This window comes from Bactrocera tryoni, chromosome 4 (genome assembly GCF_016617805.1).
Source record: "Bactrocera tryoni isolate S06 chromosome 4, CSIRO_BtryS06_freeze2, whole genome shotgun sequence".
Taxonomy (NCBI): Eukaryota; Metazoa; Arthropoda; class Insecta; order Diptera; family Tephritidae; genus Bactrocera; species Bactrocera tryoni.
This window is the reverse complement of record NC_052502.1, coordinates 5,669,841-5,730,788: the sequence shown is the minus strand read 5'-3', so window position 1 is coordinate 5,730,788 and position 60,948 is coordinate 5,669,841. Positions and strand designations below refer to the sequence as shown.

Sequence of the window (60,948 nt, the reverse complement as noted above, 5' to 3'; positions counted from 1 at the left end):
AGAACTAGACAAAGAAGGTAACATCTTCTGTAAGAGAGTATAGCTGCTGGCGTACGCCGATGATGGTGATACCATTGGTCTCAACAACCGCGCCCTTAGTTCTGGTTTCTTCAGAATGGATAACGAAGCGAAACAAATGGGTCTGGTGGTGAACGAGAGCAAGTCGAAATATCTCCTGTTATCAAACAAACAGTCGTCGCACTCGCTACTTGACTCGTGGGAAAGACCAAGTGAAGAAAAACCTGGCTTTGCTTGGAATCTACATTTGCAAAAAGAAGAAACGACTGGCGCGCTGTTGTTAACTCGGCTATAAGCGGTTTCTACGCCAGTAAAGAAGAAGAAGACTTGCAAGTTCAATCGATAATGGAAATTTATGAGTATTTATTTAAAAATATAGTGGAAAGCTTTGAGCACGGAAAATGGAACCGAAAGTTTCAGATCCCAGAAAAGTCAAAATCAAATATCAACTCGGTTCTGCGGAATTAGAGTCTGCTAACATTATATGTTGAATTTTTCCAACTTTGGAATTGGACTTGAATAGGTGCAGGGATGGGTAAAACCTTTCCTTAGCACGTGCTAAAAAGCTTAAGTGATCGTATACAAGTAAGCGGCATTTCATAGCACAATTGTACAAGCTGACTTCACACACACACTTATTCTCTATCGTTCAGTCGTTGTCGAGACAGCAACGAAAAATCATTTCGCATGTCCATGTTCTTAAGACAAATTTGCGCTGAACGTAATTAGTTTATCATTATGAATGCTTTGTGGTATTAAAGTGATTTTTTATAATTTATATAGGGAACCCACATTTGCACACAGTTCGGATTACTAACTGATAAAATATAAGATAAATGGAACTCTCTCATAAGTTGTTGTTTTATTCGTGTTCAACGAGTAATGAAGCATTCGCTCTAAAACTGTTGCAGCTTCTCCGTACTCACTGTTATACTCGTATGAAGTGTAGTTGAAAACTGTATTTGAGATGAATTTTCGCCTACGCTTGTGTACTGATTTGGAGCTTGGCTTACAAATACACTGTAATTTTATTTCACATAGCACTTCTCAGCTTAAATTACCTATCTTTATCACCAAATCGATAAAAATAGTAAAAAACAAGTAAGGAAGGGCTAAGTTCGGGTGTCACCGAACATTTTATACTCTCGCATGGTAAAGTGATAATCGAGATTTCATAATACGTCATTTCCATATTTTTCAAATACCGTATTTTTGTAAAGTTTTATTTCGCTATCATCATTGGTTCCTAATGTTTATACTCGTATTATACAGAGAAGGCATCAGATGGAATTCAAAATAGCTTTATATTGGAAGAAGGCGTGGTTGTGAACCAATTTCACCCATATTTCGTACATATCATCAGGGTGTTAAGAAAATATTATTACCGAATTTCATTGAAATCGGTCGAGTAGTTCCTGAGATATGGTTTTTGGTCCATAAGTGGGCGAGGCCAGGCCCACTTTCAATTTTTCAAAAAAGCCTGGGTGCAGCTTCCTTCTGCAATTTCTTCCGTAAAATTTAGTGTTTCTGACGTTTTTTGTTAGTCCGTTAACGCACTTTTAGTGATTTTCAAACATAACCTTTGTATGGGAGGTGGGCGTGGTTATTATCCGATTTCTTCCATTTTTGAACTGTATATGGAAATGCTTGAAGAAACGACTCTGTAGACTTTGGTTGACATAGCTATAGTAGTTTCCGAGATATGTACAAAAACTTAGTAGGGGGCGGGGCCACGCCCACTTTTCCAAAACAATTGCGTCCAAATATGCCCCTCCCTAATGCGATCCTTTGTGCCAAATTTCACTTTAATATCTTTATTTTATGGCTTAGTTATGACACTTTATAGGTTTTCGGTTTCCGCCATTTTGTGGGCGTGGCAGTGGGCCGATTTTGCCCATCTTCGAACTTAACCTTCTTATGGAGCCAAGGAATACGTGTACCAAGTTTCATCATGATATCTCAATTTTTACTCAAGTTACAGCTTGCAGGGACGGACGGACAGACGGACGGACGGGACAGAGACAGACATCCGGATTTCGACTCTACTCGTCGCCCTGATCACTTTGGTATATATAACCCTATATCTGACTCTTTTAGTTTTAGGACTTACAAACAACCGTTATGTGAACAAAACTATAATACTCTCGTTAGCAACATTGTTGCGAGAGTATAAAAATGTTTAACAAATATCTCTCACGTTTTTCGACAGAATTACAAAAGAAGTGAAAACTTGAAACTTATTTCAAACAAACAAAATTAAATATTATTTATTAAATATGACAATATTTACCAATTAATTTTTATTAATAACTTAAGTCATTTGAATATGTTTAAAAAACATCAAGTAGCAGGTTTCAATTACAATACTCTCCAAAAGATAATAATTAAATACTACTCATGATGAGTGGGCACGTTTAATAATAGCTATACATTAGGTCACTCATCACGTGTAATTGTTAATCACCCTGGTAAAAATGTAAACAATTATCTACTGGCAGTAAAACTGAGAAATTTTTCTACTTTTATTGATAAGTATTTCTCTCATTAAAAGCAAGTGCTTTCTGGAGTATAACTGTTGTGATGTATGTGTGTATATGGTTATTATAATTATTCTATTAGAGTCCGTTATTGTAAGATCCACAATAGATCTACAAAATCATTATTATTCATTATTGTCAAGAGGTCAGACTATTAAACTATGAATATGATACCGCTGTCTTCCCTTCAAGCACGTACAATACTCGAAAAACCACTGAGTTTGGCTTAAGCACTAGTGGTAGTTTCTTCTTTGGATCGATAGTGACGTCTTAATAAAGTTGAATGTATAGCAACCAGCCAGTGTAATACATCATATAATTTTGCTTGGATACTGAAAAATGTGGTGTTGGATTAACAGCTTCAAGCAATACAGTAATGACAACTAAACCAACATTATTTGTGGCTCTTGGTAAAACATATTCAAAAGACTTTCAATAACTTCAAATTTGATCCAACACCGCTGTCAAACTATGGCGCACGCACAGTTTCTATTGAACCAAAGAATCAAAGATTTTTAGAGACTCTCAAAATTTCTACAGAGTATTGAACAATTCATCTTCTCTCACTCCTACAACTAACTTTTAGACTTACAATCTTCTACAGCAATGAAACCAGGAATATTGTGTTTAAGCCACTGGTTTTTAATTGTTACCTTGTCAAATGGAGCAGAACCTTGCTAGAAGCTTCAATACTCTTCATTTAAGAGTGCATTGCTTAACTGCTTTACCACGCCTTCTAAAATATCCATTCTTTCACAGTAGTGATGTTGTGTAACGCCTTTACAATAGACTGCCAACCAAGCCATTACCGCAGGTGGATGGGAACCACGTTGAACCCTGGGTATAACATTTTTTGTGTCTTTAGTAGTTGTTGTTGTTTTGAATATTAAAGACTTAACCAACAGTGGAAATGCTTTAATCTGTAAAAATAATACTTTAACGGCCATTGAGCGCATGTCACTGAAGAAGCCGCTTGCGTCCAATTTGCTTCAAGCGCATTGTCAGAAGATAGCCACTTGTCCGAATTTAGGCTTTCGCATGGATATCATGTCAAAAAAGTCTTGAGATTAATATGGTCGATATACTTGTATTCATTTCTCCCGACATATTTTTTGTTTTCCAAGGAAATTTAAGACTTTTTGAGACCATTTTGCCCTTCCTTGCCAAAGAAGCCCATTTGCCGCTACAAGCGATATCGGACCACTTTAGCATACTCGTATAACTTAAATACAAACTGATCAATCAAAATCAAAACAGATACCTTTCTACACTCTCTTTTAATATAATTACCCTATGCAACTGCGAAGGGCTCTATAGCTGCTGATAGTTGGTCAACAAAAATTTAATATTGCTGTTGCTTTTTGCGGCATATAATGAAGGTCTCATACTGACAATACTATCAAACACGATCATCTTATCTGTTTGCGTAATTAAAAGGCGAAAAAAGTCCGGTCTTCCTAGACCCTTGTCAGTTAATGTTGGAAAAGAGAATTAACTTACTGAACCTAAAGGTCTGAAGTCGTTAGAATATCTATGCCCATGTGGGGTTCACTCGAATAGTCCAAGATGTCAGTGTAACGGCAAAAATGAAAACATTAGTGATTATCTAACAAATAAACTAATGCTAGTAATGAAAAGTGACGACATGACCATACCTAATATTATTTGCAAAGTTTGTTATAACATTGGTCAACATTGATAAATAAACAAAAGTTGCACTAACTGAACACCCGCAAAGCAAACAATGGCAATTATAGCCAATGAGAAGTATTTTCCTTAATGAAAGGGCCCTGTTATCGCTGCCCTTTTACAGTTGAATTGCAAGTGTGCATTTGCTCGTCTATAAAAGCGCATCATTTGACAAAGCAAATTTTAGTTTAGTGAACTACACAGAACATTCTGGTTTGGGTGATTCATTTTGAGCTAAAAGCTGTTAAATAAAAAAAAAGTTTATTTTCGATAAATAAAGAAACTATAAAAATGGTTATCAAAAATCCGAACAATATTGTTGTGCCCGATTATTTGAACGAGAACTTCTTCGTGGCCGCGCTCGAGGAAGGTTTGCGTGCAATTCAGGTGACGGTTAAAGAATTAACTTTCGAATGGGCCACCAACCCCGGTGATAATTACTGCTCTCGCATCTATCGCATCGCGGTCACCTATGAGCGACTAGTTGACGCTGATGAGCCGCCAGTACAAGAGCAACGGTCGTTAATCGTTAAATCTATACCGGTTCCGGAAGACATACGTTTCCTTGAAGATGTAGGTGTTTTCCTTAAGGAAAAAATGACCTATTTGGATGTATTGCCACGGCTGCAAGTACTTGTGCCGTGTCCGAAATTCGGTGCCATGTTAGTATACCCAAAAAAATTGTGGAACATTTCTCATTAATTTTTTTTTGGAAAACAATTGAATGTGTTAAAATGATTTGCAATTGATTTCTTCATTTGCTTTCTTCTATTCTGCCCAGCTGCTATTATGCAACCAAATCCCCCATTAACACCCTTGTTTTTACTGACTTGAAGTCTGAAGGTTTTCGGGTTGCGCCACGACAGGACCAGCTCGATTGGGCACACTGCGAATTGATCTTGCAACAAACGGCGCGCCTGCATGCCACTTCAATGATTTTAGCCCAGCGAGTAAGTATATTGAAGAGGCCTAAGTAAGAATTTTTTAAACCATTATTTCTCAGTATATAACTGGAGTTATTTAGAAAAGAGCTGCTAGGAATGTAGTGAAGATATCCTTTGTGCAACAAAAACAATTTAAGTGCTCTAAAAGAGTATGGTTTTCAAGGATAATGTGAATTTAAACTGAGATGTGCATGTGTCATTTGGTATATACTAAAAACCGATATGAAAATCGAACGAATGTTTTCAATTAAATTTAAATAATTTTCAAAATCTTGACAAATTATACAAATATATATCATCTATAGGATCCCGACATCACCAAACGCTTGGTTGACGGTATGCTGTGCGAGAAGTCTATAATGAAGTCTGATTCCTTTAAGCAAATGTTCGGCGTTATGCTGAAGTACCTGGCCAACAATGCAGCCGAGTGGCCTGGTTTTGAAAAGATCGCACAAAAATTGCACCATTTCAATGATAATTTCAGGAGAATATGCGCACGCTTATCAGATCCTCGCAAAGGCGATCGTTTTGTTGTGATGAATCATGGTGATCTCTCTATTTTAAATATCATGTACGCCTATGATGATCCCAAGCAACCCAAGAAACCAACGCGCGCTATGTTTGTAAGTTCCACTGAAATCCACAACTTTTCATTTCATTCCATTAATACATTAATATTTTATGAATTTTCAGGTGGATTTCCAACTTAATTTCTGTGGCAGCCCTGGCTGCGATCTCAACTTCTTTCTCAACACTAGTGTACGTTTAAATGTGCTAAAGGATCGACGAGATGATCTCATAAATGTGTATTACAAAACATTCAAAGAGACGTTGGAGTACCTTCATTATGAGAATATACCGACTTTAGATGATCTAAAGTACGAATTGCGTGCTCGTGAACTTTATGGTCTCTTCGCTACGTTCAGTTTTCTGCCCATGGTTACTATGCCAAAGGAGCTATCTGGAGATAACAGTGTTGAAAATATGATAAACGAGGACAACGTCCGTGCAAAGTACCAAAAACTATTTTCACAAGATAATGTGCAAGCACAGCTAAAGTATGCACTGAAGCGCTTTGATGATTTGGGTGTGTTGGACGAGTTTTAGTTAATGTTTAATATTGGGTACAACTACTTTATGAGTGCTGGGAACATGTAAATATGTATGTATATATTAACGTAGAATATATAAAATTTAAATAAAATATTTATGTCTAAAGTAATTTCACTAAAAACATATAATACATAGTCATACTACCATATACATACATATATCAGTACTATCATGACAAAGAACATTCAATTCTCCTTTCATTATTTCCTGACCTGTCCCCCTTATCTACTCATATCTTTGTTTCTTATAATTTGTTCAAGTGGAATAGATCTTCCCTTAATAATTAAATTAAATTATTTTTTCTTTTAAATAATAACGACAAGAACAAATATTTGCACACATTACAACTCATTTGCTAGTACTCGCACTATTAACGACCTAAACTTCTCTTTTCATTCTTTCCTCCTCCCCTACTTGTAGTATACTCATATATTTGTCTACCATATGATGAGAGTCATAACGGAACCGCTGCGTATTGCAAGACAAGCAAGAAAAGGAGAGATAAGTATAACTTCTCTCTTTCTCTTATTTGTTCGGGAAGCCGCAGTACTCATATGCAGCTTATCAAGTTTTACGCTCAACTTGGCGATCAGCTTTACAACGACGATCCAAACAAATAATATTGCTACAAGCTCGGCTAAACCCATATATACCGCACATCAGTGACTAGAAATACATAATAATAACCCTTTAGAAATATTTATAGTATAGATATAAATGTCTGCTTAAAAATCTAAGAGCATGAGTCATGCCCAGTCTACCATATAGTTTCATGGAATTTACCTAAGCTGCAAATAAATTCATAAAAAAATTTTATGATCACATTTGCAATTTTTTTAAATAATATAATATTATAAACCAGCTTGCAAGGGCAAAAATTGAAAAAACAAGTCAATAATGAAAATTAAACGGCAATTATGCATGCGGCGCGGCAATCTTTTGTGAATGGGGTCGAGGTAAAATTGAGGCACGCCTAGAGCCAATACGCAACACTAAACGTAATATTGTCTAATGAATGGATTTAGTTAAACGCCGCTCTATGAAAGAGTCGCAAAAAGAAGTAAAAGATGGAAGGCAAAAGACTATAAATGAGCAACAGATTCTAGCACCTTGACCTTGACTGAAAATGGAAACCCTAGGATTAACAGAATTGTTTTGTAAGAAATGATGGTGCAGGGTGATTTAACGATTTGTGATCTCCTTATTTATAAAAGAAACAAAAATTATTATTTTTTTCAATTCGCAGGTAATAAGACTTTATGTAACATTCTCAAATAAACTATTCAGAGTAAACCACTTATTGCTTTGAGCCTCTTCCTTTTCACATTTTGAAATTTTCTGGATCATATATCACTACCAAATAAGTAAAGGTTTACAACTAAACTCAATCAAAAATATGTAAGTAGAGTTGTCAAGGTCTTACAACTATCTGTGGTATTACCAGCTACAACCATAGTACAGTTGTCAATGACATCTTTATTTGACAACTTTTTACAAGCAGGTTTTTTAATATTAATGCAAAATTAAAGACGTTGAAATAAACCGAGGTAAACGGTTACTTTAGTTGATTTTTCTACAGGGGGTATGAATACTAAACTAACTACACATAAGATGACTCCAAGTGATAACTACAAAAAGCGTGATTGGAAAAATTTTGTAAATAGTTCAGTTTTGATTAAAAATATTTGTTATTTATTAAATTAACATGTACGTCTGATAAGGACTTGGCAACACTGGAGCGAAGTGAAGAGAATTAAAGTGTGATGGAATAATCTATATATATAAAAGAAAGTGACGTTAGTTACTACGCTTATAACTGGAGAACGTCTGGACCGATTTCGGTGATTACCACCAATTCGGACAGGTCTCCGCCTAAACAAGGAGAATACTTAAGAAAATTCTGGAAAATTTTCCGAAAAAAAAAATTATGAAGAAAATAAATTTTCAAATACGATTTTAAAAGGGAAATAAAAACCAACATGATTTTAAATGCTGGCGCATAACTCAAAAACACCTGGACCAATTTTGCCAATTCTTTTTTTTAAATGTTCGTTGAGGCTCAAGGATGGTTTTTATGGCGAAAAAAATTCGAATAATTGCCGGAAAACCCCTAAAAAGAGCCCTTTTCTTTTTCCCATACAAACGAATGAATGCTGTTAGTAACGCTAATGCTCGAGAACAGCTGAACCAATCTTGATCCAATTTTCAGAGGTTGTTCGCTGTGGATCGAGGAAAGTTTAGAAATAAAAAACCGTATGCTTTTCGTGAGGAAAAGTCGGAAAGTTAGACAATTCCACAGACATAACTTTTTTTCATAGAAAAATTTTTTTTTCAACTTTTTTCCTTTTGTTTTTCGATTGTCAAATTTGTCGTTTGCTTTCTTTATTCCGGTTATTGACAAAAAAAATTATTGAAATTTATTCCATGAAAACGTTATGTGTGTTTCACACAAAGTGCTCAATTACAGATTGAAATTTGTTACGATACCACAAAGATATCGCGTTCGTTTTGGCATCAACATAAGTATGTATATTGACAGCCCATGGCACATGACCGAGAATTCCCAGGATGCGATGACATATGAATGAAATTATGGATCGCGGGCAATCAGCAAGCGATCGTCACGATGTCAGAGGACAACTTTTCAAACAACAGTTGCGATGTTTTGTAAACTTTATCTTTAAGCAACGTATGTATATGTGGTGCTCTTAGATGCTGAATGTGTTCTGTTGAGTGGCAAAGGAGAGGTTTGCTGCACGCACATATTCTTCTTTGGATGGTGGATGGTGGTTACACTAAATCAAATTGATGAAGTCATTTCTGCGGAAATTCCTGATCCAGAGATAGAAGCAGAATTATACGAAACCAATATGGTTCATGTACCTTACGGACATCACAATACCACTTCGGTTTGTATGTCTGACAATAAATGTACGAAACATTATCTAGGTGCTTTTCTTTCGGAAACACAATCTGGAAATGATGGATATCCACTTTATCGGCATCGCTCACCAGATAACAATGGCAGAACATTCAGCATTTAATTTAGAAGAGTGAATATCGAAGTTGACAACACATCTACAGTACTATATTCACCATTATTGCCTAATTCACATTCAAAACTTATATCAATGTTAAGTATTGCAGTTTGGTGAAATCGATCAAATGCGTTTGCAAGTCCGTCCCCGAAAGAAATAACTTGGCGGTTATTGACCTTGAACGAAATGAGATCAGCAAATATCAAATGGGTCGCTACGTGTACTGCAATGAAGCGTTATGTAAGATATTTACTTTTGCAATTAATGAACGTTTTCCGGCTGTTGTGCTTCTCGCAGTTAATTTGAAGAATGGCCAAAGAGTGTATTTCAACCCAGAGAATATAGTGGAAAACCACCAGCAACAAAATTAACATTGACGATTTTTTTCTCAACTTTCGTCAGTGATCCGTTTGCGAGAACATTGCGCTATTCGAAAATGCCTTGATATTATACGTGGAATTCATCGTCGAAGTAATAGTTACGTAGAAAGCAAGGCAAACCAGTAGATGGACATCCAGGTATGTTCTCAACAAATTAAGACGAGTTTTCACAATCCACCCGAAAAACCCACGATTGCTTCTAACTTCGGTTGCTACTGATTAATGAACGCGGTTCAACTTAATTTGAGTCACTGCGTAGTGTGAATGGTTTCTGAAAAGCATGCCAGCAATTACAATTGCTAGAACAGATGAGGAAGAGCTTGCCCGCGAAACAGATTGGATTTTGAAAAAAAGGCTCAGTGAAAAAAGGAAAGCTGAACTATCTCCTCAGCTTGTGGTTCCAGGCACAAAAATCTCACGACATAATACATATAAAATCAATACATCAGACTCTGATGATTATAGAAAGTTACTTTCAGTGCAACAGAAAATATACTAAATAACCTACAAGTAGAAGTGATCAATAGCCACAAAAGCCGATTTATAATGGGTGGTGATTATAATGCGAAGCATACCCAGTGGGGCTTGAGGCGAGTTATTGAAAGCGCACACCAACTTATTGGCCAAAAGATCCACTTTAAACACCAGATCTTATTGGATATGACCTCTAACCATTCACCAGTATATTTAACAATACACGAAAGTTATTAAGGAACCTTCACTTACGCTAACAAATAAAAACACTGACTGGGAATACTTTAAGCAAATGCTATCCAATGTTGATAGTCAAGTAAAAACAAGTTATAATTCGGAGCTAGATAACGAAAACATGAATTTGACAAATACAATTCTATATGCAACCTGGAGTAGTACACCAATTAAAAAAAACGTCACAGCAGGACATAAGTATACCAAAGAAATTAAGGAAATGGTAGCAGAAAAAGGCCGATCACGCCGAAGGTGGCAACAAACAAGATCTCCATCTGACAAAAGTTGTCTTAACAAATTGTGTAAAAAACTTACCAATAAGATAAAGGCATTTGAAACAAGAAAAAACGTTAACTTCGGTTGCACCAAAGCTAAATACCCTTCACAGGTGCATTTCTGTTAGTAACTATGTGTTCAGTTTGTATGGAAGCCACATATATGCTATAGTAATCCGTTCTAAACAAGTTTTTTAGAGATTACATTGTTGCCTTAGAAAATAACATATATCAAATTTCGTGAATATATCTTGTCAAATGTGAAAGTGGTCCATACAAGCATTTGATTCCGATCGTTCAGTTTGTATGGCAGCTATATGTTATAGTGGTCCGATATCGGCCGTTCCGACAAATGAGCAGCTTCTAGAGGAGAAAATGACCAATTTTTGTAAAATTTCAAAACGATGTCTTAAAAACTGAGAGACTAGTTCGTATATATACAGACAGACGGACACACGGACAGACAGACAGACGGACATGGCTAAATCGACTCAGCTCGACATACTGATCATTTATATATATACATACTTTATAGGGTCTCCGACGATTCCTTCTGGGTGTTACAAACTTCGTGACAAACTTAATATACCCTGTTCAGGGTATAAATATAACTCTCAGCTATTATCTGAAAAGTTTATCTAACGACCATAGGAATGATTATTGACGTTGGAAGCGTACAAACAATTTTTCTCGACCCGCAACTCAACATAATCCAATCAGAAAAGTAGACCAGACATGGGCCAAGAGCGATATAAAGAAAGCAGATGTTTTTTCGGAACACCCTGAAGGTGTCTTCAAACCATATGAAACTGCTTGCTGTGCGTATTAACAACATAATTGAAGAGAGGAAGCTAATACCGGTGCATCAGTTTGGCTTTCGAAAATATCACACCACTATTGACCAAGTATATAGAATAACTCGAGTCATTGAAAATGTCTTCGAAGAAAAAAAGGTTACAAAATTTTAAAATCATATCTTTGGGACCGTTTTTTCGAATTAAATATAGGGATATGTACTCTGATTTAAAGGAAATAAAAGCTGGTGTTCCTCAGGGTAGTGTGTTAGGACCCATCCTTTACCTACTCTTTACGTGCTATCTACCTCACGATGACAATTGTATTACAGCAACATTTGCGGATGATACTGCGGTTCTGTCTGTCGGCAATACACAAACTCTATTAATTGCAAGACTGCTGAAACATTTAAACAAAATATTTGAATTGACAGCTAAATGGCGAATAAAATTAAACGAAACTAAATCAGAACATATTGATTTTACATTCATCATTACCAGATATATGCCTCTGTACTTAAATGGTGTGCAAATACCACATCACAATACTGCGAAATACCTAGGCATGACCCTGAACACAACACTTAGATGGAGTGCACATGTCAAAAAGAAAAAAAAAAAATTAAAAATAAAATTCAGAAACATGTATTGGCTATTGGGTAGAAACTCTACATTATCCAGATATAACGAAATTCTAGTCTACAAGCAGGTATTCAGACCAGTTTGGACTTATGGGATTCAACTTTGGGGCTGCTCAAGCTCTAGCATTGTTGCACAAATCCAGCGATTCCAAAAATGTTTTAAGATACGCCGTCAATGCGCCTTTGTATGCTCGCAGTCACAATCTTGAACGCGATCTCGGAATTGACTCAGTTGCTGCATCAATCAACAAATGTGTAAAATTTCATATGGAAAGACTTTCTGACCATCTGAACACTGAAGCTAGGGCTCTCGTCACTCGAAGTAAATGGAAAGAAAGGCTTAAGCGCGAAAAACCCTATCACCTTATACAGCAACAAGACTCTCTGCAATTTATACGCAGAGCACCATTAATTATTTTGTATTATACAATAAGCAAAACAAATTGTTCGTTAGTTTATTTGAAATAAAAAAAAAAAAAAAAAAAAAAAGGAAAAAAGAAAAAGCGGGTCTTTCAACAAAGGTTACAGGGAGTGAATAGTAATAAATTAAGTAACGGTCATGTCGAACTTAGTCTTTACTGAAATAAGTACTTAATCTTATAGTCGAATCAATATTTAGTTGTGCTATAGTCTGCTAATGACGAGAAATACAAAAGGAATTCAAACTAAAAGCTAACGGTTACGGTAACGGTTAGTTATTTTATTTACTATCTTATTAGTTTCATTAAGGATACTTATGAAGCTGAAACAAAATTCTCAAATTCCTTAACTGTGCAACATTCAATATCTTCTGCGGCTGGCAATGTGCAGCATGATCTAAACTCGATTGTCACTTCAAAAAACACTCACACAATGACCACTGCGACTGTGTGCAACAACCAAAATGTTGTTGTTGGTTTCTCATGCTACGTTGCGCCTCATGCAGCACAATGTATTTGCTGCTACCAGCTATTTCTCTCGCTGATCAAGATCATGGGGCTTATTGATCGCTATGCAAGATTACAGTCAGCGCTTACTGTCGGCAGAAATAACGGTCTACGGCGCAATGACGTATTAAAAATGTGGTATTTTGCTGTTTTTATACCCTGAACAGGGTATATTAAGTTTGTCACGAAGTTTGTAACACCCAGAAGGAAGCGTCGGAAACCCTATAAAGTATATATATAAGTGATCAGTATGTTAAGCTGAGTCGGTTTAGCCATGTCCGTCTGTCTGTCTGTCCGTCTGTCCGTCCGTCTGTCTGTATATATACAAACTATTCCCTCAGTTTTTAAGATATCCTTTTGAAATTTTGCAAACGTTATTTTCTCTTCAAGAAGCTGCTCATTTGTCGGAACGGCCGATATCGGACCACTATAACATATAGCTGCCATATAAACTGAACGATCGGAAACAAGTTCTTGTATGGAAAACTTTCATATTTGCCAATGTATCTTCACTAAATTTGGTATAGATTATTTTCTAAGGCAACAATGCAATTTTCGAAGAAATTGTTCAGATCGGCTTACTAAGCATATAGCTGCCATACAAACCAAATGATCGGAATCAAATGCTGGTATGGAAAACGTTTGCATTTGACAAGATATATTTACAAAATTTGGTATGAATTATTTTCTAAGGCACCAATGTAATCTGTGAAAGGTATATTAGCTTCGGTGCAGCCGAAGATAACATTTTTTCTTGTTTTTTGTTGTGTGTGATATTCCTTGGTCATCCAAGGCACGACGTGGCTATGAACCGATTGCCAATAATTTTTTGTCTCCAAAGTGCTAAAGCAATTATTGGTGGCGATAAAAAATTCGTTTTGATTTTAACTCTAAATGCCCGCCATGAGGATAAGATAGAACAAAAGTTCTTCTCGCGACAATGTTTCGGCATTATGGAATGCACCCTTTGATATATAAGCAGACTTATAGTTATTCTTTTGGTGTTCACTTATTATTTTCACATTTAACGTTGTCTTGCTTGTATAGACAAAAAACTTATTTAAAAAACTTTGAAAAGTGTTGATGAGTTTACAATCCTTAGCCAAATATAAATCCCGGTTGATTCCGATTACTATCGCGTCGTGTTTTTTCATTTCATGGCATAGCAGGATAGATACCGAAACGCGAACCCGATTCCCCAATCGATGATGATGGAGCAGACATTCAATTGCCCGACCATGAAGAAGCTAGAATAGCAATTACCCGCCTGAAGAACAACAAAGCGGCGGGGGCCGATGGATTATCGGCCGAGCTATTCAAACACGGCGGCGAAGAACTGATAAGGAGCATGTATCAGCTTCTTTGTACAATATGGTCGGACGAAAGCCTGTCCAACGATTGGAATTTAAGTGTGCTCTGCCCAATCCATAAAAAAGGAGACCCCACAATCTGCGCCAACTAACCTGGGATTAGCCCCCTCAACATCGCATATAAGGTTCTATCGAGCGTATTGTGTGAAAGATTAAAGCCCACCGTCATTAAACTGATTGGACCTTACCATTGTGGCTTCAGATCTGGAAAATCAACAACCGACCAGATATTCACCATGCGCCAAATCTTGGAAAAGACCCGTGAAAGGAGAATCGACACACACTACCTCTTCGTCGATTTCAAAGCTGCTTTCGACAGCACGAAAAGGAGCTGCCTTTATGCCCCGAAAGACTAATACGGCTGTGTAAACTGACGTTGATCAACACACAAAGCTCCGTCAGGATCGGGAAGGACTTCTCCGAGCCGTTCGATACCAAACGATATTTCAAACAAGGCGACTCCCTATCGTGTGACTTCTTCAACCAGCTATTGATATCATCGGCCTCAACACCCGCGCCGTTAGTTCTGCCTTCTCCAGACTGGACAAGGAAGCACAGAAAATGGATTTGGCAGTGAACGAGGGCAGGACAAAATATCTTCTGTCATCAAACAAACAGTCGTCGCACTCGCGACTTGGATCTCACGTCACAGTTGACTGTCATAACTTTGAAGTTGTAGATAATTTTGTCTATTTAGGAACCAACGTAAACACCACCAACAATGTCAGCCTGGAAATCCAACGCAGGATTGCTCTTGCCAACAGGTGCTACTTCGGACTGAGTAGGCAATTGAAAAGTAAAGTCCTCTCTCGACGAACAAAAGCAAAATTCTATAAGTCGCTCATAATTTCCGTCCTGCTCTACGAGTATGGTGCAGAGGCTTGGACGATGACAGAAACCGATGAGTCGACGTTACGAGTTTTCGAGAGAAAGGTTCTGCGAAAGATTGATGGTCCTTTGCGCATTGGCCAAGGCGAATATCGCATTCGATGGAACGATGAGCTGTACGAGATATACGATGACCTTGACATAGTTCAGCGCATTAAAAGACAGCGGCTACACTGGCTAGGTCATGTTGTCCGAATGGACGAAAACACTCCAGCTCTGAAAGTATTCGACGCAGTACCCGCCAGGGGAAGCAGAGGAAGAGGAAGACCTCCACTCCGTTGGAAAGACTGAGTGGAGAAGGACCTGGACTCGCTTGGAATATCCAATTGGCGCCACGTAGCGAAAAGAAGAAACGACTGGCGCGCTGTTGTTAACTCGGCTATAATCGCGTGAGCGGTGTCTACGCCAATTGAGAAGAAGAAGAGCAACTACGCTGTTTGAGATATATCATTTGCTGGTATTGGATTAAAGTAGAGGGGATAAAGAAAAGATTCCTCGGTTTAAAAGTGAAAAAGGATTTTACATTATTTTATCTTTCGACTAGGTGTCAAAGATGGACTAGAGGAAATCAACGGCTAACTACAACGCTTAGGGGAATTAAGGTGTATTTTAGTCTTGAACTAACAAAATTGATTTTGTGATGGTTTATATTTTTCAAGTTTAACTAAATTTTCAACAAGAAGGCCACGATTTGTCAGGTTCTGCTGGACTGATTTACCGAATATTTTAAAATTATGTATGTTCTTTATACAAAAGACCTCTCTATGTCCGGAACTAGACATATCCGCAAATTTCAATTTTAACTATTTTTAAAAAATTCGAAACAGTCGAGAGAAGTATAAAAAAAAATGTTTGCTTCATCAGCTGGTAGGTTTTTGAAATTTTCAACTTTTAAAAATATGAATTTTTATGTGAAGGCCGTTAAAGCTGCTGATAGATACAAAAAACGACTATCTTATCAAATACTTAAAGTGTTAATAACGGCTATTTGAGGAATTAGAAGCTTTATTGGTCTTCCTAGACACTTGTTAACAAAGGTCTAAAACGAGAATCAATTCACCAAAACTAAAAGCCCTATGCCGTTAGAATATATGTACATATTTGCAGATGTAGGGTGTCATTATACCGGCAAAAATGAAAATATTAGTGATTATCAAACAAATAAACTAATGAAAATGAAAAGTGATGAGATGATCGTAACTACTATTATTTGTCAAAGTGTGTTATAACATTGGTCAATATAGATAACAACTGAAGTGATCGATTGCTCATTAATTAGCACTCACACTCAATCTATGAGAAATGAGAAGTATTTTCTTTAATGAAAGGGCAGCGATACCTTTTATAGCTGAATTGCAAGTGTGCATTTGCTCGTCTATAAAAGCGCATCATTTGACCAAGCAAATTTTAGTTTAGTGAACTGCACAGAACATTCTGGTTTGGGTGATTCGTTCGGAGCTGAAAGCTGTTACAAATAAAAAATTAAAAAAAATTATTTTCGCTAAATAAAGAAACTAGTTATAAAAATGGTTATCAAAAATCCGAACAATATAGTTGTGCCCGATTATTTGAACGAGAACTTCTTCGTGGCCGCGCTCGAGGAAGGTTTGCGTGCAATTCAGGTGACGGTTAAAGAAGTAACTTTCGAATGGGCCACCAACCCCGGTGATAATTACTGCTCACGCATCTATCGCGTTGCAGTCGCCTATGAGTGTCTAGTTGACGCTGATGAGCCACCAGTACAAGAGCAACGGTCGTTAATCGTTAAATCTATACCGGTTTCGAAAGACACCCGTTTCCTTGAAGATTTAGGTGTTTTTCTTAAGGAAAAAATTACCTTTTTGGATGTATTGCCACGGCTGCAAGTACTTGTGTCGTGTCCGAATCTCGGTGCCACGTTAGTATACCCAATAAATTTGTGGAACATTTCTCATTAATTTTTTTTTTGGAAAACAATTGAATGTTTTAAAATGATTTTAAATATTTGCGGGTATTCTCAATTATGATTTCTTCTAATCTGTTTAGCTGCTTATACGCAAACAAATCACCAATTAACTCTCTTGTGCTTACTGACTTGAAGTCTGAAGGTTTTCGGGTTGCGCCACGACAGGACCTGCTCGATTGGGCACACTGCGAGTTGATCTTGCAACAAACGGCGCGCCTTCACGGCACTTCAATGATTTTAGCCCAGCGAGTAAGTGTATTGAAGAAGCCTAAGTAAGCATTTTTATACCATTATTGTTCAGTATATAACGGGAGTTATTCAGAAAAGAGCTGCTGGAAATGTAGTGCAGATATGCTTTGTGCAACAAAAACAATTCAATTGATCCAAAATAGTAGGGCTTACAATCAGTTAATCTTTTAAAGCAACTAATCTTATTTTAGAAACAATAATAAATATCTGGAAATATATATTTAGTTGCAGTTATAGTTAAAATTTAGATCGTGCAATAGAATGTTTTCATTTTTATGTAATTAATTTACAAAAATCGTGAAAAATCATTAGTATATATATCATCTATAGGATCCCGATATCACCAAACGCTTGGTCGGCGGTTTGCTGAGCGAGAAGCATGTAATGAAGTCTGTTACCTTTAAGCAAATGTTTAGTATTCCCTTGAAGTACTTAGCCAACAATGCAGCCGAGTGGCCCGGTTTTGAAAAGATCGCACAAAAATTGCACCATTTCAATGATAATTTCAAGATCATATGCGCACGCTTAGCAGATCCTCGTAAAGGCGATCGTTTCGTTGTGATGAATCATGGTGATCTCACTGTTTTAAATATGATGTACGTCTATGATGATCCCAAGCAACCCAAGAAACCAACGCGCGCTATTTTTGTAAGTTCCACTGAAATCCAGAACTTTTTATTTCATTCCATTAATACATTAATATTTTATGAACTTTCAGGTGGATTTCCAACTTAATTTCTATGGCAGCCCTGGCTGCGATCTCAATTTCTTTCTCAACACTAGTGTACGTCTAAATGTGCTAAAGGATCGACGAGACGATCTTATAAATGTGTATTATAAAACATTCAAGGAGACGTTGGAGTACCTTCATTACGAGAATATACCGACTTTAGATGATCTAAAGTACGAACTGCGTGCTCGTGAACTTTATGGTCTTTTCGGTTTGTTCGGTTTTCTACCCTTAATTACTATGCCAAAGGAGCTATCCGGAGATAACAGTGTTGAAAATATGAGAGTTGAGGAGAAAGTCCGTGAAAAGTACCAAAAACTATTTGCACAAGATAATGTACAAGCACAGCTAAAGTACGCACTGAAGCGCTTTGATGATTTGGGTGTGTTGGACGAGTTTTAGTTAATGTTTGATATTGGGTACAACTACTTTATGTTGAATGCCATACATCCAAATCGGCTTTATCACTACATTATATAAAAGCACTTTGTTGTCTAGGCTAAGTTTGGAGTTTTTATTTAATAGTCAATTTAAATTTGCAGCTCTTATCTTTATGTAAGTTATTTCAGTGGATATATCTTTTCTGCACGTAAGTCTTCTATCGAAGTGAATACTGAATACCAAGATATGTTCCTTCGTTCGCTTGGGGTACTAAACTATTGTTTATTTTTACTGCCGGACACATTTGTGGTCTTAGCGCAAACTTAACATGCTTACACTTGTTTTTGTTTTTTTTTTTTGATGAGATGTTTCTGTCTTTTTTTTGGTGAGATGTGGGGGGAAAATCTTCGAAAGACATCCGCTGGGGTTTGCTGACACCCAGAGCGCTGCAGTCTAGCTGGTAGCTGCCGATGAAGTCACGAAAAAGCTTCTCAAGTTGAGTAGCGTTATTCGGGACAAGATTTTGCCTTTTGGTTGCGTTTTTGGCAACCTCGGCGTAGGGGAAAGGGGATCCCTGCCGTTGCGGTTAGACTTGGGATTGTGGTGTGGTTTGTGCTGGGGGACGGGTGGCTCTTTGTAGGAGAGCCTTTGAGGTATTCTGGGCCTTTTTTGGAGGTTCGGGTTGATGTTTTTTGAGGTCTTTAGAGCAACCCCGATAGGTAGCGCGATGTGGGCTCTTGCCGTGGAAGCAGGTGGGCTTCGCGTCTTTTTGCTCTTTGAGAGCGCAGAATGCCGTATTATGAGAGCGACCGCAGAAGGCGCAGGCCAAGGGAGCAGTAGTTTGACGTGTGGGCGAAATTAAGGCAGTGGAAGCATTGCGATAGCCTTAGCCTTTCGTTTGGCCTCTACTTTGACGATGAGGTCATCGATTACTTTAAGTCAAAAATCGTCTTCGCTGAAGAGTGCGAAGGGTCGAGGTTGACCGTTATTAGGGGCCATATTGTTGGGACCTTGCGCATGCGGTTAATGCTCTTCACCGCTGGATTTTTCATCCTCAATTCACTGAGGATGGTTTGGTCATCGAGGCATTCGAGGATGCCTCTGATGACGACAGTCTGGTCTTTGTTCTGATGGAGCTGGTTGGTTGTGTAAGGGATTTCATGCTTTTCCAGCGCAGATGTAAGCTGCCGAAACCCGTCAACTGTTTCGGGATAAACAGTGATGGCTTCAGAGACCACTTTGGCGGATCTGATTTTTATGTCTGCCTTGCGCAGACCAGAGCTTATCTGCTCCCACGATTCCATTTTGAGGATTCGGATAGGTGGAGGGCTTTTCTCCTTAGGGGGGACTAGGTCCTCGCTCTCATCGGAAGAGGTTGATGACAGAAAGTCATCAATTATGAGAGTTTCAGGGGGGATGTGGTGCGGCGCCGCTTTCGCTTTTCCCGTTTGGGTTCTTCCCGTCTGGGGTTTTCCCGCTTGGGGTTTTCCCGTTTTTCCCGTCATTGGGTGGATCAATGCTCATTTGAGCATTTTCGGGAGAGGGGGAGGTGGTAGCGTCGTTGGACGCGTCCGCAAAAGTTGAGGTTAATACATTGTTGGAAGATTGTTGGAAGATCTGCTGTTTATATGATGTATAGTGTTGGACCTAAAACACTGAACTGTGGTACACCTGCCCTTATCTGTTGTTCATCAGATATGAAATCTCCCACTTTTTCCATAAATTTTCCATTTTTGAAATAAGACTTCAATGTTTTATATAATTCTTCTGCCATGGAGACGGTTGTGTTAAGTTTTTCCCAGGTTTATTTATCAAGATAATCTGCGACTTTTTCCATGAATTAGGACAATATCCCAGATTAAGAATTGCTTTGAAGAGCAAAGAGAGCACTGCTACGGCAACATTTGGTAACTCAATTAGCATTTTTGGGGTAATATTATCATGTCCTGGTGACTTTTTTGGGTTAAGTTCTTTTATTATTCTAGTAACTTCAGAAGTAGAAGTCCTAATTGACCCAAGCGACTCGTAAGCGGTATTGGGCAAGGTTGACAGCGTAAAGTTGTTCTTTGGGCAATTGGGCTGAAATACCTTTTCTAGGTGATTTGCAAAGCAATTTGCCTTATCCTCATCACTACGTTCCCGATTACCATTCAGCTGTCTTAGAGGCATGTTGGAATATACTAGTGGCTTCAAAGACTTTTGGGCTTTCCAAAGGGAGTTTTGCTTGATAAATTTGAACACAGTTTCTTCATTTAATTTTCAGTGTTGTGTTTTTCCTCGCGTTTAAGCGCTTTTTTTAACTTTCGTACAGCAGATTTCAGTTGAAGCTGAGTGGAAGGGGAGCGATTTAACTGCCATTCACGTCATTATTGGTGATCTTTCTATAACCAACTAGTTTATTGTTTCTTTTTGGTGTTGCCAATACAGCTGCATTAGTTATTACGTCATTAAATTCTCTTATACTTTCATCAATGTCTCTTCCAGTATTTATTTTGCAATCAATATTGATGTGGCTGCTGATATACTTTCTATACTTCAACCAGTTAGTATGTGATGTTAGACAAACTTTTAGCTCAAATATCATGGGCTGTTCGTATAGCTTTATTAGTAGAGGAGAATGATCAGATGATAAGTCTGTATCTATATTTTTGACTTCAGCAAAATCTATTTAGTCCGGTATTTTTTTTCTATCACTTGGCCAGTATGTCGGCTTACCAGGAGATATTATATCCAGCTTATTATGCTTATTCATAATAATGTACGAAAGCTGTCCTTTCGAATTAATAAGTCGTGAGCCCCAGTACGTGTGTTTTCCGTTGTAATCTCCACCTGCTAGAAATCTTTGACCTAGTGTTCCGAAAAAGGCTTTAAATTCGCTATCCGTAATTTTAGAAGGAGGTGGACAGTATATAGCCGTATGGTTTAAGTCAAAACCCCGATTTTTTAGTGATATTGTTGCAGCTTGTAACTGTGGTGGAGCATGAGTTTCTAGAGCATAGTTGTTTAAACAATTTCTAATCAACACTGCCGTGCCACCATGCGATTTCCATAAAACTTTTTTCAGTGTAGGAATGAATTTTTGCTTCATCTATATTGCCTTTTTTCAAAGGCACTATATGAAAATTGTTAGTAGCTATGTACAATTTCACTTAATCTCGCAACAAGAGGATTACCGCTACGCTCGCGCATATATTTTGGAAATGGTTTGGCATTAACGACTGTGGTGGTACCCTTCGCATCGTCGTCTGAACCATTGCTTAGTATGGCAAATCTGTTGTCATTTAAAACTTCCGTTTTATTTTTATTTGGTGTGCCGCCTTGAAATTTTTTAGGATTGACCGCTGACTTTGAAGGAAGGGTTGATAAAGCTGAAGTAGGCATTTAAGGAATGCCAACGGTCTTGCTGATGAGGCTGCAAAGCACTCATTATTCTTTGTTTGATTTGTTTTTTTGTTTTCTCTTTTTGATTCTTACACTATTTGTTTATGTTTATTGTGTGCACTGTTTTTATGTTTGTTTACATTTTAATAAATTGCTTTTTTGTTTTACTTTTTGCTTGATTATTATTATTATTTTTTATTTTTTTGCAAAGACAGAATTCACGGAGCGAATTAAATAAAAATAGTGAACGGACGTTGAACACTCTCTTTCAGAATTAAAGTGTGATAGAATAATTTTCAATAAATTCAAAATTTTTAATACTTACAACAATTAAATTCAAAAACTTGTTCCTGTACAGAAGTGCTTTTTACGGAGATTGCCTGGAAGTTGAAGTGCGGTGAGATGATCGAGTGGATGGGCTGTTACACCTACTAAAAGTTTCCCAGTGGATGTAAAACAACTTATTATAATTTTTTCTTATTAGACTTTGACCAGCAAGAGCGAATCTGAAAAGTCACTAACTAATGTAAGTTTTATTTATCTAATGCGATAAACAATTATATTTGCGTTATTTAGAGTTAAGCTTTTACCTGCATTAGATCAGCCTAGTAGTATACACCGAAATTGGTAAATGTTTTATCTAATAGTTGGAATATAGTTATTTTTACAAATATTGGCTCATGATGAAAAATGTCCGAACGCCTCTACCTGGTGATGGCCAAATATCCGAAAACCCCAAAACTACGACAAATAAACTAATTCATTCTGAAACAATTATAAAGCAACAATCCAGGCAGTTGGAAACGTTAGAGCAAGTATGCGCCGAATTAAAGTAAGAGATAATATTTCTCAAAGCCGAAAATCAGAAGTTAAAAACAAAGAATCTAAGTCCTAGAAATAACGAAATAAATGCTGAATTGTATGCAACAGATGAGGAACAGCTTACCCGCGAAACAGATAGCATCTTGAAAAAAAGGCCCAGTAAAACAGGAAAGCTGAACTATCTCCTCAGTTTGTGGTTCCAGCTACATCAAATAGCATAAAAGAAGTCGAAAGAAATCAAACAGAAACAAAAATCTCATGACCTCCTCTAATAATATATAAAATTACGAATGATGAGGCAAAAAAAGCATTTACTATTAAGCGTCTAAATAATAATACATACAAAAGCAATATATCTAACGATTATAGAAAGTTAACCAAAACTCTGTCAACACAGAATTTACCATGGTTTTCTTATAAAAATTAGCAACCTCGACCAATTAAGGTAATCGTTAAAAATTTACGAGCCAGAGGCTATTGTATCAGACCTTCATAAGAAGGGATTCAAAGCTATAAACGCAATCAAGAAACTGAAGTGGAAAACGAAAGAGCCATTACATCTGTTTCTTCTTGCTTTCGATGCAACAGAAAATATAAATAACATACATGTATATGGAATAAAAACTATATTGCATTCCTTTGTTGTCATTGAGGCCGTAAAGCAGTTAAAGCTCATACCACAATGAAAATTGTGTCAATCATATGGACACACAAGTAGTTGTGCTATGCTCTTGCTTACGACGAGTAATACAAAAGGAATTCAAACTAAAAGCTAACGGTTACGGTAACGTTTCGTTATTTTATTTTCTCTACATTTACATAGTTTCATTAAGGATACTTATGAAGCTAAAACAAAATTCTCAAATTCTTCAACTGTGTAACATTCAACATTATTATCCTTTGTGGCTGGCAATATGCAGCGTGATCTAAACACGATTGCCACTTCGAAAAACACCCACACAATGACCACTGCTGCTGTGTGCAACAACCAATATATTGCTGTTGGTTTCTCGTGCTGCTTTGCGAATCGTGCAGCACAATCACTTTGCTGCTTCTACTTATTTCTCTCGCTGATCAAGATTATTGGTCTTAAACAATTCGTATTGGCTTAAGCTCAAATTCCCCCGATGAGGATAAGACAAACAAAAGTACTTCTCGCGACAATGTTTTGGCATTATGGAATGCACCCTTTGATATACATACATTATAAGCATATTTATAGTTATTCTTTTGCTGTTCTCTTATTATTTTCACATTCACATTTAATGTTGTTGTTGTTGTACTGTCAAAAAGCATGTCCCAAAAATGTTTGAAAAGTGTTGATGAGTTTACAATCCTTAGCCAAATATAAATCCCGGTTCTCTCCGATTACTATCGCCTGGTATGTTTTCATTTCATGGCATAGTATGTACTTGCCTTAGCCTCAAACTCTCGGCTAAAAGTCAAAACTTTTATTTTATGGGCAATTATAACTGAGCTATAATCAAAGAGCAACTACGCTGTTTGGATATATAATTTGCTGGGAACAAAACGTTTCATTCCGAATTTAATCAATCTTGTATCGTCTTAAGGTAGAGGGGATAAAGAAAAGTTTCCTCCATTTAAATGTGAAAAGAGATTTAACATCATTTTATCTTTTGACTTGGTGTCAAAGAGGGACTAGAGGAAACCAACGGCTAATTACAACGCTTAGGGGAATTAAGGGGTATTTTAGTCTAGAGCTAAAAAAATCGATTTTGTGATTTTTTATATTTGTTAAACTACATTTTCAACAAGAAGCCCACGATTTGTCAGGTTCTGCTGAACTGAAAATGTTTACTTCAGCAGCTGCTAAGATTTTGAAATTTTCAACTTTTAAAAATATGGATTTTTATTCTACGACTTTGTCCTTTCCTGCCAAATCACTTGGATATCGATACCGAACCACTATAGAATGTCGCTCTCAATAAAACTGATTATTGAAACTTTAGATAGAGATCTTTCTATAGCCTTTTACGCTACAAGAAATGCAGCTGTGAATGGCTTTATAGCTGCTGATAGATAGAAAGAAAACGACTATCTTATCAAATAAATACTTAAAGTGTTAATAACGGCTATTTGAGTAATTAGAAGCTTTATTGGTCTTCCTAGACTCTTGTTAACAAAGGTCTAAAACGAGAATCAATTCACCGACCCTAAAAGCTCTATGCTGTTAGAATACGTATGCACATGTAGGGTATCATTATAACGGCAAGAATGAAAATATTAGTGATTATCAAGTAAATAAACAAATGCAATTAGTGAAAAGTGATGAGATGACTATAACTACTATTATTTGCCAAAGTGTGTTATAAATTTAGCAAATATTGATAATTAAAAAACAGTTGCATTATCTAAATCCCCGCAAAACAAACAATAGCAGCTACAGCCAATCTATACTCAACTGAAGTGATCTATTGCTCAGTAATTAGCACTCACACTCAATCTATGAGAAATGAGAAGTATTTTCTTTAATAAAAGGGCCCTGTTATCGCTGCCCTTTTATAGCTGAATTTCAAGTGTGCATTTGCTCGTCTATAAAAGCGCATCATTTGACCAAGCAAATTTTAGTTTAGTGAACTGCACAGAACATTTTGGGTTGGGTGATTCGTTCGGAGCTGAAAGCTGTTACAAATAAAAAAATTAAAAAAAAATTATTTTCGCTAAATAAAGAAACTAGTTGTAAAAATGGTTATCAAAAATCCTAACAATATAGTTGTGCCCGATTATTTGAACGAGAACTTCTTCGTGGCCGCGCTCGAGGAAGGTTTGCGTGCAATCCAGGTGACGGTTAAAGAATTAACTTTCGAATGGGCCACAAACCCCGGCGATAATTATTGCTCACGCATCTATCGCGTTGCAGTCGCCTATGAGTGTCTAGTTGACGCTGATGAGCCACCAGTACAAGAGCAACGGTCGTTAATCGTTAAAGCTGTAACGGTTACGAAAGAAACACGTGTTCTTGAAGATTTAGGTGTTTTTCTTAAGGAAAGAATTACCTTTTTGGATGTATTGCCACGGCTGCAAGTACTTTTGCCGTGTCCGAAATTCAGTGCCACGTTAGTATACTTCAAAAAATTGTGGAACATTTCCCATTAATTTTTATACCCAGAACAGGGTATATTCAGTTTGCCACGAAGTTTGTAACACCCAGAAGGAAGCGCCGAAGACACTATAAAGTATATACATATATAAATGATCAATATGTTGAGCTCTGTCGATTTAGCCATATCCGTCTGTCTGTTTGTATATATACGAACTAGTCCCTCAGTTTTTAAGATATTGTTTTGAAATTTTGCAAACGTCATTTTCTCTTCAAGAAGCTGCTCATTTGTCAGAACTTCCGATATCGGACCACTATAACATACAGCTGTCATACAAACTGAACGATCGGAAACAACTTTTTATATGGAAAACTTTTTCATTTGACAAGATATATTCACGAAATTTGGTACAGCTTATTTTCTTGTAATGTAATCTTTGAGGAAATTGTTCAGATCGGTTATCGGTTTTTTTGTGTTGTAAAACAATTGAATGTTTTAAAATGATTTTTAAAAATTTCGTTTATTCTCAATTATGATTTCTTCTATTCTTCCCAGCTGCTATTATGTAACCAAATCACCCGTTAACTCTCTTGTTCTTACTGACATGAAGTCTGAAGGTTTTCGGGTTGCGCCACGACAGGACCTGCTCAATTGGGCACAGTGCGAATTGATCTTGCAACAAACGGCGCGCCTGCATGCCACTTCAATGATTTTAGCCCAGCGAGTAAGTGTATTGAAGAGGCCTAAGTAAGAATTTTTTTATACCATTATTGCTCAGTATATAACGGGAGTTATTGAGAAAAGAGCTGCTGGAAATGTAGTGAAGATATGCTTTGTGCAACAAAAACAATTGAATTGATCCAAAATAGTAGGGCTTACAATCAGTTAATCTTTTAAAGCAACTAATCTTATTTTAGAAACAGTAATAAATATCTGGAAATATATATATAGTTGCAGTTATAGTTAAAATTGAGATCGTGCAATAGAATTTTTTTAATTTTTATGTAATTAATTTACAAAAATCGTGAAAAATCATATGTTTATATGTATCATCTATAGGATCCCGATATCACCAAACGCTTGGTGGGCGGTTTGCTGTGCGAGAAGTCTATAATGAAGTCTGATGCCCTTAAGCAAATGTTTGGCATTCCCCTGAAGTACTTGGCCAACAATGCAGCCGAGTGGCCCGGATTTGAAAAGATCGCACAAAAATTGCACCATTTCAATGATAATTTCAAGATCATATGCGCGCACTTAGCAGATCATCGTGAAGGCGATCGTTTTGTTGTGATGAATCATGGTGATCTCACTGTTTTAAATATCATGTACGCCTATGATGATCCCAAGCAACCCAAGAAACCAACGCGCGCTATTTTTGTAAGTTCCACTGAAATTCACAACTTTTTATTTCATTCCATTAATACATTAATATTTTATGAACTTTCAGGTGGATTTCCAACTTAATTTCTTTGGCAGCCCTGGCTGCGATCTCAACTTCTTTCTAAACACTAGTGTACGTCTAAATGTGCTAAAGGATCGACGAGAAGATCTCATAAATGTGTATTATAAGACATTCAAGGAGACGTTGGAGTACCTTCATTATGAGAATATACCGACTTTAGATGATCTAAAGTACGAATTGCGTGCTCGTGAACTTTATGGTCTTTTCGCTTTGTTCGGTTTTATGCCCATAATTACTATTCCAAAGGAGCTATCCGGAGATAACAGTATTGAAACTATGATAAACGAGGAGAACGTCCGTGCAAAGTACCAAAAACTATTTGCACAAGAACATGTACAAGCACAGTTAAAGTATGCACTAAAGCGCTTTGATGATTTGGGTGTGTTGGACGAGTTTTAGTTACCTGTGATATTGGGTACAACTACTTTATGGGTGTTTGGAAAAGTTAATATGTACATATATATTAACATAGAATGTATAAAATTTAAATAAAATCTTTAGACGCGACTCCAGTAAAGTATATCTAAAGTAATTTCACTAAAAATATATAATACATATAGTCGTACTACCATCTACATATATCAGTACTATCACGGCAAAGAACATGTAATTCTCCTTTCATTATTTCCTTACCTGTCCCACTTATCTACACATATCTTTGTTTCTCATAATTTGTTCAAGTGCTAATAGATCTTTTCTTAATCATTAAATTTAATTATTCTTATCTTTTAAACAATAACGACAAGAACAGATATTTGCACACATTACAACTCATTTACCAGTACTCGCACAATCAACGACCTAAACTTCTCTTTTCATTCTCTCCTTCCCTCTCCTACTTGTAGTATACTCATATATTTGTTTCTCATATGATGAAAGTCATAATGGAACCGCTGCGTATTGCAAGACAAGCAAGAAAAGGTTCTATTTTTCTCTCTTTCTCTTATTTGTTTGGGAAGCCGCAGTACTCATATGCAGCTTATCAAGGTTTACTCTCAACTTGGAGATCAGCTTTACCACCGCAACGATTCAAACAAATAATTTTGATACAATCTCGACTAAACCCATATATACTATACCTCACATCAGTGACTAGAAGTATATAATAATAGCTCATAAATTCATAAAAAGATTTTATGATCACATTTGCAATTTTTTGAAATAATACATATTATATGATAAACCACCTTGCAAGGGCAAAAATTAAAAAATAAGTCAATAACGAAAATTAAACAGCAATTATGCATGCGGCGCGGCAAGCTTTTGTGAATAGGGCCGAGGTAAAATTGAGGCACGCCTAGAGCCAATACGCAACACTAAACGTAATATTGTCTAATGAATGGATTTAGTTAAACGCCGCTCTATGAAAGAGTCGCAAAAAGAAGTAAAAGATGGAAGGCAAAAGACGATGAATGAGCAACACATTTTAGCACCTTGACCTTGACTGAAAATGCAAACCCTAGGAATAACAGAAATGTTTTGTAGGAAATGATGGTGCAGGGTGGTTTAAAAGTTTGTGTATTATTTTTTCAGTTCGCAGGTAATAAGACTTTATGTAACATTCGCAAATAAACCATTCAGTTTAAACCACTTATTGACTTGAGCCTCTTCCTTTTCACTTTTTGAAATTTTCTGGACCATATACCACCACCAAATAGGTCTTTTTCACTTCTTTCAAGTAGACTCGCTCAAGTTGAAGATAAGTTAAGGTTTACAACTAAACTCAATCAAAAATATGTAAGTAGAGTTGTCATGGTCTTACAACTGTATGTGGTATTACCATTTACAACCGTAGTACAGTTGCCAATAACATTTTTATTTGACAACTTTTTATAAGCAGTTGTTTCATAGACTATCTGTAGTTTTTTTTTAATATTATTGCAAAATTAAAGACGTAAACCGAGATTCTCACATTAATCAGACTTAAAAGTTTTGATACCTCACGGTCACCTTAGTCGATTTTTCTACAGGGGATATAAATACTAAACTAACTATACATAAGATGACTCCAAGTGATAACTACAAAAAGCGTGATTGGAAAAAATAGTTCAGTTTTGATTAAAAATATTTGTTATTTATAAAAACAACATGTACGACAAAAGGGAAAAATCTGATCTTTAAACAAAGGTTAAAGGGAGTATATATGTAGTCATACATTAACTAACGGTCATGCGGAATTTAGTCTTTACTGAAATAAATACTTAATCTTATAATCGAATCAATATTTAGTTGTGCTAGAGTCCGCTAATGACGAGTAATACAAAAGGAATTCAAAATAAACGCTAACGGTTACGGTAACGCTTAATTATTTTAGTTACTATCTTATTAGTTTCATTAAGGATACTTATGAAGCTAAACAAAATACTCAAATTCTTCAACTGTGCAACATTCAGCATTATTATTTTCTGCGGCTGGCAATGATCTAAACTCGATTGTCACTTCAAAAAACACCCACACAATGACCACTGCGACTGTGTGCAACTACCCGTATATTGTTGTTGGTTTCTCGTGCTGCTTTGCGCCTCGTGCAGCACAATGTCTTTGCTGCCACTAGCTATTTCTCTCGCTGATCAAGATCATTGGCCTTATTGATCGCTATGCAAGATTACAGTCAGCGCTTACCTTCGGCAGAAATAACGGTCTACGGCGCAATGGGTGTTGCATGACGTATTAAAAATGTGGTATTTTGCTGTTTTTTTTGTTGTGTTTGATATTCCTTGGTCATCCAAGGCACGACGTGGCTGCAAGTCGATTGTGAATTATTTTTTGTCTCCAAAGTACTTAAGCAATTATTGGAGACGATAAAAAATTCGTATTGATTTTATCGCTAAATTCCCCCGATGAGAATAAGATAGAACAGACATGTACGAGAGTACTTCTGGCGACAGTGTTTCGGCATTATGGTATGCTCTCTTTGATATATTGGGTAGTTGAAAACTTCAATTTATATTTTTTTTCATATAATATTTATAATGAACTTTTATGAACCAAATATGTATCATTTTGGTTGACCACTTTTTACCATTTTTTTACTAGAAACATTATTCCATCAGTATAAAACTTTTCTGGTTTCTCGGCGAAAAACTGCGACAAGTAATTTTCACAGGGTTCTCTTGAGGCCAACTTTACTCCATTAAGGGAGTTCTGATTTGACCGAAACAAATAGTAGTGCGATGGTGCAAGGTCAGGGCAATATGGTGGATATATCAAAACTTCCCAGCCAAGCTCTCCCAGTTTTTATCGAGTCATCAAATATGTGTGTGGTCTAGCGTTGTCCTGATGGAAGACAAAGCCCTTTCCGTTGATCAGTTCTGGCCGTGTTTTTTCGGTTGATTGCTTGAATCTCATCAGTTGTTGACAGTAAAATGTAGAATCAATCTTTCGACCAGGCTGGAGCAGCTCATAGTGGATGATTCCTCTCCAATCCCACCAAACACTCAGCATAACCTTTCAAGGCGACAATCCTGGCTTTGCGACCATTTGTTGAGCTTTACGACGTTTGGACCATGACCTTTTCTGCACATTATTGTCGTATTTGATCCATTTTTCGTCTCCTGTTACCATTCGCTTCAGAAATGGTTCGATTTCATTTTGTTTTAGCAAAGAATCGCAGATGTTAATTCGACCCATTAAAGTTTTCACAGACAATTCATGTGGTACCCAAACATCGAGTGAGACAAATATTTTTTTGTCTAACATTTCAAAGCGGTTAGAACATTTCAAAAGCACTTTGGTAAGAGCTCAGTGATCACAGTAATCGAGAATTCCTAAGAAAGGGGTCAAAATATTCGATTTAAGGTATAAATCTGCTCTCTTATGTGGCTGAAACACTAGTGTATACGAGTAAATATGAAGTCGCAAAGCGGAAGCTTCCACATGAGCTCTTTTCTGCAACAATACTTTTCCTACTTTTACCGTTGTGCCAGGAATGTGAATGATGCCACAACAGCATGTAAGTTAACAATAAATTGCATGCAACAAGCGCACACACTAGAAAAGAACATCGAGTAAACGAAAATTATATCCGAAAATGCCACACAGTAAATTACAAAAATAAGTAGCGCCGTGTTGCATTCATAAATTCTGGCAACAGCAAAAGTGTCAACGACAAAAACAATGACACCGAGCAATGTAGGCAGCGGCACTATGCAGTAGCTGCCCTGGTCGCTGCTTACAAGCATGTGAGAACAACAGGCAGCCAAGAGGCAACAGCTTAGCCATTTCCGCAAGTCTGTCCAGCCAAAAGATAAATACTCGTATAAACATTTCATATATAAAAATATAGCGATACATTGTACATTTCATACATGCAGCCAGCCACCTGGCGACACCCATGCCATGAAAGCGAATATTTTCATTTGCACATACAAACAAGCTGCAGCATGCTGTGTAATGCGCGCGCTATAGGAGAAGGCGCGAAAAGGTCGCAAAGCGTTCGATGACTTATGAAACGTCGCAAAATACAATTTTTGGTGGAAATTGCATTGCCGGCGACATGGCAGGGTCCACTGGGACGCAAGGCAGCTGAACCCTGAAGTGGCACCAACGTCTGCCAGCAGTGCAGTGGCACTGCCGTGAGCACCAACTTCTAGTAACTTGTGGTATTGGCACTTAACACTGGGGGGAGTTGGGCACTCCGAATCGCCAGTAACTACTTTAATATCAACAACGCTGCAACGCAAACCATTTGGCCATTTGGTGGCACGAGATTTTGACAATGCGATAACGGTGTGGCATGAACGCCTTGAAACGCCTCATTTCGTCTATTTAGTTGCCTTTGAAACGGAAAATCGTGTGTGAAGGTCTTGCGCGAGCGTTAAGGTTGCGCTCGTTGCACATTTGCCAACGCTGCTTGCTGTTGTTGCCACGTTTTTGTGAACTCCAAACAATTGTCGGAGCTCACGCGCACTGACGGTAGGAATAGCTGCCTGTGGAGGGAAGCAGTCGTGGCAGAGGAGCGCGGCAATGAAATTCACTGCTGATTTGGTGACCCCGCCAACAACAACAACGACAGCAACTGGAAGTGTGAACAACAATAGGTAGCAAGCGCAAATGTCATGTGAAAAATTAACAACAACGAATATTTTTTAAAGCAACTAGCAGCATTTCGGCAAGCATTCGCGCAACATGCCACTTGCCACTGTAGCGCGAAGTGTGATTTACCTTGTTCGCTACCACAAAAGCTGTTCGACGCGTCGATTAACACTTTTTTGCCTTCGCGTTGCCGACGATCAGCGATTAAAAGCGCGAGGAAATGCACTTGGAGGTGGCAACGCGGCGTGGTTGCAACATTGCAATTGTGCAACACTTAAAGTAAAGTGCAGCAATGCGCCCGATTACTCGCACCACATTAGGAGCGTTTAAAAGAAATTTAATTGGCCAATGCCAAGCGGCAGTTACTGCAACAACAACAACAACAATATGCTTGCTGCAAAAAAGTGCCATTATACCTGCTTGTACGTGCCGCGTTCGCCTTATTACGCCACACTGGCACTTTAAAAGCTATGATCGCAACTACAGTTTTTGTTGTTGTTGTTGTTGTTGTTGCGGCTGTTGCTGCGTTTGCTTAGCCGGTCTGATTAGCTGCGTTTTTGCTCGAGGCTACATTGCTTAGCCTTGCGCTGCTTTGCTTGGTGGCAATCAAACTAAAAAGTGTTGCACAATTAGTTGCAACAGCTGCTGCTGCGGCTGCTTGTTGCACAGTGAATGCTTAAACCGCTGCTTGCGCGCATATCGTAAAATTACATCTTTATTTGTTACCAGCTGTGTGTGTGTGTGTGATTGCAACATGCTGCGGCAAGTAGCAAGTGAATGTAGCGTCTTTGTTGTTGTTGTAGTGCAACTCGCAACATTGAGCGCATTACTCCCTGAAAATGAGGTTCATTTGTGGTACTTTGCAGTGAAAGTTGTGAAAAATGTGTGAATATTTCTTTATGTGGCATGTGCAGCCACAGCGTGTTGCAGCAATTAAACGTATTGCAATGAAAAAACTGCGCTAGCATGCAGTGTAAGTTTCAACTTTCACAAATCCACCTCTATACAAGAGCACGAGTCGCAATACAAAAGCAATAAATTCCACGAAAAAGAATGAAATGCGCGAGCATAAGAAGAACGAAGGTGAACATACTCTGCGAAAAAAGAAAGTATTTTAACATTCTTAATAGTAAACTTTCGCATTTGCCGATAACGACAGGAATTTTAATGCTCAGAAGTACATTGGGAATCCGCTTTCCGCAGTATTTCGTTCTGAGTGTATGTTGCAAGTTCTTCGAAGTTGGCAAAAATAACTGTTGAAATTTTGTTTGTAATAAAAACGGGCTTATGAAGGCCCCTTAACTTAATAATGATTTTTAAACCTTAGTAAACGATCCCAAAATTTAAAAATATTCTGTTCTTTGCTAACCAGTGCTTTAAAAATATGGGAAATATGATTCAGTTGTATGGAGACCTAGGTGCCGAATGTATTCTGAAAACTTGGAGTATGTTCAAAAACAATTCGATTTCCCAAAAGGCCACATTTTTATGAATGCCTAGATATCAAAATTTTTCTCATTCAGATTTAAAGTATCTTAATCAAATTTTATATTTTGTCGCCTTCAATGTACGGTCGTTGATCGATGCGCTTTGGTCACAATCGTGGCTCGATGCGATGATGCATTACCTTCGCGTAAAAACCATAAATTGTTCTTCCACAATTCTGGCCGATTTCGACGGATTTTCTCACGCAAACGTCTCAATATAGCCAACTAGAACTCCTTGTTGACCGTATGTCTCTCCATAACAAATTCATGAAACACAAAACCATGAATATCGACAAAAGCATCACCTTTTTTTCCTCCATTCCGATGATTGTTGAGTTGTTTTCATTTCGAATTCATAAACCAATTTTGCTTAGACAGCTATAACGCTCTCCATGAATGTCGGATGGAAATTCGCAAAAGCAAGCATGTCCAAATAGACCTGTTTATGGCACTCATTTTGCAAAAGAAATTAAGCTTTATCGGGACTAGTCGAGCAAGAACGTCTTTCATACCCAAAATACCTAAATCGTTTGAACGGACTCGCGAGAGATGTCGAGCTCTCTTACCATTTCTCTAACACTAACCCGACGATTCTCAAGCAACATATCCTTCCCTTTTTTGATATTTTCATCATCTAAAAAGGCCGAAGGTCGTCCAGAACGAGGCATGTCTTAAGCGATCTAACGACTCGTAGGCTTATGTTTCTGATAAAACTGAATCATCGTAAGCCTTTTCCAGCATTCGCAATGATTACGCAAACGAAATATGATTAGATATACAAAATTTTAGACAAATTCTTTGTTCGATATCTTATCCATTGTAAAAATTGCAACGCGCCACTGAGGTGTATCGACTTAAGCAGCTGCTCTAAACAAAATGGGGGACAGATCGCGCTCATTTGGTATAATAATATATAAAAACAGTTCCCACCAACTTTCAGTTTTTTGAAATATCATTTATTCAAGAAATTTAAATTACAATTTCCGTCACAATGTGTTTTGTAGTAACGAAACATAAAGACTATGAAATATTTAACAAGCGTTCCGGAAATATTATATTTAGACATATTTTCGATATAGAGTTGCCAAAAGGTGAAGTAAGACTTACAAATTGATGGCACCAAAATATTATTTATAAATTTTATCAAAAATTAAGAGAATCTCAAAGTGCCGACGCTTTGCAAAGATGACATTAAGGGTTTAGAAATAAAATAAAATCTATTTTTTCGTTTTATTTTCAAAGTTTAGCTATTCAAGAATATGTTCACAAGATGATTTCACAAAATAGAATTTTTTTCGGAGAAATATGTATTTTGTTGATTTGGCATCGAGACTGATGCAGCCGGAACGTCGGCTGCCAAAATTCGTACGCGAAACTTGAAACGCGTTTTTCTCGAAATTTTTTAATTTCAGAACGGTACGCCCCCTTTTCTCAGGTTCAACACGACCTATTCACTTCAAAAATTTACACAGCTTTCATTATAGACTTTTTTATGTCTGAAATTTTTCAAATTCCCAAATTTCAATTTTAACTATTTTTAAAAAATTCGAAAGAGTCTAAAAGTGGTATAAAATTTGATTTTTTTCCAGGCAGTCGCTATTTCGTAAAAAAATTTTTCTTCGAACTTTTCCGATTAATAACTTTTTTTAGCAGATTGCTTGGAGACTGAAACCGTCGGTATATTTACGTTCCAATTTTTTGAGACTACGTTCTTCATCAGCTGCTAATTTTTGAAATTTTAAATTTTTCTTTTATTTTTTGATTTTTATCTATATTTTTGTAATGTTAATAAAAAGCCAATAAAAACTTAGTGGTAAGAATAGAAATTTAATTTTTTATCATCTAAAGTTCATGTCTCTAGTCTAGCATACCCTGTTGAAAGTTCAGCGCTGAAAAAGCTAAAGGCAATCCCAAATACCGAGTTTGAGAGGTGTTTCAACGATTGGAAGGAGATCTGGTATAGAGAATTGGGATTATTTTGACAGCAACAATACAAACGTATGAATAAATATTTCTTTCTAGGCATGAACACACCTCATCCTTTTAGGACCCGATATTCGAGAGCACTATAATTCAAAGTAGCTCTCACCGCAAATTTATTCAGTTTGTATGCAGTGCTCTCCACCAAACTTGCGAAACAAGTCAATATAAATTACCGCATTGTCCTTCGCAAACATTTGCTTATATTCAAATTTCACAGATCATAAAAATAATATAACTATCCAATGGCATTACATGCCCAAAATAGGCACATTTATCGCAAATTAAATCACCAAACATTCCGCGACGCCTTTGCATTGTCAGAGGCGTCATGCGAACCATCGATAAAGACAAAACAACTGCCGAATTGAATGCGAACGTCAAGTAAAGTTTTGCCGGCGGAAAATAAATAACATGCAAATAATTTTGTTTTTGGCACTTGTCCATCAAAAACATCGTAAATTTCGCAAATATCGCAAATTTAGCGAATTCTGGCAAAAATCAATATTCGATGGGTGTTTTTATTTTCCGCAACAAAATTTATGGCACTTAACTGGCAACGAAATTGCGGTCGGCGCAGCTTTAGGAAACACATTCGAACTTTTTGCATAAAGAGTGGCGCTGGAATTTGATTTTAGTTGATATTTAGCGATTTACATGCAAAAAAAGGAGAAGTGCGTGCTCGCTCTTTCCTCTCCCAAACACATTTATTTGGCCGAGCAGAATAATAATGACAGAACAGAACAGAATAATGAAATCGGCTTTCGTCTTTCTTTTGCATTTTCTATGCAAGTGTGCTTGTTGGTGGCATGTGTTGGTGTTTTTTACACGGGAAACTGGAGAAATCTAATCAACAGCATAACAAAAGCAACAAAAACTATGTTTTTATTGCGGCGCGTGGAGCTCAGCGTGTCGGAAAAATTCCATTTTGATGAAATAAAAACGCCAAATCAGCTGTTTGCTGACAAAGGGTGTTAAAATTTAGCATGTTTCAAGCAAAAAGACGAAAAACTAGTAACAGCCTATATTTATATACTACATATATAGTATATATTTTACTACAAAAAGCTGCAACATAAAATGAAATTGCAAACATTTTCCCTAAATAAAATGCACAAATTTGTTAAAAACAACCAAAAATATGTTGGCACTCACAATATGTGCCGTTATGTTCTGTTATGTTCATCCATACATATGTATTTTATGTTCGGCCTTTGTACAGTATGTGTGTGTAATAACAAATATGTCACCAAAAGCATTTTAGGCCCGCAAATAATCGTAAAAACCGCATTGTCATAAAATTCGTTCAACAAAAACAAACAAGATGAGAACTAGCTCGACACTATAAAATTAGTAAAAACCTATGCAAAGCGTAGTAAAAAGTAGGCGAGAGCATAAAAAGTTACTCATACGACCGGACGTGTTGATGAGCCGCCGTTGGCGGAGAACTAGCTGCCGCAAACCACACTTACCCACACTGAATAGTGCTTGCAACATACCTCCTCCTACATACACACATATTATTTCGGCAAACCTCGTAACTTCATCTCGCCGTCCTCTAAATCTTAAAGGGTAGCGCTGTTACTGTTAGATTGTCACTGTCTCCTGATGGACTGTAAAGTAACCCACCATAACTACAGCACTCAGCGGTAGTTTTAGTTTGGATCTATTGAATGCGGTGAGCAGATTTTGAGCATCAGGAAGCTAAGTACTGAGCGCTCAACGGGCGCCACTCGTCAACATGTGTGGTGCACTAAAGTTCACTCCAACTATGGCATTTTACGCGATTTTGAACATATGTAGTGAACGTGGACATCGTCGAAAATGGCTATCAGAGAATCGGGTTTTGTAAAAGAACACTTATCTCGGATATCCCCACACACATTTACTTTCCTTTTTCTTACCGGATCACTTAGATCATGAAGTCGGCGAAACGAACTCTGGCGGCTTCTACTCTGCCTATATACCGGCGAGGGAGCTTTAGGTGGGAAGAAACCATTGCAGGAGAGGGACAATGAGCTTCTTTCCGGATGGGTCAAAGCTTGGGAGAAGGTTGGTGGAGGGTTTTACCGTCAGGAGCTCTCTATCAACTCCCGCTTCAGAGTTACTGACTACGGCAGTGCCTTCCAAGCCAAGATTGCAGCCATTAAGGTGGCAGTAGATCTGCTGGTCCAGCAGTCTCTCTCAGACAACTGACTATTCTCTCAGATAGCAGAGCGGCGATACTAGCCTTGAACTCATTTACAGTGCGTTCAGTGTTGGTCGAGGAGAGGCTAACATCGCTATCAATAGCATGGAGTGTCTTTATGATAAGACTGGTATGGGTGCCATGCCATAGCGGAATCGCAGGAGCTTGTAAAGTTGAGCAAGCAAGGAAAGGCAACCTAGAGCTATCGGTAGAATGGAAACGGGCGGTGCTTCCATATCCTCTTGTGTTTTACTACTATATAGCTGGCTTTCGCTGAAGCTTGGCCAGCGCTGGACCATCATCACTCCATGCACTGTCGCAAGAGCCTTTTAGCCCAAGATTGATCGTAGCAAATCGAATGATCTAATTGGATTATAACAGGCCATCGTCCTATTGGAGTCCTTGCTTTAAGTTTGAGAATCTCACCAGACGCCATCTGCAGAAGCTGTATGGAAGAAAATGAGGTGGAAACAACTCAACATTTCCTGCTTGACTGTCTCGCGTTTGGCAGGTCAAAACTTACACACTTCTTCTTTTCTATGGCTCCACAAGGGACTATGTATTCCAGTTCAAGTGCGATCTTTGATCAGAGATCTAACTTAACTAGGCTGTCACAATGTCGGAACACTTTGAAATTCTTGAAAATATCTACTTCATTCTTTTATAATTGTGACCCCGAGCGAGCTCCTTGTGGCTCATCTCTAATCTTACACCTGTGGCGGATATGTGGGTAGATTGAAGTTAACGTAGATAGATTATATAGTGAGCTTCTTCATGGTAAGCTCGAAACACAATGGAAGATTTGTGAAGCACTCAGTAGTAAGTCTAAGTTCGAGCTCACGAACTAATGCAGTGTCAGTCAACCAAAGGAGAATATCATGAGAAAACATTATAGATTTTATTTTACGTGGTTAAAAAGAAATTATAATAATTTCCGATATGGAATTATAATTGGTATGAAGGTCAATACTTTTTGGGATAGTCTGGAATAAATTAAGTCACAGTTATAGTATTGGGAGCCGAAAGAAAACTGTTATCCTCCTAGATTAGAACTGGTTACATTTTGCCTAGGATATATAAGATCTCATATAAGCAGGTTTTGACTCAAGTACTTAAAGATATGTCGGATTCTGTAAGAGACTCAAAAATTTATTTTATTTTATGGACCCTCCTAAAGTAACTGCGAAAATATTGGAAAAAATGTATTTCAAGGAATTTGTCTTGAATTCTCGTTGACAATTTCATAATGACAACTGAAGCTTCTCCTATTCTCACTTGCCACTTTCTGTGGAGCTCATCGCAGCACTTTACCAATCGACCTTCCATTTATGCTTACCCTCCTGGAACGTTTTCTCATTTTGTCGCTCTCATTTTTAGTGATTTACACTTTATTGCAACAGCTGGGCTGTTGTATCCGCTGCTGAATTTTTTATGACAGCTACAACGTCAACAAAAACGCTAAAAATAAAAAAACAGCAACAACAACAGCAACCAGCTGTAACGGTTAGCTGCTGATGACAACGCCGATGACATTTTCGACATCGCATCCTGCAAAAACACAGCTAAACAAATATGTACGAACACATTACTATCGGCAGCGCTGCAAGTGTGTGTGAGAGTGTGCGAAAGTGGCAACATTGTGTGTGCAGCTTGATGGTGACGGCGGTGGTGGCGCAAAGCGAGCGCGTACAAGTAAAATGTCAACGTCATAACTTTTGCTTGCTGTTAATTTGGAATTTAGATTTAGTTGCGAATTTGTGTCACAACACCAACAGCAACAACAACAACAACAACAATGCGTACAACCAGCAGTGAGCCGATGAAAATGGCAGCCGTAAAACAAGCACAATGTCAACAGCATATGCTCGAACAACATTGGCTCCTTTCCACACATTCGCCGCTCGCTGTGTTTCACCGCCCCACCACCCAGCACCGCGCTGTGCTCGTGACAAAACATATTTAGTCAGTTGGGTGCGCTGCTGACGCCGCCGCAAAGCCCGCCCCGCCCAACCGCCTGCGTTATACATTTATGCAGATTTGATGAAAACCCTCGTCCTCGTCGTCGTCATCGTCATATCTCGTGTTTGCATCGTAAAAAGTTTTATGTTCCCTTTTAAGCCCAACGAAGCATATTTAAATAGCGACAACAGGGCGTATGCGCAACCATTCCACTTTAAGCGCGTCCTGAGCTTGTGTGGGCCGAGCAGCGCTTGCAACCTGAAGCTGGCTGTATTTGCCTGTCTATACAAGTATTGTGCAAATAAGTACAAGTGCTTGGAACATACAACAACAATAACAAGCGCTACTATTGGTTGCAACTGGCTTAGAGTCTCATCGCCAAGCGCCGGTTTATTTAATTACTTTTGGTTTTTGTGCTCCACACACACACACACACACCACCACAAGAGCACGTATCACTGTTACTAAAGCGCAATCTAGTTATTCGCTTATATATTGCTTGTGATGTGTGCTTTTAGTTGCTCGTATTCTTCCCACTTAACCTTAATTAGAGCTTAACTGCTCGCATTCTTTGCTGCTGGATTTTATTTTATTGCCACATCTCATAAGAGCTTTATAGAACTTCCGAAAATGTTATTTTGTTAAAACCTCGGCATTTAGTTGTGTCGTCTGTGAGAGCACTTTCTCTTTCAGTAGTCCTCCAAAATATTGCAGAGCTTGATTTAATTTCTTTTTCCACAATCATATTTGCGCTTAATTTTTGTTCAAATTTAATTTGTTGCCTTAAAGTTTTTGATTTCATGTTTGATTTTATATGAAATTTGTTATATAAAGAGTTATAAGAGCTAATTGTTTGATTGCTTTACAACTAGAATTCTTTTACGAGCCCGTACAGTTATTCAAATTACTGAAATGAATATGAAAGAAATCTCTCCCTGAAAAATCCTTTGGAAATAAAAAGAAAACATATTACAATGAATTCGATGTCGCGAATATATATCTAATATTTGTTTTTATTTATTCAGGCTAACTGCTTTTTCTTCAGCTTTGGTATCAATCTGTCCTATACAAAAAAAAAAGAAAAAGGTGGAGATATGAGCATAAATTTTAAATAGAGATATGAGCAAAAAGTCAGATATTTATGCTCACTGATGTAGCACGTAGCCCCGTCTTCTTGGAACCAGATGTTGTCCAGTTCAACTTCTTCCAATTGCAGCCATAAAAAGTTGGTTATTTTTGATCTGTATCGCCCTCCATTGACAGTAAAGGTGTCACCAGTTTCATTTCGAAAGAGATACGGACCGATGATTCCACCAGACGAAAAACCACAAGAAACATGGTTGTTCGTGAAGAATTTGTGGATTTTCTTCGCACCAGAATCGATAGTTTTTTTAATTTATCGCACCAGTCAGATGAAAGTGCACCTCATCGGAGAAGATAATTTTTCTCAAGTTGTTCCAAGGCAAGATCAGTGGATTCACTACGTTTATGGTGGTTCAATGGCTTCAGTTCTTTAGTGAGAACAATTATTATTAAGTTTGCTATATATTTTGTAACAACCGGCTTGTTGGATGGCACTACCACTTTAAAAACCTTGATATTCCTCCACAGGTAAACATTCCATTGTATTGGCAATAGAAAAAGCCTTTCATGTTATCATGCTCTAAATAATAGGCCACTACGAAATTTGAATTGAAATTCGGAGAGAATATTTTCCTAATAATAGTATACCTTTGTATCGAAAATATACCTAATATAAAGATTTTCGAATTTTCGGGTGACTTTATACCGCACATATCAGCCAATATGTTGAATATCTTCATAAAATGCAAAGAGCGTGTTTTTCTACCAACGACGCATTTTTGTGCTTCTTCTTCTTATTTACTGGCGTAGACACCGCTCACGCGATTAAAGCCGAGTTAACAAAAGCGCGCCAGTCGTTTCTACTTTTTGTAATTGAAGATTCCAAGCGAAGCCAAGTCCTTCTCCATCTGATCTTTCCAACGAAGTGGAAGACTTCCTCTGCTTCCCTCGGCGGGTACTGCATTGAATACTTTCAGAGCTGGAGTGTTTTCGTCCAATCGTACAACATGACCTAGCCAGCGCAGCCGCTATCTTCTAATTCGCTGAACTATCTCAATAAGGTTGTATATCTCATACAGCTCATCGTTCCATCGAAAGCGATATTCGCCGTGGCCAACGCGCAAAGGACCATAAATCATTCGCAGAATCTTTCTCTCGAAAGCTCGCAACGTCGACTCATCAGTTGTTATTATCGTTCAGGCCTCTGCACCATATAGCAGAAGGGGAATAATGTGTGACTTATAGAGTTTGGGTTTTGTTCGTCGAGAGAGGACTTTACTTCTCAATTGCCTACTCAGTCCGAAGTAGCTCCTGTTGGCAAGAGTTATTCTGTATTGGATTTCCAGGCTGACATTGTTGGTGGTGTTTATACTGGTTCCAAGATAGATAAAATTATCTACAACTTCAAAGTTATGACTGTCAACAGAGACGTGAGAGACAAGTCGCGAATGCGACGACTGTTTGTTTGGTGGCAGATATTTCGGCTTGCCCTCGTTCACTACAAGACCCATTTGGTTTGCTTCCTCGTCCAGTCTGGAGAAAGCAGAACTAACGGCGCGAGTGTTGAAGCCAATATCAAGGGTCTTCTCCAAGATTTGGCGCATGTTGAATATCAGGTAGGTTATAAGGTCCAATCAGTTTGTTGACAGTGGGCTTTAATCTTTCACACAATATATATTTTTTTTATTTTTATGTCACGTTGTAAAAATGGGCGAAATCGGAAAATAACCACGCCTACTTCCCATATAGCACAATTTTAAATTCCATTTGATTCGTTCAGTTTCCAGTACAAAATTAAAAAGCAATTAGTATAACGGGATAAAACTTTCCACGAATAATGTCTTTAGTGTGCGCCATTTTATGACCAAAAATTTTTTAAATCCAATAAAAATTGTTCAATCCCCTAGATACGATACGGTATATTTAGACCCCAGTACCTATAGTCTCTATATACTCTTGATCGAAAATGTCGGTCAATGTGTGATATGTATAGCTGATATTCAGGGATAGTCCTTCTCTTGTAATGATATATCTGTATGTCAAAACTGAGTTGAATCGGCCCATATACCTATTATAAAGATTTTCGAACTTCGGAGTGACTGTACCGGATCTAAATCAAGACACCGGATATATCGGCCATTATGTGAGTATAATGAAAATAAGAGAGCGTGGTTTACTCATAACAGTGTATCTGTGTGCTTAAAATAGATAAATTTGAGCGAAAACTTGGCCTAGCCCCTATATAGCTAATATCAGGTTTTGGTCTATATGATTGGTTTTACAACTTTAACTATTTCCCTGGCTTTGCCCTTCCTTACTTGTTAAATTTATATATGTGACCTGGTCTACGAAAAGGGAGCTAACGTGCGAAAACTAGTTTTCTGGGAAAAGCTGTTAAAAATAATCGTCAGTTTCTCGTTATCTCATTAATTGTTCTCCTTTTTTTTGACACCTAAGCCCCCTTTCAGTACACCAGGTCACATATATCTATGGCATGAAGCAACAAAAAGTGAAAAATTTATATTTTTAATATCAATATAATAAAAAAATAATTAACAATCAACCTTTGTTTTTGAGTAGCCGCCATTTTATGAAGACAAAACAATTTTTTCAGTTTTAAAGCTTCTTGAGATTACGCCATTCGTGCTTATCAAGATTCCATCATTGTTTCATTCTTCAGATGACCGCAAATCTAGAGACTGTGGCGACGAGAACACGATCTTATTTCTCCTTCTACTTCAAAGACGCAATAACAACAAACGCGACAATTCAATTAAAAAATTCATATAATGTGTTGTCAAAAAAGTCTTGCGGTATTTTTGTTGAATTTTTTTTTTTTATTGAAATTGAAATGAATTTTTGATGACTCATGCCCAGCTCTTGACCGATGCTACGGCTGCTACTATGACGGTCTCTTTCGACTAATTTAGCGATTTTATCGCAATTTTCGACGACAGGCCTTCCGGAGCGTGGCGCGGCTTCGACCACCTCTACACCAGAACGGAAACGTTGAAACCATCGTTGTGCAGTGGAAATGGAAACTATATCGGGTCCATAAACTGCACAAATTTTATTGGCGGCTTGAGATGCATTTTTGCCTTTATCGTAGTAGGACTGTAAAATATGCCGTATTTTCTCTTTATTTTGCTCCATGTTTGCGACGCTATAACTCACGAACGACTTAAAAGAAACGACAATCAATCGAACACGTGTTAGCGCGTGAAATGAGCTTTCCAAAAAGGTATAGCATGACCCGATGCGACGAATACCGCAAGACTTTTTTGACAACCTCATATAATAAATTAATTTAAAATACTCTTCAAATAAAAATAAACAAATGATAAAAAATGAATAGGAGTTCAACAACACTTACTTCCATCGACTCACAGTAGAAAATAAACTTCTCTAATACTCTATAAGTTTCTCACATCGAAGAAATGGCAGCAGTTTCATGAAAAGTATTATAAAATGTCAACTCTTTTATTGCTAGTACCTTCAACCCAAATAACAAAAATATTTGAATTTCTCATCCCTTATTTACTTAGTTGCAGTGAATATTTCTTCCTGAACCAACATTGATTTCGATTCTTTCTTTGCAATTTTATTTTTTTAGACAATTTCGGTTACAACGCTCCACTTTTATATCTCCGCTATTCCTTCTGAAGGGTTGCACACGAGATTCAAGTGCAGTGAATGGGTGCAGCCAGCAGAATATATTACGGATTGAACTATTGTGTAATGGCAAAGGACATTGCGGAAATAGTGGGGCTGCATAAATATATATGCTTAAACCTACAAGTCGACGTTTATGTGTATGTATAAGATGTCTGGCACTTCGTTTGGGAGGCGGTGTTGCCAGCTCACTTACAAAGGTTTGCACAGAAAAAATATGGAAAACCAAAGCTGATATGGGTGTGGTGGAGTAATAAAACGGGGCGAGGCATATAAATATTTATGAGCGCATATAATTTTGATTCAAAGATTAATCGAAATTTTACGTATGCACCCATGCGCCCTCCCCCCCACATGATTTACGCTCCCAAATGAAAAAACTCCACAAAAACCGTGGAAAGTGCCATGAACCCAACAATTTTACAAACTCAGAAAAACGAATCGAAGGGAAAATGTTAAATACGATTTTGCTTTTTTTGCGATAGGAAGAAAGAGGGTGAGGGGTGGTGCGCCGCAGCGTCAAAAAATACAAAAATAAAATTTGAGTTTATGTAAATTTTCGGCGCTTGCATGAAAAATATTGGAAATTACAAATAAACACAAAATGACAGCAATCAAAGCAGAGAGGAAGTTGCCACCCCCTTCGGTGCGCTCACCTAACGGGGCAGGGTGCTGGCGCTCGTTGGATTGCAATAAAGTGGATATTCATGTATGAATTTTGCTGCATCATTTTATGAATCGCTGATGCTGCAACGAGCCAATAAATCGCAGTCGTTTTGCTCGTGCCGAGGAGCCAACGTTATTGATTGTCAATTCTTGTTGCAGCTTAGGCATCATAAATTTCTATGTTCTCAGCATTAAATGATTGTTAAAGAGACATGAAAATTAACGACTCCAGCTTGATCGTCCACAATTAAATATGATTTTTTACTAAAAATGTCCCATGAAGTGGGTGTGGAAGTCGGAAATTATTCATTGCTTCATAGAAAGCATAACGGTTATTCGCTCTAAATTTTAATATTATGAGCTTGTTATTAATATGGAAAATTTTTACAAGTGCTATTCAAAGTTCAAAAATAAATATCGGAGAAATTCACAGATTTATGGGTTTAATATATTTATTTTTTATTTAGGTTTAGACTAATCGAGTAGGCCTATAAGCCACGCTTACACCAGTTAGGTCCTTTGCAATACCAGATAGAATTCACTTGCTAAGTCCAAGAAGAGTAGTCATCGTTTAGGATGCCTGCGCTTGACGTGAATTTTAACAGACCTGCTCTCGGCATTTCCTGCAGTCTTCTCGATCTGTCAGCCCCATCTTGCGGGCGTTCGTCGCCACCGGATAGTGACTAGTTAGCATTCCCATCATTTTCCTACAGTCTCTTCTATCGAGTGCCAATAGGAATGCTTTGTACTTCCGATCTACCGTTTTACATATGATTTTTGCTGTTTTGCACACATTTTCGTTCCATCGGGTTTTGATTTTCTTTAGCATGCTTATGTCGAAGTCGTCGTATAAACAATGCATGGGTTTCCCATTGTCGTTCACGTTTTAGAACACAATTCTTGGCAATCTCGTCCAATATTTCATTACCCCCGATGCCTTTGTTGCTTGGCACCCAGAAGAGTTTAAGTTGCTTACTTCTGGCAACACTTTCCACTGCTACCTTGCGTTCCAAAACACTTCAGGCCGATCTGCCAAATAAGGTTAATGCCTTCATTGCTAGTTGGCTGTTGAGGTTGACTCTGGAATTGCCTGCAGGTGCATTTGAAGCCAGCTCCGCTGCTTTCGTAATAGCAAAGAACTCAGCCTGAAATAGATATATTTGCCCTAACCTTACTTTGAACAGTATATTCCCGCACCAACTCCATCGTCCACTTTGAAGCCATTATTATAGATGTTTAAAACGTTGCTCTTAGTTAACATACTCTTACGGCAGTCATCTTTTTCTATGTTTACTTTGAACCTTCTTTCCCAGTTGAAAAGTGGGGTCATGTAGTCGGTGTTTGCCCAACCGCTATTACCCACCGAGCTATGCCCGAAGGTTCTATATGTAAATTCTCCTGCAGCCAGTAGTCGCCGCGCCGACTTTGCGGCGCAGTTTTCAGTGAAGAGGTTTATAGATCGCAGAATTAGTGCCAGTTCAAGAGCCGCTGTTGGAGTTGTTCTCAAAGCCCCCATTTTGCACAGGTCATAGAGCCTCTGAACCTTATCCGTTACCAGACTACTGAACCGTAGAGCAGAATTTATCTAACTATAGCAGTGTAGCACCAGTACATGAGAGAGGGAGACAGCGCCCAGGTTGTGCCGAGCATCTTCCTGCACGCATATAAAGCATTGCTGGCTTTCCTCATCCTTTCTTCCACGTTGTGCTTCCACAACAGTTTGCTGTCCAAGACTATCCCAAGGTACTTGGTGCGGTCCTTGAGAGATTGTTGTGTCCCATTTATGGAAGGGAAGCTCCGTAGAGGAATTTTGCGCTTTGTTGTGAACACCAGCAGTTCCATTTTCTCCCGATACCCAGTCCTAGACTGTATTAAGAGTGGTGTTCATAATACAGCTAATGGTTTATAGACACCTTCCCGTTATCAAGATGTCAATGTCGGTGGGGGGGGGTTGGGGGGTCACTATACGGGGCTTTACCCTCCAGGTTCCTTAGTTATTATGTAATATTTCCCATTTTCATAGTGTATTAAGAAATGCTAGAAGTACTTTCTTCCAGCAAATTCAGTTGTGATAGCTTCAGTGGTTTTGAAGATACCAATTAGAGGGAAGATACTATTTAAAGGCCCACAACGTATAGGTGTACCAAGTTTCATCAGGACATTTCAATTTTTACAGAAGCTATCTCTTGCGTGGACAAACGGACGGTCAGGCAGTCACTCGGTTTTCAATACGTCGCGCATAAGCCATCATCACAGGCTCATAGATATTAAAATGCAGTGATCAATAGTATTATGTAAATTATTCATTTCTTTTTTAAAGTAACTGTGTGAAAAAAGACATCTTATGCACAAGTAAATTACAAAAAAAAGCAACAAATCACCAAGTTGCCATTTCCTTCGAACTCAATTTCCATTCTTCCGTTTAGACAATAATCAAAATATCGCACAATCAATTTCTCAGTTGGTAAAAGCAATTCACTTTGCCCTAGTTTTGATTTGTAGCGCCTGCGCCTGCACCGCTCTCCCTAACGTGCACTGTTGGGCCTTTAAATAGGAAACTCATCAATTTCAACACGAACTCGCCGACTTTCATCATAAATTTACTTCCGTTCGCCGCAAACGCAAGCGAAAATTCAAAGTGCAGAGTGCTTTTGCACTTGTTTTTGTCTTCTACATCTTTATCTTGTGCAACGTTTTCTCCGCTTTGCCGCTTTACCGCTGCAGCCAGCAACCACTGACCCACAAATAGTTTTACGGCCGAACCGAACTCGCCGGCCGCAGCTTGGCCATTGTGGTGCGCGCGGTTGGCGCTACAATCGGCATGTGGCGTATGCTCTTGCAGCAGTCAGGAACCGCAGAAGCATGCGGCTGTAGTGGAGTGCCTCGATAATTCATTGAATTTCATAAACCAAAGATGGCACAACGACTGGACGCTGCTGTAAGTGCTTTTTCTACTATACCTCCAACCCGGCTGCGCCGCGACAAACTTGGCTGCCTGTGAACGTGGAGACTGCTTATCGCAATCCCATCCAGGACAGCACTCGCCAAAATCGAAATAAATCGTCTTAAAATTCTGTACCAGCAAGTGGGCAGGAGGGTGAAATAGAAAGCAGAAGACAGAAGAAGAGAGCAGGCATGTGGAGGAATGTGGTAATGCCAACAGTTGGTGGCAGCTTTGTCACCCAAATGTATTCAACTTCGCATCTACGGCGCCTCATACTCCAACCGAGGCCCCTACTGCCTGCGTTCAGCCGTCCCTCGGCATTTTGTTGCACATCGCCTGCCTCAACAATCCAACAGTGCCAACAACGCTGGCGAGAGCAAATTCTGTCTTGAAAGGCGCACAAATTTTCCGCTCGACTGCACCGCAAACATAAATTGCAGCTGCTGCTCGGAAAAGCCCGCAAGCCAGTTGTAACTGCATGGACATGCAACAACTACAACAATTTACTGTGACCTCCATGCAGCATACATTGTGTAGGCGCGTGCATGTGTGTGTGTGCGCTGTGCATGCGTGATGCCGTATGCACTTAAGTAAGCCCCAACAACACTGCACAGCAGCGCCGCCCTAACCGCTTCGTGTTGCACAGCCCACTCCCGTCCCTGCAGCCGTTGTTGCTACGGCCGGAAGTGCATTTCAGTCGCATCCGCACATTCATCGCAATGGAAAATTCATAATCGCAAATTTATGAGTGAACTCATTCGGATTTTATCATGCGCTCAACTAGCAGCAACAAAGCGCTCCGGCCCAGCACCCGCCAGTTGTACACTTGAACCCTCAGCCTCAGCCCTTTATAGGGACCTGCTCTTCGATTATGCTTTCATCGGCATCGCGCCTCTCGCAGATCCAGATTTTCGCCCTCTCTCCGTTGGAATGACCGCTTCCTTCGTGTTCTCTCCCTTCTGCACTCGTTTGTCAACCGCTCTTAAGCCGCCTGTGTATGTTTGCAGCATTTTGAGATTTCTTTCAAGTTCGAGGATTTCATAAAGCAAACGCCGAAGGGATGCGACAAGGAAGCGGAAACCCGATAGTTGGACACCGAGGACACAAATGTCGGCAACTTTCCATTTGTGCGCGTTGATTCAGCAGAATATGTATATGCGGGTGTGTGTGTAGATCTGCTGAGCGAATGCTGCAGACCGCAGATAAAATACTTTCTGTTCTGAACTCCAAAGCCGCAATTTGCAAAAAACTTATCCGCACGGATTTATGTAAATATGTATTTGAAGTGTCTCATATATTGTAATTCGTGTTTGAGCAGTGTATGAATGTGTTTGTATCTGCATTTGTACATGCACTGGCAATCGCATAAATGAAAGTTTCATTTTGCAGCCGATTGAGTGTGAAATTGTGCTGGCAAGCGATTTTCGGCAGGACAGCGGACCGATGTATGTGTATTTGTTGGCAACCATGTATTGAAGTAACTGTTCATCGAAATGCTGTAATAATATTGAAGCTCTAATTCATTTCTATAATTCTATTGGAGCTTTAATTTCAAGAATTACAATTTATATTTATGAAGAAAAGTCATTCGAAAATATTGGGAGCAGCTGGAGATTATTTCCTCATCTTCTTTTAACTGTAATAAATTTGTAAAAATATCTATGGTTAGAGAGAGCGAAACGGTAGCTAAGTTACATAACCAAAACTAGTCTTCTTGGCTCAGCAAAATTTCAAAATATGTCATTCTAACTCCGGTTCTTTAGATATAAGTCGTAAACTCTATACGTATTTTATCCTTCCAACAACAATTTGCTTAGCTTAAGTTAGACTTCGACTCCTAGTATTTGTGGTGATAAATCTGTGACGGGAACATACATGGTGCCAAATACCAATTTATAAAATAATGCTTTTTATTCAGAGCCATTTGTAACCCACAAAAAATTAATAATTATGCCCTGAACAGTGTATATTAAGTTTGCCACGAAGTTTGTAACACCCAGAAGAAAGGGTCGGAGACCCTATAAAGTATATATATAAATGATCATTATGTTGAGCTGAGTCGATTTAGCCATGTCCGTCTGTCTGTCTGTATATATACGAACTGAGGGACTAGCAGTTTTTCAGATATCATTTTGAAATTTTGCAAACGTCATTTTCTCTTCAAGAAGGTGCCCATTTGTCGGAACTACCGATATCGGACCACTATAACATATAGCTGCCATTTAAACTGTTGGAAAACTTTCACATTTGACAAGATATATTCACGAAATTTGGTATAGAATATTTTCTAAGGCAACCATGTAATCTAGCTGCCATACAAACTGAACACATAGTTACTAACAGAAATGCACCTGTGAAGTGTATTTAGCTTCGGTGCAACCGAAGTTAACGTTTTTTCTTGTTTTTTCATTGCTATCAATTTTGCTGATATTGGTATGATCCTTCTCAGCTTTAAGTCTTCGGAGGACCAACGCACGGTATCGAGTGTGATGTTCACTTCCAAGTTTAACTTCACTATCGAAATATCGTTACCAATTTCAATGGCTACCAAAGCTCGAAAACTAAATATTAAATCTCCAATTAAGCGAAATAGAGAGCACAGTTTTGCTGTGCGAAATCCCAAAATACAACCAATTGAACTATGCTTGACCGTAACTGGATCATTGCAACATTTTTGAAACAAAAATTTAAAATAAGAAAACGAAAATATGAAATTTTAAGTTTTAGCCTCCTTTAATCTCTACATTTTAAGTAACTTCAAACATTCATTAAAGGAAATTAGCTTTCTGGAAGTGTCTATCGGACGGCATTAGCTCACTTTAAGACGATAAGAATTGATATTTTTGAAAGCATCCTTATAAACATATTCTACATTTTTCCTTTTTTATCACAAAGAAAGGAAATAGTCCAATAAACTTGGGACTTAACTTCCACATAACTGTTATGGAGCTTATTCAAAGGAGATATAATCTTGTAAACTTAAATACGAGGACGGTCTAAAAAATACTTAGGCTAAAAACAAAAACCGAAAAAGTTAAAAAAATTATGATGTATTTCTCAACATAGTTCACTGTTAACTCAAATCACTAGATCCAGCGATAGCCTAACTTATTTAACGTGTCTAAAAAATACGTTCACGAGGTTCGCAAAGTAAAAATATTTGCTCTTCTCCAGATAGTCGATATAGATCATATCTTTTGAATCCCAGAAATCAGGTAATTCCGTCCAGTAAGGCTCGTCTAAGTAGCTCGCCACCTTTTGGCTACTTCTTGGTAGATGAGAATTGCACCGCGACCTCTCTATTGCACCCTCTCCCAAGGCACAACGATCCACCTGACCCCAGCATATTGCTAAATTCCAATAAACTGCTAGGTGCTAATGAGGCGATGTGATCCCTATTTGTAAGCATGGATCTAAGAACCGAGGGCAAGTACAGATTGATATGCAGTCAATTAGCGGGGAGTTTCAGGCTTCCTGTCGCAGAATCGGCAATTCGCACAAAAAGCTGGACCCGTGTTATATAAGTGCTTCTTGAGCTTAAAGTAGCCAGTGTAGAATGATACAAGTCGCCTGAATTTGTACCAAAGGAGGTTGATTGGAGTTGTTGCCAATACATCTCTCTGTCTACTTCTTCTTCCTTTATGGTATGAGAACTCATTGGGATGAAGGGTTCAGGTCATATCATGTTAGTGGACGCACCAAAGCGAGCGAGCTCATCAGCCAGTTCATTCTCTGCTCTACCTTTGTGCCCGAGCATCCAGATCAAGTGCATTCGGTTACGTTCGAATAGACTATTCAACTGTTTTCTGTCCTCCTACACCAGTTGCGATTTGATATCATAGACAGAGATTGATTTAAGTGCCGCTTGACTGTCGCTAACTATGATTAAACGTTTACCTATGTACCTTGTGGAAAATGGCGTCATTTCTTAATCTATCGAAATTTTTATGAAATATTTGACGCCGTGTTAGACCACTTCAGATTTCTTAAACAACATAATCTCCTGACTGCGCAATAAATCAAATATCGTGACATAATTTCTTAAATAACAAATTATGTTTTGAAAGTTTAGTCATTAAAGACGAAATTATACGTAAATGGTTTTATAATTTGCGTCCTCCGTGCTAAAAATGCCAATTAATGGCGAACGAGTGAATAATTATGACCCACATTGACCCGTATTGAATTGGTGCGCAATTTCGCGAAATTCTCCTCCTTTGCAACATGCAGCTCATTAGCATTTGATTACAAGGCAATGCCCTCACCTCTCCCCCTCATACCACTGTCGACTACGGAACGACTACGCGAGCCATTCAATCACTTCAAATTGGAATTTTTTCCACTTTAATTACATGCAAATTTAAATTAATGACTTTCTCTTGGCGTGGCTCGTGCACGGCTACACTATTGACCCACAGCAGGATACTACGTGTTATCCGCATTGATCTCATCCTTTCCGCTCTCGAAGAAAGTGTGCAATTAGAGTCAAGAATGTCTTTCCATTCTATCTAGTTGGAATTTGCGCTGTCGCTGCTGCTGCCCGCCGCTGTTCAGCGCTGTGGAATTTAATTAAAATCCAATAAGAAACGCCAATCAACGCATGCGATAACTCATTGCCCTCGTTTCGTCGTCGCTCTTCTGCCACCAAAGCCCGTCCGGCGAAGTCGCTGCTCATCGAACGTGTTAAAGATATGAAAAGGATTCCACTCGAAGCTAGTACAATGCGTGGGATGTTGGAAAATTTGATATTATCGATATCTTATCAATGCGCGAAAGGGTGGCAGTGCTGCCGTTCTGCTTGCTTATCAACCCTAAACATGTTCGATGCCAAAACTTGAGATATTTTTATCATTAGGAAGCTAAAGTCATATCAATGCGTACATAACTATGTTCATACATCTGTAGCCCATGGATAACACTTTTGGTTTCGAATTATTTGGCTTTAAGGCTAAGTTATCACATATTCTCTCATTTAGGTCTTTAAGTGAACCAAAGTTTTGTTAACTTTAAGTGAAAGCTACGGAAGTCTTTGCACAACTTTTGAAGGAAACTAATGCCCGGTTTCACAGTGCATACTTATGTTGTACTTAAGATAAAACAGGAAAATATTGTTTTACAGTTCATACTTATGTAATGCTTAAGTACTGAAAAGGGGAGACTTAAGCAGTGCTTAAATAACAGCTGATTTTTGTTTTGAATTTGTTTTGAATTTTCAGCGACATCTTTCGTAGCATAGGGCAAGTGTCCGTTCGTTAGCACTCAATAACAGCTTACACTTTTCCTTCAGTTCCCATAGGTGCTCCGACTCGCTAGTGATGAAATTTGGGGTTCTTTTGTTGTTTTCATCAATTTTTGATATAATTTTCCTCGCAAATTTATGTATTTCCTGTTATAATTTAAATATTTCAAACATAGTTTTATGGATGACATTTGCAAAACATATGTTGCCCATAACGTTGCCATATATCATAATAAAATTTTATAGAAATTGAGCATTGACTGTGAAACGCAAACGACCACTCAGTTTGCAACAATACTTAGCTAAGATTTTATTTAGGCACAACTTAAGTATGGACTGTGAAACCGGGCATAAGTATCTCGGAAAATGTGACACATTTGTTTTGAAAAAATTATTTTATTTGCTCTTTAATTTTTGTACGAAAAATCTTCCGTTTTTGTAGCGGCATAAGTAGAAACATTACGGAAGACACTCAGCGCTTAACGTGGAACTGTGACACTTTTACGCCAGCTGATGCCAAACATAATCTGATTGCTACTTAGCGTTGGCTTAATGTGGCACAGTGTTTCGGCAACATATTTTTACTGTCTCATTTATATAAGTATGTGTATGATGAACAAAATGTGAATGCAACCAAGTTCAGCTGGATATCAAGAACTCTTCGATTTCGCCTTAGCTTTGTAGTTGGAATGGAAAAAGGAGTCGTACCTCCATTTAAAATTTTTGAGCATTCCTGAAAAAATATTTCAGCACAACTCAAAATAATAGCGCCAACTTATGTTATGCATTTGATGAGTTTTCCAATTCCTAAAACAGGGATTGCTACCTTCGTATTGACAAATATATTATTTCAAATCCAGTTCTTTCATTTTAAACATGTTTCCTCATAATTTCGAGCACTCGAACACACATAGGCTTCCATATCCGTAAAAATATTGTAGTTCTAAACATATTCTGTTTCATTGTTCATCGTTCGAACTGATCTTTCCATACTGAAAACGTATACTACCATTTTTACATTTACATTTACCAAAAAAAAATTAAATTCGGGAAAGTTGAAAAAAGGTAACAGCTGTTCCAAAATAAGTGAAAATACTGAAGAAATTCACTATATTTTGAAATTTTTGTATCAAAAAGGGAAGAATGCCACACAACCCACCAATGAAATTTGTGAAGTTTACGGAAGCGATGCTGAATCGGTTCGTGAAGCACAACAATGGTTCGTTCGCTTCCGTTCTGGAAATTTCGATGTGAAAGATGCACCCCGCTCTTTTCGATCTATATCTGAAAAAGTCGATGAAATCATGGAAAAGATTGGCAAGGACCGTCAGATAAGCAGCCATGACATCAACAAATGGTCGCAAAGCCAGGACTGACGCCTCGAAAGGTTATGCTGGGTGTTTGGTAGGATTGTAAAAAAATCATCCACTATGAGCTGCTCCAGCCTAGTCGAACAATTTATTCTACATTTTACTGTCAACAACTGATGAGAATGAAGCAAGCAATCGAGAAAACGGACAGAACTGATCAAGATAAAGGGCTTCGTCTTTCATCAGGACAACGCTAGACCACACACATCGTCGATGACTCGGCAAAAACTGGGAGAACTTGGTTCGGAAGTTTTGATGCATCCACCATATAGCCCTGACCTTGCATCATTCGATTACCGTTTCTTTTGGTCAATGCAAAACTCCCATGAAATAAGAAAACTTCCAATACCTCACGGTTTTGACAGTATTTTTGGCCGCATCACCCTTACTAACCGTCTACTTGTCTCTTGAAATATATGCGCTCAGTTTCACGTTATTATTAGCCAGTCGAAGCACCACCATTTACCGGCAAGATACTCGATGTGCTGCTTGATACAATTTTCGTCTACGAACTATCAAGACTTTTTGTCTGCGATTTATGATTTTTAGACACTGTGCCTCAAAGTGTAACTTTGCTAAAATAGCGAGCGACGAGACGCTTGAAAACTTCAATTAATTTCCATTAAAATGCGCTGAATGGAATTTAATTTCTTTTCTGACATTTTTCGTAAACTGCAAAGACTTAGACCCTCGGCGAGGGTAGGAAGTGCTTGCCGGGTGACATACAACACGGTGCGTCGTGCGGAAGAGCGCGGATGTGTAAAAGATGTCTGTCTGCTTACCGCTTTTCAGAACGCTCTGCTGCCGTCGGGTTCAAAGCAAAAGTCACACTCAGGAAACAAAAATAACAATAACAAAAACTTCTGCGCTGACATGACGCACTCTGCAAAAATAAATAAAACTCAAGAGTACACGCTTTGTATTTGCATTTAAAGCTCTTTCGTTATTTCGGCCTTTTTTGATGCAATAACAATAACAACGCACTTTACTTTTCCGCATTTCATTTCGACTGGTTTTATTTTAATACTTTTTGCGTTTATTTGCCGTTATTACATAAAGTGCGTGCTGACCTTTTCCCCGAAACTTCGAATATAAAAACTTTTAACTTTTGTTTGGACCCCAAAGTTTTTGCCATTTCCTCGCAATACCGTTACATTTGGGGGTTTAGGAATGGCAAAGTCAATGGCATGATTAAAGGGCTCAAAAGCTGACCACAACCATTGTTGTTTCTAAGTTGGAAATAAAGCATTCCCTCAGCCCACTGTCATATGGCAGCTGAAGCGCCTTCTTTCGCCAATAATTCCGGCGTAGACGAGACGCAATTACATTATTGAAATGAGCCCGTAAGCCACGCACAACGCGCAAGCACTTCAAGAAAGTGCATTCACAGCGGCAAATAAAACAAAAAATCAAGACTTCAAAGCCATAGAAATTTGTTAGAAAATCAAGCGAAAATTTCGCCAAATATGCTATGCTTTTGCAGAATGGTATGGCGATGGTAGCGCCCAAATTGCACTTCAGACGCCACTTGGCTGCAATTCAAAGCCGCATTTGAATAAAATGTAGATGTATGTGTGTTTTTGTGTAGATGGTCTGCTGTAACTAAGGCTGCTGTTGCAAAAAATCCTCATTATATAGTAATATCGCCTCTTCGAAAATGCAGCTAAGTAGCATTCTTAGCTGCTCTGAGCGCCAACAATTCGATGGTCTCATAGCGGTAAATGTTGCACACACATTTTTGCCTACAGTTTTCCACTTTCAATGCAAAGCAGCGCTGTCTTAAGGATTGCTTTCCCCCGTGTCTACACGCACACAACTCATATTATGCATGCAAAGTATTATCCATTCGAGCTCAATTTCATTCCGCAGACATATGCAATTGCATTTTTCATGAGACCAAAATGTTATCAAAATTTGGTGAGAAGACGACTGTTGTAACAGAGAATTGCTTGGATTTTAGACATTTAGTCGAGGTAGGGACATGTTTTGAAAGCTGATACTGAGCATGAGGCAGACGCTCGAAAACGTATTTTCTTCAGAAAGCTAAAATCGAATTGGAGAATCGACTCTTTTGCTTTCTTTACTGTGGATGGTTATAATTATTCCTCGAGCAGAAGGAACCCAAATCCGCGACAATATACATATAGATCAACAGAAGAAGATCCATAGCTTTGTTTATATATGTTTGTAAGAGAAAGCACATTTATGTTTAGCGGTTCTTGTACTTATCATATTGGGTAGTTGAAAAATTCCTTTCTTATTTCCAATCAAACTTCAACATTTTTTTATGAACCGTTTCGGTGAGCGACTTTTTGCCGTTTTTCCATCAGTATAAAACCTCTCTGGTTTCTCGGCGAAAAACTGCGACAAGTAATTTTCACAGACTTTTTCAAGCCAACTTTACTACATTAAGAGAGTTATAAATTTACAGAAGGAAATGGTAGTACGATGGTGCAAGGTCAGGGCTATATAGTGGATGCATCAAAACTTCCCAGCCAAGCTCTCTCAGTTTTTTCCCAGTCATCAAAGATGTGTGTGGTCTAGCGTTCTCCTGATGGAAGTCGAAGGCCTTCTCTTGATCAGTTCTGGCCGTTTTCGCGATTGCTTCTTCAATCTTATCAGTTGTTGACGGTAAAATGTATAATTAATCGTTCGACTAGCGTGGAGCTTATCATAGTGGATTATTCCTTTCCAATCCCACCAAACACTTAGCATAACCTTTCGAGGCGTCAATCCTGGCTTTGCGCCCATTTGTTGAGCTTCACCACGCTTGGACCATTATCTTTTTCGCACATTATTGTCACATTTGATCCACTTTTCGTCTCCTGTTACCATTCGTTTTAGAAATGGTTCGATTTCATTACATTTCAGCAAAGAATCGCAGATCTTAATTCGATCCATTACATTTTTCACAGACAATTCATGTGGTACCCAAACGTCGAGCTTCTTTTTGTAGCCAGCTAATTTTAAATGGTTCAAATCCGCTTGATGATGAATGTTAAGTTCCTTACCATGTCAAGGCTGCATATGTGACATCCCTGTTCAATTTTTCCCATAATTTCATCGACTTTTTCAACGATAGATCGACCAGAGCGAGGAGCATCTTTCACATCGAAATTTCCAGAACGCAAGCGAGCGAACCATGGTTGTGCTACACGAACTGAAACAACATAGTCTCTGTAAACTTCACAAATTTCATTAGTGACTTGCGTGGTATGCTTCCCTTTTTTATACAAAAATTTCAAAATATAGTGAACTTCTTCATTATTTTCACACATTTTTGAACAGCTGTCAATTTTTTTCAACTTCCTCGAATTTAATTTTTGGGTTTTTGGTTAACTGCAACGACATCCATTGATAAAATACGAAAAGACTTTTTCGACTACCAAATATTTGTGCTTAAACTGAAAACTGTCCATAGACCCCATATAACCATCAGTCCTTATATACCTGAAGGTACTTCCTTGGCTTTAATCCTTGCAAGTTGCAAGAGTATGAAATGTTCGGTTATATCAGCTCTTCCTTACTTGTTTATAGTACGATTGTCTCTTGCCTCAAAATATGACTAAGTGGATTTACTTCTTCTTTCAGCGAGATGTGTTTTGAGATCTGAAAGCTAGAAAATCTTTTACGGGCTCAAATCCAAAGTTATTTTGTAGCGTTTTTGACCGCAGAAGAATCTTCTGGGTATTACTGGAGTAATTTTCTGATTGCCACACCAGCACTGCACATGTTCGCTGCAGGGATCAGCAGTGTTAAAGTAATTATGCAACACATATATATTACTTTATACAATATCTCATTCAGAGCACATACCAATTCTACCTTCCAAGAAGTTACACTACACAATTCTGCGAATAATCGTTTGCAACTTAGCGGTCCATCATCGCTGTAGGGCTTAATTAAAGCTATTTTTGTTGGTTTTGTGCGCATATAAAGCTAAATTCCTTTTAAGCAGTATGACAACGAACACATACACAAAACACATACAAACTGAGTGATGCTACACAAAGGCAAAATTAAGAAGAATGTAGAAGAAATAGGAAATTTTATCAGAAACAGCATCGGTGGCATCCACAAAACCAGCAAATGACACAGGTGAGCGGTGGAGGCGCTTTAAGCAAAAGTAAAGTTTATTTGTACTTATAGCTGTCATATGCGCCGCACACAGATATATATGTATGAGTGAGTGTGTTTGTGTTTGAAGTGAATGAAAATGGCGAAAAAATCATTTCGTTGCAATGCCAGAAAGTTTTCCATTTTCATTTTCTTCAGCCATTTTTATTATTTTTTGTTTCGCAATTTTTTCACTCACTCTTATTTGCCCACCGCATTTCTCGTCTTTTATCACGAACACCTTCAGACATGAATAATTTATGACACAATTCGTTTATATGTTCGTTCAGCCTGATACTGGAGCTGCCGGCAACACGTACGGGCCGCCAGTAATTGTATGTGTGTGTGTGTGCGGATGTTGCTTTCGTTTCTTTAGCGCGAGCCTGAGTCAAGGTACGTACAACTTTTACTTCAATAGCTGGACCAAGCGGCAGGTTTGTTGCTTTGTATCGCCTTAACTTTGCCTTCGCCTTCTTTTCTAGGCAAGCGGCGCTTCCTCGAACCAGTCACGGCGATAATGAAGCCGACCGAAGTGAGAAATACAGCAGCCACCGCCTCGTACCACACGTTTTCTCTCTTCCGTTCCTTTGTCCAGTAAGAAAATTTACTTTTGCCTCGCCTGCCATTGAACCTTCGCTCGGACGCGGCGCAAAAGAAAGCAAAAGCCGCCGTAGACAGGCATAAAATAAAATGGAAATGCCATAGCGTAATGCAAATGGCGCAAGAAACGTGAGAAAAAGTAAATGGCAAAAGCATGCAGAGCCCAGGCCTCGATAGGAGCGATGTGAATAAACATTTTTATGGAAATGAAGTAGATTACCGAAGGTAGGCACTCTGCGTAAACAGAACTTGAAAAGCCATCAAAGGACCCAAGTCAACTTGACTTTGCGGTGTGGCATTATCTTACTACGGAATTATGCAATTGTCGGCAAAAAAACTAGTTCTATTTAAATTTAAGAGCATTAGACAGTGTTCTACAAATTTACGTCACGCTTTACATAGTGTCCTGTGCGCGCGAGTACAGTACTTGAATACTGCCATGCATTTGTTTGCATGTTGCGCCAACACGGCTTTTGTAATGCACTGGAGTCACCTGTTAATAAAGCCATTATATTAATATGCTGGTTACCCCCATTTTGCCACCTTGAAAATTGGGTCAAATTTTTAAAATTGCCAGCTACGCGCATACAGGGTGAGGTAATTTACATAATAAGCTCGCATAGTCTACTTTTAAGCGCAACGAAATGCACTGCGAGAATTTAGTGGGATTGTTTTTTGAATCTGCGTTGTTCGTAGCGCGCACAATGGATCTCAAAAGTGAAATAGTTTTGGTGAACAATAGTGTAATATCATTTTTAACCAAATAAATGCGTACGTGGAGTTCCAAACAAATATTTTTACTTGAAACGTCATTGCGCTAGTTAAATAATGGGTTGTCAAAAAAGTCTTGCGGTATATTTATTGAATTTTTTTTTTATTGAAATTGAAATGAATTTTTGATGACTCATGCCCAGCTCTTGACCGATGCTACGGCTGCTACTATGCCGGTCTCTTTCGACCAATTCAGCGATTTTATCGCAATTTTCGACGATAGGCCTTTCGGAGCATGGCGCATTTTCGGCCACCTCTACACCAGAACCGAAACGTTGAAACCATCATTGTGCGGTGGAAATGGAAACTGTAACGCGTCCATAAACTGCACTAATTTTATTGGCGGCTTGAGATGCATTTTTGCCTTTATCGTAGTAGTACTGTAAAATATGCCGTATTTTCTCTTTATTTTGCTCCATGTTTGCGACGCTATAACTCACGAACGACTTAAAAGAAACAACAATCAATCAAGCTTGAGCTTTGAGC

The 60,948-nt window shown here is 38.2% G+C and overlaps 2 protein-coding genes across 5 annotated transcripts; both read left to right on the top strand.

The window, feature by feature from the left end:
• The first annotated feature begins 4,424 nt into the window (after positions 1 to 4,424).
• LOC120774315 lies at positions 4,425 to 22,528 on the top strand. Its single transcript, XM_040103850.1, has 5 exons — positions 4,425 to 4,906; positions 5,026 to 5,194; positions 5,494 to 5,811; positions 5,882 to 6,350; positions 22,366 to 22,528. The coding sequence occupies exons 1-4, from the start codon at positions 4,536 to 4,538 to the stop codon at positions 6,293 to 6,295; spliced, it is 1,272 nt and encodes a 423-aa protein (XP_039959784.1). The 5' UTR covers positions 4,425 to 4,535; the 3' UTR covers positions 6,296 to 6,350; positions 22,366 to 22,528.
• Positions 16,717 to 27,900, top strand: LOC120774316. Of its 4 annotated transcripts, none has more exons than XM_040103853.1 (4): positions 16,717 to 17,218; positions 17,347 to 17,515; positions 17,846 to 18,163; positions 18,234 to 18,748. In XM_040103853.1, the coding sequence occupies exons 1-4, from the start codon at positions 16,848 to 16,850 to the stop codon at positions 18,645 to 18,647; spliced, it is 1,272 nt and encodes a 423-aa protein (XP_039959787.1). In that variant the 5' UTR covers positions 16,717 to 16,847; the 3' UTR covers positions 18,648 to 18,748. The 4 variants fall into 4 exon arrangements, with proteins under 4 accessions (XP_039959787.1, XP_039959786.1, XP_039959788.1 ...); XM_040103852.1 differs by lacking the exon at positions 18,234 to 18,748 and adding an exon at positions 27,339 to 27,900 and having other exon boundaries at positions 16,724 to 17,218; XM_040103854.1 differs by lacking the exons at positions 17,347 to 17,515; positions 17,846 to 18,163; positions 18,234 to 18,748 and adding exons at positions 26,447 to 26,615; positions 26,951 to 27,268; positions 27,339 to 27,900 and having other exon boundaries at positions 16,725 to 17,218.
• Positions 27,901 to 60,948: the final 33,048 nt, after the last annotated feature.

Excerpts from the sequence above, each read along its gene's own strand:
- LOC120774315 (XM_040103850.1), top strand. The coding sequence starts at position 4,536 with ATGGTTATCAAAAATCCGAACAATATTGTTGTGCCCGATTATTTGAAC. Across the intron at positions 4,907-5,025 it reads TGTCCGAAATTCGGTGCCAT|CTGCTATTATGCAACCAAAT; the intron begins GTTAGTATACCC and ends TATTCTGCCCAG. Across the intron at positions 5,812-5,881 it reads AACCAACGCGCGCTATGTTT|GTGGATTTCCAACTTAATTT; the intron begins GTAAGTTCCACT and ends ATGAATTTTCAG.
- LOC120774316 (XM_040103852.1), top strand. The coding sequence starts at position 16,848 with ATGGTTATCAAAAATCCGAACAATATAGTTGTGCCCGATTATTTGAAC. Across the intron at positions 17,516-17,845 it reads CAATGATTTTAGCCCAGCGA|GATCCCGATATCACCAAACG; the intron begins GTAAGTGTATTG and ends TATCATCTATAG. Across the intron at positions 18,164-27,338 it reads AACCAACGCGCGCTATTTTT|GTGGATTTCCAACTTAATTT; the intron begins GTAAGTTCCACT and ends ATGAACTTTCAG.